Genomic DNA, 72,089 nt, shown 5'->3' on the forward strand with positions numbered 1-72,089 from the left:
TCCTCTACCTTGAAGTTCTCTGAAATGTATAGGCACTTGTTAAGATATTTATCCATAGTATTCTCTATATGATGTAATTCTTTGTTTTTACCAAAAATCATCCAAACAACACCCAAAATAATAAAAATGTCAAGAAACTTCCTGAAAAATGCATGTATTACACAAATGTATGGATTTAAAAAGTTAAAACACAGTTGCATGGCTCACTGTCATTCATGTAAGCAACAAAAAGTTATGCAGATGTTCAAAATATCTTTTGAACATTCTGCATAGAGCAATTTTAATCTCTCTGTTCCATGGGCTATAAATTATGGGATTTATGAACAGGGTCACCATGGAATAGAAGATGACCATGAGATGATTACTGAGAGATGCTTTATTTTCAACAGGGCTAAGGGCAGTAATCAACTCAGAAATTAAATACAAAATAGAATAGCCAACTGTAGGATACAGGTTGATAGGGCTTTGTTATGGGCTTCCACAGAATGCATCATAAACACCATTGAAAATATATCAAAATAGTACTTCAGCATGAAAGCAGAACATACTAATAGGATACAAGCACAAGAGCTCTGGCAATAAACTCAGGAAACTCAACATCTGAAAATGAGATCCTCAAAATTTAAGGTACATTACAGAAATATTGATGGATTACATCTGAAGATGAGATCCTCAAAATTTGAGGTACATCACAAAAGTATTAATGGATCACATTTGTGAAAGAAAGCCTGAACATGGGTGCCTATGTAGACAGTAAAATACAGCAACCCACTTGCCCATGAGCCAACAGTTGCCTGTGTGCACAGATATGGGGTGATGGTGAGCCCATAGTGCAGAGGGTAGCAAATGGAAACATAGTGATCATAGGACATATGAAGGAAAGCTCCATGGCCACAAGCAAGATAGACATGAAAATCTGAGTAGCACATGCTGGGAAAGAAGTCAGTCTACAGTTTGACAAAATATTCACAAAGATTTTGGGAACAGTAACTGCAATGCAACAAAGGTCTATGAGGAACAAATTGCCTAGAAAGAAGTACATTGGAGAGTGCAGATGAAGGTGAGTTACAATAACAGTAACAGAAGATTCCCAATCAGGCCTCTCAGATAAATCACTAAAGAAGAGGAGACTCTGCAGGATTTGGAGCTCTCGGGAGGTTGAGATATCCATGAGGTGAAATTCAATGAAGGTCAGTTTTCCATTTCTCCTAATATGTTGCCATTTCCCTGTAGTCAAAATATTAAAATGATAAGGATATATTAAATTCAGATGGAAATAGTCCACATTACTCACAAAGAAAATGCCAACACCATGGGTATCAATGAGCAATTTTAGCTTAGAGGAAATAGATTTAAGACAGTATGTGCAATCAATGAATTCAAAAATTTCCCCTTACACTTTCTTTCCTAACTCTGTTCTAATATGTTAGTTTCAACATTTATACATTCAGACAATGTAAATATATCAAATTATTTAAAATAAAATCAAGTCTCATAAATCTTTAATTTAATATTACTATTTATAGTATTTTAGTAAACTATCTTTTCAAACTCTGCCAGGAGACACCCAGTAATTATTTTCCCATTTTATGCATTAACAAATTTAACTCCAGATGCTCATAGTAAGAAAATCTCTGTATTAGCCCTTTTGTTTGAACACTGAACACCTACTCTCCTGTACCAGGTGACTAGGATGATGACTAATATTGCCCAAGTTTTCCCAGGGGAATAACAGTTGATTTTGATAACACAGTTAAGGAGTCACTCTGAAGTAAGTCTTAGAATGGTATTAATCCAAAGGACAACAGGTGGATTATGCCTCATCACTCTTTCTTTCACCTTTGAGCCTTTACATTCTTTGAGCCTGTCGACCTTTTCATCCTTTGAATCCTTTCTCTTACCTTTTGCAGCAATGTAAAAAAAAAAAAGTTCTTCCTGAGATTCTAATTGTTCCTTATTTTCTGTTTCAGAGTTTTCAAATTTCCTTGTTGTCTCCTAGTTTATCATCTTAACTGCACACAATGTCTAAAATTACATCCCACCTAATATTACTCTTCCTTAAAACATCTTTCAACAGGCATGAACTCCAATGTTTGATGAAACACTAATTTCCTCTCCAGATATACTGCCTACATGATCTTCTACATTTAGAGAAATTTTATTATTCAAAATAGCTATTAAAACCACAACTATTACTTTTGCTTGACTTGAAAGCATATCAATTCATAAGAAATCCTATTTCAGTCTTAATTATACTTTCAACTATAAAACTAATTATCTTGAGGATCTCATTTGAGAAATGCTTAATTTTATAATTTGGAATAACTAAATGGAGGCATAATAACTATAAAATGTTAGAAATGTAATTTTTAGTAATAATTATTTTTTACATACAATCCATTTGTAATTTCAAAGTAGCATACAATTTGACAATCACTTTATGTGAGTAATATTAATGGCATTGATTTACTCTTCATAAGAATTCATAGGGAGGAGGCAGGGCAAGATGGCATCTGAGTGAGTCCACTTCATAATCTCTCCTGCAAAGAAGTGGCTGAGTAGGGTTGGAGTCCTGCTGGACCAGGCTGTTTCAGATGCTTGCAGGGCAGGAGGTGTCTGGACATCAATTTAGTGGGACAGTGGCAGAGGAGATTCTTGCAAGAGGTAGAATTTTGGGTCTATTTCACAGAGGTTGGGGTTGTGGGTGGGACCTTTCCCACTGGGGATGGTGGCCCGGTGGCAGCAATTCCTGAAGGCTTTGCTATCCTGGGGAGTTCCCAAGCCCTGAGCAAGCTGTTTTGGGGGCTTGCAGGGCAGGAGGTGTCTGGAAGTCGATTTGGTGAGACAGTGATGGAGAAGATTCCTACGAGAGGTAGAATTTTGGGTTTCTGATATGGAGGTCAGAGGTTGGGGATGGAGCCCCTTCCCCTAGGGGCCTCAGTGATCCCTGGGACCTTTGTTGTGTGTGGTGTTCCCAAACCCTGAGCAGGCTGTTTCAGGGGCTTGCAGGGCAGGAAGTGTCTGGATGTTGATTTGGTGAGACAGTGACAGAAGAGATTCTTGCAAGAGATGGAACTTTTGTTTTCTGACATGAAGGTTAGAAGTTCTAGGCAGAACCCCTCCCCCTAGGGCTGGCAGTCCATCCTCGGCATTCCCTGAAATCCTTGTTGTGCAACGGTGCTCCCAAACCCTGAGCAGGCTATTTCAGGGGCTTGCAGGGGAGGAAGTGTCTGGATATCGATTTGGTGAGACAGTGACAGAAGAGATTCTTGTGAGAGGTGGAATTTTGGGTTTCTGACATGGAGGGCAGAGGTTGTGGGTGGGACCCCTCCCCTTAGGGCTGGTGCCCAGCTGCGGGGATCCTTGAAGGCTGTGTTGTCCTGCAGTGCTCCCAGGTCACCTGTTAACCAGATGCATGGTTCCCAGGTCAGTTTCCCCTAAACCCTGGTGGTTCATGCTCCAGAGACTCACACACCTTGAGTCTGTAATATCACAGATTACCCATCCCTGAATCCATTGTGCCCTGAGGTCCATCTGTGGTCCTTGATTACCCTAGCCCTCAGCATTTGTGTTTGTTTTTGTTTTTTGTTTTGTCTTGGTTGCTATTATTGCTTTGTCTCCTGGCCTTTTCTCCCATTTTATCCCCCAAGTTCCATTTTCATTTATTTAGTTTTTTCCTCCATTTCTTTTTCATGCTTGCTTCCCCCCCTTTTCTTTGCCCATGCCCTTTTCTCTTCTCTTTCTTTCTTTTCTCTCTTTATCTTCTTATTTTATTTTATTTTATTTATATACTAGGTGCTGCAGGGAGTGCTTCACACTTTCTGTGTTTCCTCATCCTCCATTTCCTCTTTTCTGTGTGTATTGATTTTGTCCACCTACACTATCCCCTTTCCCCAACATCTTTCTATCCTCCATCTGTATTGATTTTGTCCACCTACACTATCCCCTTTCCCCGACATCTTTCTATCCTCCATCATCTATTGTTTCTCTTACATTCCACCTCCCTTTCTTTGGCCCCCAAATTGTCTGACTTTTAATTTCTAATAACTTTGTTCTGTTTTCTGTCTTTTATCCACTTTTGATATTATTGTCTTTCTTTTCTCTTTCCCTCTCTCATGAAAACACTGGCTTTTTAATTCATACTATATTCCTCCCCATATTCAATTGACTGTCTCATTATAAGTACTCTACTTACTGCTATAACTCTAAACAAATTACATGAGTCTAATATCCATTCTCCCAGATCTCACATTGTTGCTCTGTTAACATATATTATCAATACTACTTTACACATTTGCTTTTCTTACTCATTTTGCTTTCCCTGATATTTTCCTTCAAAGTGAACTTAGCAAGCAACAAGAAAATAGAGTAAGAAGAACAAAGTGACAAAGAAGAGACATAACACTTATGCAAGAACAACAACTAATTAATCCCCAAGACTAGACAAAGAAGCTAAGGAACTGATAAAACCCATCAAGATAAAATGATGACCAGACAGCAACAAAAACTACAAACCAAACCAATAATCAGGAAAACATGGCTGAATACAATGAACAAATTAGAAACCAGGAAGGGGAGGAGAACACCAGACAAGTAATTAAAGATCTGAAAGCATATATTAGAGATCAACTTAATGAAGTAAAGGAAGAGATTAACAATATGAAGAAAACACTTGGAGAGGAAATTGCAGACATGTGGAAAAAGATAACAGATATGATGGTGATGAACACCACAGTTCAAGAAATAAAAAATATGCTCTCAGCAAATAGCAGCAGATTAGAAGAGGCAGAGGAGAGAATTGGTGATGTGGAAGACAGTACATCTGAAATCAAACAGATAGTAGAACTGATCAATAAAAAAATAGAAATAATCCAGCTAGGACTTAGGGACCTGAATGACAATGCAAAATGCACAGACATGTATTGTAAGGATCCCAGAAGGAGAAGAGAAGGGAAAGGGGACTAAAGGGGTGTTGCAGGAAATAATGGCTGAAAACTTCCCAAATCTACTGAGAGAGATGGATGTACATGTCCAGGGAGCACAATGCACCCCAAACAGCATAAATCCCAACAGGCCCACCCCAAGACATATACTTGTCAAATTATCCAATGCTCAAGACAAAGAGAAAATTCTAAAAGCAGCAAGAAAAAGGAAAACCTTCACATACAAGGGAAGATCCATAAGATTAAATGCTGATTTCCCACCTGAAACCATGGAGGCAAGAAGGCAGGGGTATGATACAGTCAAGGTACTAAAAGAAAAAAATTTCCAACCAAGAATATTCTACCCAGCTAAACTAGCATTCAATAATGATGGAGATGTGGGATCTAAACTCCCTCTTGACATAGATGTGGAGTGGACACAACCAAGCCAAGGTCCACAGGAGGGAGGAATACAGTGGTGATCAGAGTGGACTTGATGATGTTCTGTTCATGAACTGTTGTGGCTGGTGGTCAAGAAAATGTGGCATTGATGTGGAAAAGGTGGCCATGGTGGCTGCTGGGTGTGGGGAATGGGAGGAGGAGAAGAGATGTGGAGGCGTTCTTGGGACTTGGAGTAGTCCTGGGTGGTGCCCCAGGGATGATTGCCAGATGTTGTATGTCCTCCCATGGCCCACTGGATGGAAAGTGAGAAAGTGTGGGCTATGGTGTGGAACACGGGACATGGGGTGCAGCGATGCCAAGAGATGTACTCACCAGACGCAATGGATGTGACGTGATGATGGGGGAGAGTGTTACTGTGGGGTGAGAGGTGGGGTGGTGGTGGTGGGGGTGAATGGGGACCTCATATTTTTTTTAATTGTAATATCTTTTTTAAAAATGAATAAATTGAGTAGAATTTAGAAAGAAAAAAAAAGATGTGAATAACCCAGGTGTTCCTCAATCTATGAAATGATAAACTGTTGTGTATACACAATGGAACATTATGGAGTTGTAAGAAGAAAAGAAGCCATAAAGAATATGACAACATAGATGAACCTGGAGGATATTATGTTGAGTGAAGCAAGCCAGACACAAGAGGACAAATAAACTATGATTGTGATATCATGAAATAAATATATTTTGTAAACTAATGGCATTAATGATTGAAGTACACTTCACCAAAAAATAGCATAAGGGTAGAGAAATGAAAGCTCATGTTTAATCTGTGCAGAAGTCATGAAAAGCTATTTGGAAATCTTCAGAAATGAATAGAAATAGAGAAAACACATCATAGTGTATGTAAATAACACTGCTATTATATGCTTATGACAGTGAATGAAAGGGAGAGATTAAGAACATGTATACTGTAGAAGAAAAGCTAAAAATTGTATCATAGGGCTGTATAACATACTGAAACCTCAGGTAAAATATGAATACGGGCTTAATGCATGTAAGAGACTGTTATTTCTTAATATAAGTAAAAATAAACTTAGAGAAACAGAAACAGAATGACAGCTATGTATGTTATGTGAGTTAGAAAGTTTGAGAGGTGATTTTTTTTGTCTGATTTTTGTTTTTAAAAATTATTATTGGAGTAATGAAAATGTTATAATGATTGATTGAAGCGATGAATGTACACCTATGTGACTATACCAAATCCCATTGATTGTCCACTTTGGGGGGTGTAGCAGTTTGATATGGTTATGAATTTCAAAAATAAATATTGGATAATGTTTATTAAAAAAATGATGGAAAGTCCAAAATATTCACAGATAAACAGAAATTAAAAGAGTATGCCAACAAGAACCCTGCCCTTTAAGAAATACTAAAGGGAGTTCTGCAGGAAGAAAAAAAAAACAGGAAAGGCAGAGTTGGAGGAGAGTATAAGAGCAATAAAAAAGACAAAAAGTGAAGGAAAAAAACAAAATATAACAAACACAAGTCCAAACAAAATATGGCTAACATTAATAATTCCTTTAAAGTAATAACACTGAATGTCAATGGATTTAACTCACCTGTAAAAGATTCAGACTGGGAGATTGGATAAGGAAATATGACCCATCTATATGTTGTCTACAAGAAACACATCTTAGACCCAGGGATTCATGGAGGCTGAAAGTGAATGGCTCGAAAACAATCTTACAAGCAAACAATAACCAAAAAAAGGCAGGAGTAGCTATATTAATATCAGACAAAATAGACTTTAAATGCAAAACATTTGTGAAAGGAAAAGAAGGATATTACATATTAGTGAAAGGGATAATCTTTCAAGAAGAATGAACAATCATAAATGTTTATGCTCCTAACAAGGGCACTTCCAACTACATGAGGCAAACACTGGAAAAACTAAGTGGAAGAATTGATGTCTCTACAATTATAGTGGGAGACTTTAATACACCCTATCAACTTTGGACAGAATATCTCAAAAGAGAATCAATAAAGAAAAAAAAGTATATGAAGAGTATATTAGAGGAGCTAGATCTAATAGATATATACAGATCATTACACCCAAATGCAGCAGGATATACATGTTTCTCAAATGCACATGGATCATTCTACAAGATAGACCATATGCTAGGCAACAAAGAAAGACTCAATGAATTCAGAAAGATCAAAATCATACAAAATAATATCTCTGACCACAGTGGATTGAAGCTGGAAATCTGCAAGGGCCAGAGGCCCAGATTTCACATCATGACATGGAAATTAAACAGCACACTCTTAGAAAAACAGTGGGTCAAAGGGGAAATCTCAAAAAAATTAATAACTACCTTGAAACTAATGAAAATGATAACACAACATACCAAATCTTCTGGGATGCAGCAAAAGCAGTACTGGGGGGAAATTTATAGCCATAAGTTCATATATCAAAAAAGAAGAAAGAGCCAAAAATGAAGAACTAACTGCACATTTGTAGGAATTAGTAAAAAAAACAAGTAACCCCACAGGAAGAAGAAAGAAAGGAAGAACAAAGATAAGAGAACTAAATGAAATAGAAAATAAGAAAGCCCTTGAAAAGATAAACAAAACCAAAAACTGGTTCTTTGAGAAGAACAATAAAATTGACAAACCCTTAGCTAGACTAACAAAGAAAAAAAGAGAGAAGATGCAAATACACAAAATAAGAAATGAGAAAGGAGATATCACCACTGACCCCACAGAAATAAAGACTATCATAAGAGGATACTATGAAAAACTATATTCCAACAAAAATGACAATTCAGAGGAAATGGGCAAATTCCTTGAAACACATACTCAGCCTATATTGATGAAAGAAGAAATTGATGATCTCAACAAACCAATCAAAGGTAGAGATAAATAATCAGTCATTAAAAACCTCCCAGTTAAGTAGAGCCCAGGGCCAGATGGATTCACAGGTGAATTCTACAAAACATTCTGGAAAGAACTAACACCAATCCTGATGAAATTCTTCCAAAAAATCGAAACAGAAGGAACATGACCTAAAGCATTCTATGATGCCAACATTACCCTAGTACCAAAGCCAAACAAAGACACCACAAGAAAGGAAAATTACAGAACAATTTCTCTAATGAACCTAGATGCAAAAATCCTCAACAAAATACTTGCTAACTGTATTCAACAACACATTAAACAAATTATACACCATGACCAAGTGGGATTAATTCTGGCTATGCAAGGATGGTTCAACATAAGAAAATCAATCAATATAATACACCATATAAACAGATTAAAGAAAAAAATCACCTGAGTATATCTATAGATGTAGAAAAAGCATTTGACAAAATACGGCACCCTTTCTTGATAAAAACACTGCAAAAGATTGGAATACAAGGAAATTTTCTGAACATGATAAAGAATATAAATTAAAAACCCACATCCAACATCATTTACAATGGTGATATTCTAAAATCCTTCCCTTTAAGACCAGGAATAAGACAAGAATTCCCACTCTCACCTCTTCTATTTAACATTGTCTTAGAAGTACCTGCTTGAGCACTGAGGCAAGAACCAGATATAAAAGGCATTCAAATTGGAAAGGAAGAAGTCAAAATTTCATTATTTGTAGATGACATAATCATACATAGAAAACCCTGAGAGGTCTACAGCAAAGCTTCTAGAACTCATAAATGAGTTTAGTAAAGTTGCAGGTTATGAGATCAATGTGCAAAAATCAGTAGCATTTCTGTACACCAATAATGAGTAAGCTCATGGGAAATCAAGAAAGAAATACCTTTTACAATAGTAAATTAAAAAATCAAATACCTAGGAATAAATTTAACTAAAGATGTAAAAAACTTATACACAGAGAACTAAACAAGACTATTCGAGGAAATCAAAGAAGACCTAAATAAATGGAAGAATATTCCCTGTTCATGGATAGGAAGACTAAATATTATTAAGATGTCTATCCTACCAAAACGTGTTCTACACATTCAATGCAATCCCAATAAAAATCAACACAGCATTCTTTAAGGAACTAGAGAAACTAGGCATGAAATTTATTTGGAAAGGAAAGAGGCCCCAAATAGCCAAAGACATATTGAAAAAGGAAAACGAAATTGGAGGAATCACACTAACTGACTTCAAAATATATTACAAAGCTACAGTATTGAAAACAGTATGATATTGCCACAAGAAGAGACACACTGACCAAAGGAACCGAATTGAGAGTTCCAATATAGATCCTCATATATATAGTCATATAATATTTGACAAAGTCACCACACCCTCTCAACTGGGAGAGAATGGCCTATTCAACAAATGGTGCCTAGAGAACTGGATATCCATATGTAAAAGAATGAAAGAGGATTACCATCTCACACCTTATACAAAAATCAGCTCAAGATGGATTAAAATCTAAATATAAGAGCCAAGATCATAAAGACTTTGGAAAGCAGTGAGGGAAACATATACAAGACCTTGTAATAAGAAATGGCTTCATGAACTTCACACCAAAAGCATGAAGAGCAAAAGAACAAATGGATAAATGGAACTTCCTCAAAATTAAAGGCTTCTGCACCTCAAAGGAGTTTGTCAAGAAAGTGAAAAGAGAGCCTACAAAATGGGAGATAATATTTGGCAACCAATATCTGATAGGAGACTTCTAACCTGCATAAACAAAGATCTCCTACATCTCAAAAATAAAAAGACAAACAACCCATTTAAAAAATGGGAAAAAGATTTAGACAAACACTTCTCCAAAGAAGAAATACAAATGGCCAAAAAGCACATGAAAAAATGCTCAAAATTTCTAGCTATCAGGGAAAGGCAAATCAAAACTACAATGAGATACCATCTTACTCCCATAAGTTTGACAGCTATGAAAATAACAGAAGACTACAAATCCTGGAGTGGGTGTGGAGGAATGGGAATACTCATCCACTGCTGGTGGGAATGCAGAGATTCCAGCCATTCTGGAGGACAGTTTGGCAGTTTCTCAAAAAACTAGCCATAGATTTGCCATATGACCCAGCAATTCCACTGCTGGGTGTATACTCAGTAGAACTGAAAACAAGGACACAAACCAATATATATACACCAATGTTCATAGCAGCATTGTTCACTACTGCCAAAAGCTGGAATCAACCCAAATGCCCATCAACAGATGAATGGATAAATAAAATGTGGTATATACATACAATGGAATGCTACTCAGCTTTAAAATGAATACACTACAAACACACGTGATAACATGGATGAATATTGAGAACTTTATGTTGAGTGAAGCAACCCAGGCATTGAAGGACAAATACTACATGACCTCAATGATATGAAATAAGTAAATCAAACTGCCTCAGAGAGCTAGAGACTGGATGATAGGCTTACAGGAAATTAGGAGGGGGGTAGAGGAAGGAGGTAAGCTGACAACTACATGGGTGAAAACTATAAACTGGAGGTAAGTATTTGTACAAGGAAGGGATAAAATGGGGGCATAGGGTTATCTTTGGGTGGGGATTTGCGGGTTTGAAGGGGGCTAGGGATGGGAGGATGGGTAATATTGCCCAAGAAATTGGGGAGAGGGTGGGGCAAAATACGAACATAAAAGATTGTCAGGTATTTGGTTGAGATTATAATGCTGAGAAAACTTTTTCAAAAATATAATAAGGAAGGTTACCTTTTTAGGATGCTTAAAGGGGATAATCTGACACAAGAGAGGCTTCTAGGGAATATGTGAATGCTCATTTGGCCATAGTGGGTCATATCATTGGATAGAGACCCATATAATGGGAGTGAAGGTATACCCACATCCTGAGGAGGAGTGATGCCCTCAAATGGAAGGAATTGCATCTCTCAAGAGAAATGGTGGCTCCCAGTTCATTAGGGCAGTTGAGCATATCAAGCCCTAAATACTGTTGCAAGTATCTCTGAACACGGCCTTTCAAGCAATGAAGATTGACTGTCACTGTGGGCCCTAAGGGGCGGGGGAAAGAGATATTGAATAGATGTACCAGTGTAACTGTGTGCACAATAGAAGTGTTCCACAAGAGTACACAAGGATGGGTATAAGACATGTTAAATTACACCAAAAATATATAGGGGCTGATAGTCTAAAATGTAAATCATAATGTAAAACTTAAGATAACTAAAAATTTAGAAAATCGTATACTCTAAAATATAAACCACTATGTAAACACAAATGTTACCTTGTTTGAAAGCTATTGTCTCGATATCTGTACATCAGTTTCAGTAAATATAGTATGAGTATGTAAAAAGATTTTTGCTGTGGAAGGGAAAAGGTTTTATGTTGGATATGTGGGAGTACTGTATATTGTATATATGAATTACTGTGATCTAAAACTCTTGTGAAGATCAGCTTAATAATTAGAAAAAAGAAAAGAAAAAGATAGGATGTAGACACTGAGGAAAAGATGTAAGTAGTTGCCTTGTCAATTTGCATACAGGGCAACACTTATTGCACTGATGGAAGGCAAAACATCAAAACAAAGCTTTTGCATTTTTTAATTTTTTGATACCCCAATTCATTTTTACCTTAATTTTTCCAAATTAATATGTATTCTATATCTAACCTTTAAACTCATCACTATATTCCATTTTACTATTAATGGAACCTGGCAATATATTGGGCTTCACTTTTCAGGAAGTTTTGGATCACAGAGAGGTTCAACAGTGGCAGGGGAGGAATGCTGGTGTGGGATGTTATTGACAAGGGACACATGGTTGGCAGGGAGTTCTACAGGGCATATATCCAGGGTACATAAAAATGTTTGGATATTTTCATAGTGGTTACAATTAAAAACAACAACTGAGGGAGTGCTGAGTTCCTAGCCAGGGGAGCTCTATCACAGTCCCTAAAGGATCAGCAACAATTACCCAAGTGCAACGGCAAAGACCCGGAAAAGAAGTAAGGTCCAACAATGAGCCCTTGATACTAATGACTATTCTTGTGAGCCTGTGCACCTGAAATAAGAAAATGGCCTAGAGCTGCAGGGTGCCTAAGAGTTCCCTCCTAAGAGCCTCCATGTTGCTCAAATGTGACCAATCTCGAAGCTGAACTCAGCATGTAAATGTGTTGCCTTCCCCCCAGCATGGGACATGACTCCTGGGGATGAGTCTCCCTGGTGCTGAGGGATTACTACCAAGTACCAGCTGATGATGTAACTAGAAAATGACCTTGAATAAAAGGGTCAACTCGGACTGGCAGAATATCTCAATCTACATATAATACCAGGAGTTAAAAATGCGTTTTGACCTGAATCAAAGGGTGAAATGGAAAGGACAAATGAGTTTATATGGCTATGAGTCTCCAAAAAGAGCCAGGAGTTTATCAGAAGGGTTGCCCTTATGCACACCTGAACAGAGTCCCAGAGACAGATAAAGTAGATACAACCCTGGGTATTGGTTCTTCTGGGGGCTACAGAGACCCACAGGTTTTATGGTCATGGCAGATGGAGTTCAGTGCCATGTCGGTTGGCCCTACTTTGGAGTTTGTGTTTCTGTGTGATGGAGCTGGACTCAGATGTGTTCTTTGTTCACAAGTCTCTCCTGTTACTTTCACCCTAACTGTAGTTGGTGCTTGGGTTTAATATATACCCAGGGGACCTGAATCTCTGAACTGACCATGTGATAGACAGGTCCTGAGCCTACGCTCTGGTTTATTGGACTTACCCCACTCAGCTAACATGGAGCTGAAGGTCAACCACCACACCAGGGAGACAAGAGTGCTTACATCTGAAAGCAGGAGGATTGCATCCAGCATCCATCTAAGGCCCCTCTTGATATAGATGTGGAGTGGACACAACCATTCCAAGGTCCACAGGATGGAGGAATAGAGCTTGGATTAGAGTGGATTTACTGATAATCTGTTCATGAAATATTGTGATTAGTAATTGAAGAAAATGTGGAATTGGTGTGGAGAATGTGGCCATGGTGGCTGCTGGGGGTAGGGAATGGGAGGAAGAGATGAGATGTGGAGGTATTCAGGAATTGGAGTTGTCCTGGGTGATGCTGTAGGGACAGTTACCGGACATTGTATGTCCTCTCATGGCCCACTGGGTGGAACGTGGTAGAGTGTGTGCTATGATGTGGACCATTGACCATGAGGTGCAGTGGTGCTCTGAGATGTATTTACCAAATGCAATGAATGTCTCATGATGATGTAGGAGATTGTTGTTATGGGGTGAGTAGTGGGTTGAGGGGGGTGTGGAGTATATTGGAACCTCATATTTTTTAAATGTAATTTAAAAAAATAAAAACAATAAAATGGAAAAAAAGAATTTGTAGGATTTTTGCAAAATATTTATGTAAATCACCTTACTATAATAATCTTTTCCATTATGCATATTTCTCATATTCTCAGTTTTATGAGTGTTTTGGGCAGAAATTTTATTAAATGTCAAAAATATTCTCAGTAATTAATTTGATGCTATTTACATAAGGTATTGTTATTGGACATAACAAAAATTCCAGATGATATTTTAATTTAATTTATCAAACCATACCTGCATATTCATCCTTAGAAGTTCCTTTCCGGCCTTCTTTGTTTTCAGATTGCATCTTTCCACTCAATAGATTGTAAATTTGTTTTCTTCAGCCAAATTTAACATATATTTTCTACTTCAGAGTGCACATAGTGACAGCATTATGCATAAGATTGAGTTCATGATTTTTCCCTGTTCCTTAATACCTCAGGGATATGTAGAAAAAAATTTGACAATTTTTTAATGTGGAGAAAATGCTTGGGGTACTTATTCATCCTCAATTGTTAAATACATGAAATACAAGAGCATAATAAAAATCTTATTTCTTAATATCCTGAAAATAAGTTTAAAAATTGTCATAGTCAAACATCATTGTGTATCTCTATAAATCCATTCATATATGAAGGACTATTTTGCTTATGAAGATCATCTATATGAAATGCTATGGTAACTCATTTTTGGCTCTGAATTTGTTAGCTATCCTTTACAATCTAGTTCAAGTACTATTTGATTTATAGTTGTTTCATTAGTTTAATTTCTTGGTAATTTTGATCATTATATTTCAGTACTGGAATACAGCCTATGAATCATATACATATCATCAGATATCATTTGTAAAACTAAACAACAATGATAAAACCAGAATCAGAAATTTTCAGATTTCCTATGAATATCAATTTATAATATGAGTAAGAAATAATTATGGTAATGATCTTGAAACTTATGATAGCTATCTCAGTGCATTTTTATTAGCCATTTTTTAAAAAAACATAGGAATTAAAGCATAAAAGTATACCTGATAAATGAAACATTTTTATCTTCTGTAATATGAATATTTCTTTTGCACAGTTGTGGAAATTTACAAAATCTGTGATCTTGCTTCATTCTTCCCTTATTAAAATTCAACTAGTTATTTCTCCAAGAAATTTACATTTACGTAATCATAGAAATGATTCTGCTTCTGGATTCTTTGTAGACATGGTTATTATTTAGGATGAACACATATGGGTCATATCTCTCAGGAGCCCTAGAGATCTGGTTAATTCCCCCATCTAGAAGAGTCCATTTTCTTTCAACACATTATTGATAAGGAGTTTTTTGGTATACTCTTATGATTAGTTAAATTTGTAATAATGCTTATTAGCAATAAAATTATCAAAGTTTTTGGTTGTCAGACTTAACAAACAAGATGTGTTCCAAAATGTTTCATAGTCACTTGTAATTCAGTACATTTTTAATTTTATATCAGGTCATACATATAATTTGTTAATTTAACAATATATCTATAAAATCAAGCAGCCTAAATAAAATTATATTTTAAGGGTTTAGACAAAATATTGTTGTATGAAGCAAAGTCGTTTACTATTATCCATGTTTGTTTTGTAAGTTCACAACTTTTACTAACACATTGTTTATTTGTGTTCATGTATGCATGATAAACTTCAATAAAATTTAAAAACAATAAAACATACCAACAAGAAAAACAAATTTGGCCAGTAACTACTAACTTAAAAGAAAATTGGGATGCATTTTAGCGTGAACAACAAAAAAATCAAGTAAAAGAATTTGTGACATATATTAAAACTCTTTCTAAAAGTGCTTCCTTGCAATTGAAAGAGTGCAAGGAATATGGTCAATGAGAACAATGTTAGGAAAAACATTAGATCATGAGTTATTGCTCCCACAAGCAGATTATTGGAAAGTAGCCCATTTGTCATCCTTCTAAAAAATGTTTATTAATTGTGGCCAATCAGGAGAGTATCAGAACATGGGAAAGGCTAGAAACTCTAAGGAAAGACTTGAAAATGAAGGTTCAAAATTAAAAGTCTCCAAATACCCTTATAGGCTCTCAACACAGTTATGAAAGTTGGAAGATAGTGATAGTGTGTGGTGAGTAGAGATAAGAAGTCAAGTCTATGAAAAGAGAAGTCTTCTTGACTTAGTGTTGGGCATTTTGGTTTAACCAGAGCCAAGTAACCTCATAAAGCCTAAGAAAATACTTGCCAATTTTCATAATCACTCCATCTTCTTAGTCTTTATATTTGTATTTGGGGAAAAATAAGCAAATATATGAAGGACTGCTCAGCTTCTTAAAGGCAGAAACATTCCCTGATATGGCAAGGATATTCAGAGAGAAACAACATACACTGAAGAATTGGACCAGTTTGGCATCTGAAGGTGACTCTGAGGGAAATCATGGCCAGACAACTAAAAAAGCCATACTAACAGTTTCATGAAATTTAGCACTTGGATGAGGGTAATGGTAGGAAAAATACATGCAAAAATATATTATCCAAGATCCCTAGAAATATGGCAGAACATTATTTAATTTAATATAATTTACATAAATCATCAGTTCTCATGGTTTTTTTTTCAGAAACTCTTTGCACTCTAGAAATGATTGGAAATCCCAAATAACATATTTCTGTTGATAATATCTAGGGAAATTACCATATTAGAAATTAAAACATATATACTGTATTTAAATTAATAGAAATAAATCATTAAATTCTAATGTAATAATTTATTTCAAAATTGTTTTTTTCCAAAAGTAAAGTACATTTTGAGGAAAGAGAAAATATTTTTTTCCTTTTGAAATTCAATAATATATTTGTGGATTACTGAGAAATAGCTGAATTATTATATTTGATTCTTCTTTTTTTTTTCAATATATTAGTTAGGATGAAGAGTTTAAAGAAAAGATTGTACTATACAAATATATGGTTAGAAAAGGTAAAAAATATTTGTTTAGAGCTTTAAGATGATTTTTAATATTCTAAAATAATAAAAATATTCTAAACCAACAAGTGGCAATTTCTTAAAGAATAGTTCCAATTTGGAATATTTTATTTTATTAGATTTGTAAGATCAAATAGTGTTCATCTGGAAAATATTTGTTCACAAAATGATTACAATTCTAAAATAAAAAACTTTTTAAAATATCACCAATCATCTCAGACAGATCTTTAAGTCTTGGGAAGTTCTCAAGCTCATGTATAAGAGACAATTTTTCTAAAGTTCATTTTTCTCTTGAAACAAGTTTCACCATGATTTTAGTAGTTGATGTCATTATATTCTTGTTATTGTTAGAGCAGTTGGTTTACCAAAAAATTCAAGCAGAAAACAGAGAATTTCCCTATATTCCCCACTTGCTTTCATTATCCTTAACATTTTTTATTCCTCTATTTCCTTATTGATCATCCATCTAGATGGTCAATCCATTATTGAATGTAGTGTATTGAATTCTTCTATTAGTAGCATACAACTACCTATTTCTCCCTTTAATTTTGTCAATATTTGTTTCATATATTCTGTGGCTTTGCTATATATTAATATATAATTGTTTATTTATTTTTATTTTTTGTATTAGTCTTTAATTGAACATTTTATCATTATACAGTGCTTTCCTCTGTACAATGCAGCAGTTGTATTTTTAATTGTAACTGTCATGGTTTACAGAAAAGCCAGGCAGAAAGAAAAGAGTTCCCATACAAACCACCCCAACATGTATACTTTTCTCTATCATTAATGTTTTACATTAGTGTGGTAACTTGTTTCAATTGTCAAATCAATAGTATTATTACTATACAGTTAACTATAGTCCATATACATGTATACTAATCCTATTCCCTTCTGTCACCCTTCTTTTTGTTGTAATTGTTACATATTATATTTTCATATACTGTATACCCCAAACTACAGATTATCTTTAACTTTTATGGACTTGAATATTAGAAATTATAAAATGTGGAGCTACATACCAAAAACCCAATACATTATTGCTGGTTTTTATGATTACAAAAAAGTTACCATTACCAGAGATCTTAAATTTTTATGTAATTCTACCCACTGTTGAATGTCCTTTCATTTCTGTCTGAAGAACTTGCTTAACATTGCAGGGCAGCAGAAGAGGCAATGAATGCCCTCAGGATGTTTTTGTTTGTTTTAATTTGGGGATGCCATATTAATCTTCCCCTCACTTTTGAGTGTCTGTCAAACCGGATATAATATTATTGGAAGTTAATCGTGTTTTCTGTCAACACTTTAGGTATTTCATTTGTTTGTCTTTTTGCCATCTTGGTTTTTGTCTTCATGATTTCTGTTGAGAAATTCTTCCTTAATCTTAATGGGAGACTTCCTTGAACAAAACACATCACTTTATCACTTTATTCCTGCAGCTTTTGGAACTTGTTCTTTGTCCTTGTCCTTTGTGTGATTACAATGTAACTGGGCATGGTTTTCTATGATTTTATACTGTCTGGGGTTCTTCAGGTTCCTTGATTTTGGATATACATGTCTTTCATTACATTTGAGAAATGTTCTGCCATTTTATCTTTGAATATTCCTTCTGTCACTTTCCCTTTATTTTCTTTATGTGTCTCCCACAATGGAAGTAATGGTATTCTTGATCTTATACCATATGTCCATTCCATCAAGTGTAGAAGGGGCATTCAGTTTCCTATAAACAGGGAAATTCATAAGACTATTAGCATATGACACAGACAAAACACAAGCTTAGACAAAACAAAGAGGAATGCATGTTTTTGTCTAAGGCTGATCTTCTTTGTAGGAGGGCTTGACTTGATAATAGAATTATCAAGATAAAATACAAATATGTATAGTGTACAACAATATAACACAAGACAAAAATATGAAATGCTGTCCCATCCAAAGAAAAAGCATAAAACATCAGAAACAATTTAGAACTAAGACAAGACATTCCAAACAAAGATGAAAAATTGGTTTACAAAATGTTAAAAATTTGCAGAGAGAACTACAAGATATCAGGGAGCCATGAATTAATGTAAAGAAAATAAACCAGGGGGGGCAGGGCAAGATGGTGGCTGAGTGAGCTTACCTGATAATTTCTCCTGCAAAGAAATGGCTGGGCAGCGTTGGAGGTTCTTTGGGACCAGGCTGTTTTGGGATTTTTGCAGGGCAGGAGGTGTCTGGACATTGATTTGGTGGGAAGGTAACAGAGAAAATTCATCTATAAGATATAATTGAGACTCTATTACACAGAGGTGGGAGCTGCACGTGGGACACTCCCTCCTGGGGTGGGTGGAGCGGCAGCACCGGTGCTGTGGCAGTGATTTCTGGAGGCTCTGTGGTACTGGGGAATTCATAAGCCATAAGTGGGCTATTGGGGGCTTAACAGGACAGGAGGCCTTTGCAGACCGATTTGGGGAGACAAACGGGAGTTTTATTGTGAAGTGGGGAATTTTTTACTGTGGACACAAATAATAGTGCTTCCACCTAGAGCCCAGCCCCCCCAAGCCCGGCTGCCAATCTGCAGTGGACTTAAATTGCTAGCAATAAAGAAACATCACCAGGAGGCTGTTACAGGGTCTGGCAGGGTGGGAGACGTCTGGAAGCCGATTAGGGGAATATTTTGCGAAGCATGGGAATTTCAGTTTTGTACTCTGTTATCAGCGTTTCTGGCTGGAACCCCACCCCGGGGCTTGGCTACTGATCTGCGTCATTAAATTGGCTGCAGTGTAGAGGTGCCCCCAGGTGGTCATTCCAGGGGCTTACAGGGTGGGAGGTGTCCTGAAGCCGAATTGGGGATACACCACAGAATAGACCCCATGAGTGAGTGAATTGAGGGGTTCAGAAACATAAGATAGAGTTTGGGATGTGACCTCACCCATAGGGCTGGCACCCAGCTGCGGGGATCCCTGAAGGCTGTGTTGCACTGCGGTGCTCCCTGTTAACTGGATTCGTGGTTCCCAGGTCTGTGTCCCCTAAACCTGGTGGCCCACACCCCAGAGACTCACACCTCTTGAGTCTGCAATAACACAGACATCCCATCCCTGAATCCACCATGCCCTGAGGGCCATCTGAGGTCCTTGATTGTCCTAGGCCTTGGTGTTGGTTTGTTTTTTTCCTTTTTCTCTTTTTTCTTTTTTTTCTTTATTGTCGTGGTTGCTAATATTGCATTATCCCCTAATCTTTTCTCCCACCATATCCCCCAAGGTCCTTTTTCATTTATTTAGGTTTTTTTTTCTTTCTTCTTTCTTTTTCTTGCTTGTTTCCCTCCCTTTTCTTTGCCCACCCCCTTTTTTTCTTTTCTCTCTTTTTATTATTTTATTTTATCTTATTTATACAATAGGTGATGCAGGGCACACCGCACATTTGCTGGGATTCCTCATCCTCCATTTTCTCTTTTCTGTGTGAGTTGATTTTGGCCACCTACACTATCCCCTTTCCCCCACATCTTGCTATCCTTCATCATCTACTGCCTCTCCTAGATTCCACCTCCCTTTCTTTGGTCCCCAAATTGTCTAACTTTTAATTTCTAATACCTTTGTTTTGTTTTCTGTCTTTTATCCACTCTTGATAAAATTGTCTTTCTTTTCTCTTTCCCTTTCTCATGACACTGGTTTTTTAATTCATACTATATTCCTCCCCATATTCAGTTGACTATCTCATTATAGGTACTCTACTTACTGATATAACACTACACAACTTATATGAATCTAATATCCATTTTCCCAGATCTCATATTGTTGCTCTGTTAACATTTATTACCAATACTACTTCACACATTTTCCTTTCTTACACAATTGCCTTTCCCTGGACCTAATATTTTCCTTCAAAGTGAACTCAGCCAGCAACAAGAAATTAGAATAAGAAGAACAAAGTGACAAAGAGAAGATATAACACTTACACAACAACAACAGCTAATTACTAGACAAAGAAGCTAAGGAACTGATTAAACCTGTCAAGATAAAATGATGACCAGACAGCAACAAAAAACTACAAACCAAACCAAAAATCAGGAAAACATGGCCAAATCCAATGAACAAATTGAAAACCAGGAAGGTGAGCAGAACATCGGACAAGTAATTAAAGCACTCAAAACATATATTAGAGACCAACTTAATGAAGTAAAGGAAAAGTTTAACAATATGAAGAAAACACTTAGAGAGGAAATTGCAGACATACACAAAAAGATAACAGATATGATGGGAATGAACACCACAGTTCAAGAAATCAAAAATACACTCACAGCAAATAGCAGCAGATTAGAAGGGGCAGAGGAGAGAATTAGTGATGTGGAAGACAGTACATCAGAAATCAAACAGATAGCAGAACTGATCGATAAAAAGATAGAAAAAATCCAGCTGGGACTTAGAGACTCAAATGACAATGTAAAACACACAAACATATGTATTATAGGCATCCCAGAAGGAGAAGAGAAGGGAAAGGGGACTGAAGGGGTGTTGCAGGAAATAATGGCTGAAAACTTCCCAAATCTACTGAGAGAGATGGGTGTACATATCCAGGAAGCACAACACACCCCAAACATCATAAACCCCAACAGGCCCACCCCAAGACATATACTTATCAAATTATCCAATGCTCAAGACAAAGGGAAAATTCTAAAAGCAGCAAGAGAAAAGAAAACCATCACATACAAGGGAGGGTCCATAAGATAGTGCTGATTTCTCATCTGAAACCATGGAGGCAAGAAGGCAGTGGTATGATATAGTCAAGGTACTAAAAGAAAAAAATTTCCAACCAAGAATACTCTACCCAGCTAAACTAGCATTCAAAAATGATAGAGAGTTCAAAATATTCACAGATAAACAGAAATTGAAAGAGTATGCCAACAAGAAACCTCCCCTCTAAGAAATACTAAAGGGAGTTCTGCAGGAAGAAAGGAAAAAACAGGAGAGGCAGAGTTGGTGGAGAGTGTAAGAGCAACAAAAAAGACAAAAAGAGAAGGGAAAAAATAAACAAAATATGACAAACACAAGTCCAATCAAAATATGGATAACATAAATAATTCCTTGAAAGTAATAACACTGAATGTCAATGGATTAAACTCACCTATCAAAAGATTCAGACTGGGATATTGGATAAGGAATTATGACCCATCTATATGCTGTCTACAAGAAACACATCTTAGACCCAGGGATTCATGGAGGCTGAAAGTGAATGGATGGAAAACAATCTTACAAGCAAACAATAACCAAAAAAAAAGGCAGGAGTAGCTATATTAATATCAGACAAAATGGACTTTAAATGCAAAACAATTGTGAGAGACAAAGAAGGATACTACATATTAGTGAAAGGGACAATCTCTCAAGAAGAATGAATAATCATAAATATGCTCCTAACAAGGGCACCTCCAAATACATGAGGCAAATACTAGAAAAACTAAGTGAAAGAATAGATGCCTCTACAATTATAGTGATAGATTTTAATACACCACTATCAACTTTGGACAGAACATCTCAAAAGATAATCACTAAAGAAACAAAAATAAATCAATGACTACCTTGAAACAAATGATAATGAGAATACAACACACCAAAATTTATGGGATACTACTGAGAGGGAAATTTGTAGCCATAAATTCATATATTAAAAAAGAAGAAAGAGCAAAAATTGAAGAGCTAACTGCACATTTGAAGGAATTAGAAAAACAACAACAAAGTAATCCAACAGGAAAAAGAAGGAAGGATATAACAAAGATAAGAGCAGAACTAAATGAAATAGAAAATAAGAAAGCACTTGAAAAGATACACAAGACCAAGAGTTGGTTTTTTGAGATCAACAAAATTGACAAACCTTTAGTGATACTAACAAAGAAAAAAAGAGAGAAGATGCAAATACACAAAATAAGAAATGAGAAAGGCAATATCACCACTGACCCCACAGAAATAAAGACTATCATAAGAGGATACTTTGAAAAACTAGATTCCAACAAAAATGACAATTTAGAGGAAATGGACAAATTCCTAGAAACACATAAGCAGCCCATATTGACAAAAGAAGAAATTGATGATCTTAACAAACCAAACACAAGCAGAGAGATAGAATCAGATATTAAAAATCTCCCAACTAAGAAGGGCCCAGGGACAGACAGCTTCACAGGTGAATTTTACAAAACATTCCGGAAAGAACTAACACCAATCCTGCTGAAACTATTCCAAAAAATCGAAACAGAAAGAACATTGCCGAACTCCTTCTATGATGCCAACATTACCCTAGTACCAAAGCCAAACAAAGACACCACAAGAAAGGAAAATTACAGACCAATTTCTCTAATGAACCTAGACGCAAAAATACTTAACAAAATACTTGCTAATCATATTCAACAACACATTAAATGAATTATACACCATGACCAAGTGGGATTCATCCCAGGTATGCAAGGATGGTTAAACATAAGAAAATCAATCAACGTAATATACCATATAAACAGATTGAAGGAAAAAAATCACATGATTATATCTATAGATGCAGAAAAAGCATTTGACAAAACACAGCACCCTTTCTTGATAAAAACACTCCAAAAGATTGGAATACAAGGAAATTTTTTGAACATGATAAAGAGTATATACGAAAAACCTAAAGCCAACATTGTTTACAATGGAGAAATCCTAGAATCCTTCCCTCTAAACTCAGGAACAAGATAAGGATGCCCATTGTCTCCACTCCTATTTAACATTGTCTTAGAAGTACTTGCTCGAGCACTGAGGCAAGAACCAGATATAAAAGGCATTCAAATTGGAAAGGAAGAAGTCAAAATTTCATTATTTGCAGATGACATGATCCTATATATAGAAAACCCTGAGAGATCTACAACAAAGCTTCTAGAACTCATAAATGAGTTAAGTAAAGTCGCAGGTTATAAGATCAATGTGCAAAAATCAGTAGCATTTCTGTACACCAATAATGAGCAAGATCAGGAGGAAATCAAGAAACAAATACCATTCACAATAGTAAATTAAAAAAATCAAATATTTAGGAAGAAATTTAACTAAAGAGGTAAAAAACTTATACACGAAGAACTATACAAGACTGTTCAAGGAAATCAAAGAAGACCTAAATAAATGGAAGAATATTCCTTGTTCATGGATAGGAAGACTGAATATTATCAAGATGTCTATCCTACCAAAACTGATCTACACATTCAATGCAACCGCAATAAAAATCAACACAGCCTTCTTTAAGGAAATAGAAAAACTAACTATGAAATTTATTTGGAAAGGAAAGAGACCCCGAATAGCCAAAGACATACTGAAAAAGAAAAACGAAATTGGAGGAATCACACTACCTGACTTCAAAACATACTACAAAGCTATGGTGGTGAAAACAGCATGGTATTGGCATAAGGAGAGACACACAGACCAATGGAATCGAATTGAAAGCTCTGATATAGAACCTCACATATACAGCCACATAATATTCGATAAAGCCACCAAACCCTCTCAACTGGGAGAGAGTGGCCTATTCAACAAATGGTGCCTGGAGAACTGGATAGCCATATGTAGAAGAATGAAAGAGGATTATCATCTCACACCTTATACAAAGATCAACTCAAGATGGATCAAAAACCTAAATATAAGAGCCAAGACCATAAAAACCTTAGAAAGCAGTGTAGGGAAACATCTACAGGACCTAGTAATAGGAAATGGATTCATGAATATCACACCTAAAGCATGAGCAGCAAAAGAACTAATAGATAAATGGGACTTCCTCAAAATTAAAGCCTTCTGCACCTCAAAGGAGTTTGTAAAGAAAGTAAAAAGGGAGCCCACACAGTGGGAGAAAATATTTGGCAACCATATATCTGATAAGAAACTTATAACTTGCATATATAAAGAACTCCTATATCTTGAAAATAAAAAGATAAACAACCCATTAAAAAATGGGAAAAAGATTTAAACAGACACTTCTCCAAAGAAGAAATACAAATGGCTAAAAAACACATGAAAAAATGCTCCAAATCTCTAGCTATAAGGGAAATGCAAATCAAAACTACAATGAGATACCATCTTACACCCATAAGATTGGCAGCTATGAAAAAAAACAGAAGAATACAAGTGCTGGAGAGGATGTGAAGAAAGGGGAACACTCATCCACTACTGGTGGGAATGCAGAAGGATCCAACCATTCTGGAGGACAGTATGGCGGTTTCTCAAAAAACTAGCCATAGATTTGCCATATGACCCAGCAATACCACTGCTGGGTATATACCCAGCAGAACTGAAAACAAGGACGCAAACCGATATATGTACACCAATGTTCATAGCAGTATTGTTCACTATTGCCAAAAGTTGGAATCAACCCACATGCCCATCAACAGATGAGTGGATCAATAAAATGTGGTATATACACACAATGGAATACTAGTCAGCTGTAAGAACAAATACACTACAAACACACGTGATAACATGGATGAATCTTGAGAACCTTATGTTGAGTGAAGCAACCCAGGCATTGATGGACAAATACTACATGACCTCAATGATATGAAATAAGCAAGCTGCCTCAGAGAGCAAGAGACTGAATGATAGGCTTACAGGAAATCGGGGGGTGGAGGAAGGATGTGAGCCGATGTCTGCAGGGGTGGAATTTATGATGAGGTGGTGGTAAGTATGAACACAAAGAAGAGATAAAATGGGGGCAAGGGGTTGCCTTTGGGAGGGGCTTTGCGGGTTTGAGGGTGGCTGGGGAGGGGCGGATGGGTAATATTGCCCAAAAGTGGGGGGAGGGAGGGGTAGCAAATGTACATAGGAGAGTGTCAGGTGTTGGTGGAGAGTAAAATGCCCAGAAAATCATATCAAAATATAATTAAGAGGGCTACCTGTTTAGAATGCTCGAAGGGGATGGTCCGATGCGGGACGGGCTCCTGAGGAATGTCTGAATGCTCATTTTGCCAGAGTGGGTGGCACCATTGGGTAGAGACCCAAGTAGTGAGAGTGGGGGTGGACCCACATCCTGGGGAGGACTAATGCCATCAAATAGAGGGAACTGTATCTCTTGAGAGAAAGGGTGGCTCCCAGGGCATTGGGGCAGTTGAGCAAGTTAGGCCCTGAACACTATTCCAACTATCTCTAGACGTGGCTCCTCGGGAAACAGTGGCTGGCTGTCACTGTGGGCACCAAGGTGGATGGGAAAATGGATGTTAAATGTGTGGAACCAAGGTAAATGGGGGGTAAGAGAGGAGTTTCACGAGAGTACACAAGGATGGATATAAAACATGTAATATTACACCATAACATATAGGAGATGACAGACTGATAATGTAAACCATAAAGTAAAACATAGGATAACTAAAAAAGTAGAAAACTGTGTATCCTAAAGTAAGCACCACAATGTAAGCACAGATGTCACCTTGTTTGAAAGCTATTGTCTCAGACTCTGTACATCACTTTAAGTAAATATGATGTGAATAGGGTGTAAGAGTATCGCTGTGGAAGGGAAAAGGTTTTGTGGTGGATGTGTAGGAGTGCTGTATATTATATATATGAATTGCTGTGGTCTATGGCTCTTGTTAAGAGAAGTTCAATAATTAGGGGAAAAAGAAAAAAAAAGAAAAAGAAAAAGATAGAATGTAGATTTTTTCTAAGTCAACACGTATTCTATATCTAACCTTTAAACCCATCGCTATATGCCATTTTGCTAGTAAGGGATCCTGACATTATAATGGGCTTTAATTTTCAGGAAGTTCTGGATCACAGAGTGGTTCAACAATGGCAATGGAGGAATACGGTATAGGATACTATTGACAGGTGATATATGGCTGACAGGGAGTTATACAGGGCATATGTCCAGGGTCCATGGTAATGTTTGAATATACTCATAGTGCCAACAATTAAAAACTACAGCTGGGGGGATACTGGGTTCCTGGCCGGTGGTGCTCTGTCGTGGTCCCTAGGGGAGCAGCGACAGTCTCCCAAGTGCAGTGGCAAGGACCGGGAAGGAAAGAGGGTCCAACAGTGAGCCCCTGATGCTAATGACTATGCTTGTGAGCTGATATGCCTGAAATAAAAACAAGGCCTAGAGCAGCATTGTGCCTGGGAGTTTCCTCCTGACAGCCTTCATGTTGCTCAAATGTGGCCAGTCTCGAAGCCAAACTCAGCATGTAAATGCAATGCCTTCCCCCCAGCGTGGGACATGACACCGGGGATGAGCCTCCCTGGCACCGAGGGATCACTATCAACTACCAACTGATGATGCAACTGGAGAATGACCTTGAATGGAAGATTCAATGTGGATCAGCAGAATATCCCTGTCTACATAAAATAACATGACTTTAAAATGCTGTTTGACCTAATCTAAGGGGGAAATGGAAAGGAGAAATGAGTTTATATGGCTACGAGTCTCTAAAAAAGAGTCTGGAGGCTGTCAGAAGGATTGCCCTTATGCACAACTGAGCAGAGTCTAAGAGACAGATAAAGTAGATACAACCCCCAGATATTGGTTCCTCTGAGGGCTAAAGAGGCCCATGGGTGCTATGGTCATGGCAGATGGGATTAATTGCCATGTCAGATGGCCCTTCTTTGGAGCTGGTGTTTATGCGTGATGAATCTGGACTCAGATGGGATCTCTCTTCTTAAGACTTTATTGCTACTGTGCTGGAATTGTAGTTGGTGTCAGGGCTTAAGATATATTTAGGGGATCTGAATCTCTGGACTGACAATGTGATAGCCAGGCCCTGAGCCTCAACAGACTCCAGCACCTACAATCTGATTTATTGGACTCACCTCACTCAGCTAAGATGGAGCTGAAGAAGGACAACCACCACACCACGGAGCCTAGAGTGCCTACAACTGAAAGCGAGAGGATTGCATCCAGTATCCATGAGGAATCTGAGCCTCCTCTTGACATAGAGGTGCAATGGACACAACCAATCCAATGTCCACAGAGAAAAGGTGGCATTGGAGTGGGAAAAGTGGACATGGTGGCTAATGGGTATGGGGAATGGCAGGAAGAGATGATATGTGGAGGTGTCTTAGGGACTTGGAGCTGCCCTGGATGGTGCTTCAGGGGCAATCACTGGACATTATAAATCCTCACAGTGCCCACTGGATGGAATGGGGGAGAGTATGGGCCATGATGTGGACCATTGACCATGAGGGGCAGAGGTGCCCAGAGACGTACTTACCAAATGCAATGGATGTGTCATGATAATGGGAATGAGTGTTGCTGTGGGGGGGGGGGGGGGAGTGGTGGGGTGGGCGTGGTGGGGTTGAAGGGGTCCTCATATATTTTTTTGTAATGTAATATTTTTACAAAATCAATTTTAAAAATTAAAAAAAAAAACTTTCAACAGTATATTAGAGGAGCTGGGCCTAATAGACATATACAGATCATTACACCCAAATACAGCAGGATATACATTTTTCTCAAGGGCACATGGATCATTCTCCAAGATAAACCATATGCTGGGCCACAAAGAAAGGCTCAATGAATTCAGAAAGTTTGAGATCATGCAAAATAATATCTCTGACCACAGTGGATTGAAGCTGGAAATCTGCAAGGGCCAGAGGCCCAGGCTTCACACCAAGATATGGATATTAAACAACACACTCTTAGAAAAACAGTGGGTCAAAGAGGAAATTGCAAAAGAAATTAATACCTATCTTGAAACTAATGATAATGCAACATACCAAAGCTTATGGGATGCAACAAAAGCAGTACTGAGAGGGAAATTTATAGTCATAAATTCATACATCAAAAAAGAAGAAAGAGCAAAAATTGAAGAAATAACTGCACATTTGGAGGAATTAGTAAAAAAACAACAAAGTAACTCCACGGGAAGAAGAAAGAAAGAACAAAGATAAGAGCAGAACTAAATGAAATAGAAAATGAGAAAGCACTTGAAAAGATAAACAAGACCAAGAGCTGGTTCTTTGAGAAGATCAATAAAATTGACAAACCCTTAGCTAGACTAACAAAGAAAAAAAGAGAGAAGGCGCAAATACACAAAATAAGAAATGAGAAAGGAGATATCACCACTGACCCCACAGAAATAAAGACTATTATAAGAGGATACTTTTAAAATCTATATTCCAACAAAGATGAAAATTCAGAAAAAAATGCACACATTTCTAGAAACACATACGAAGCCTCTATTGACAAAAGAAGAAATTGATGATCTCAACAAACCAATCACAAGTAAAGAGATAGAATCTGTCATTAAACACCTCCCAAGTAAGAAGAGATCCAGGCCAGATGGCTTCACAGGTGAATTCTACAAAACATTCCAGAAAAAACTAATGCCAATCTTGCTGATACTCTTCCAAAAAACTGAAACAGAAGGAACATTGCCTAACTCATTCTATGATGCCAACATTACCTTAGTACCAAAGTCAAACAAAAACACCACAAGAAAGGAAAATTACAGACCAATTTCTCTAATGAACCTAGATGCAAAAATCCTCAACAAAATACTTCCTAACTGTATTCAACAACACGTTAAATGAATTATAAACCATGACCAAGTGGGATTCATTCTGGGTATGCAAGCATGGTTCAACATAAGAAAATCAATCAATGTAATACACCATATAAACAGATTGAAGTGAAAAAATCACGATTTTATTTATACATGAAGAAAAATCATTTGACAAAATACAGCACCCTTTCTTGATAGAAACACTGCAAAAGATTGGAATACAAGGAAATTTTTTGAACATGATAAAGAGTATATATGAAAAACCCACAGCCAACATCATTTACAATGGTGATATCTTAAAATCTTTCCCTCTAAGATCAGGAACAAGACAAGGATGCCCACTCTCTCCCCATCTATTTAACATTGTCTTAGAAGTACTTGCTCGAGCACTGAGACAAGAACCAGATATAAAAGGCATTCAAATTGGAAAGGAAGAAGTCAACATTTCATTATTTGCTGATGACATGATCCTATACATAGAAAATCCTAAGAGTCTACAACAAAACTTCTAGAACTCATAAATAAGTTTAGTAAAGTCACAGTTTATAAGATCAATGTGCAAAAATCAGAAGCATTTCTGTACACCAATAATGCGCAAGCTCAGGAGGAAATCAAGAAATGAATACCATTGACAATAGTAAATAAAAAATCAAATACTTAGGAATAAATTTAACTAAAGATGTAAAGCTAAAGATGTAAAAAAAAAAAACTTATACACAGAGAACTACACAACACTGTTCAAGGAAATCAAAGAAGACCTAAATAAATGGAAGAATATTCCCTGTTCATGGATAGGAAGATTAAATATTATTAAGATGTCTATCCTTCCAAAACTGATCTACACATTCAATGCAATCCCAATAGAAATCAACACAGCATTCTTTAAGGAACTAGAAAAACTAGCTATGAAATTTATTTGGAAAGGAAAGAGGCCCCAAATAGCCAGAGACATATTGAAAAAGAAAAAGGAAATTGGAGGAATCATACTACCTGACTTCAAAACATACTACAAAGCTACAGTAGTGAAAACAGCATGGTATTGGCACAAGGAGAGACACACTGACTAGTGGAACCAAATTGAGAGTTCTGATATAGATCCTCATATATAGTGTCATATAATACTTGATAGCCACCAAACCCTCTCAACTGGGAGAGAATGGCCTTTGCAACAGATGGTGCCTGGAGAACTGGATATCCATATGTAAAAGAATGAAAGAGGATTAACAACTCACACCTTATACAAAAATCAACTCAAGATGGATAAAAGACCTAAAGATAAGAGACAAGACCATAAAGACTTTGAAAAGCAGTGTAGGGAAGCAACTACAGGACCTTGTAATAGGAAATGGCTTCATGAACTTCACACCAAAAGCACAAGTAACAAAAGAACAAATAGATAAGTGGGACTCTCTCAAAATTAAAGCCTTTTGCACCTCAAGGAGTTTATCAAGAAAGTGAAAAGAGAGCCTACACAATGGGAGAAAATATTTGGCAACCATATATCTGATAGGAGACTTATAACCTGCATATACAAAGAACTCCTATATCTCAAAAATAAAAGGGCAAACAACCCATTTAGATAATGGGGAAAAGATTTAAACAGACACTTCTCCAAAGAAGAAATACGAATGGCTAAAAATCTCATGAAAAAAATGCTCCAAATCTCTAGTTATTAGGGGAATGCAAATCAAAACTACAGTGAGATACCATCCTACTCCCATAAAATTGGCAGATATGAAAAAAACAGGAGACTACATGTGCTGGAGAGGATGTGGAGGAATGGGAACACTCATCCACTGCTGCTGGGAATGCAAAAGGATCCAGCCATTCTGGAGGACAGTTTGGTGGTTTCTCAAAAAACTAGCTATAGATTTGCCGCATGACCTAGCAAATCCACTGCTGGGTATATACCCAGTAGAACTGAAAACAAGGATACAAACCAATATATACTCACCAATGTTATATAACAGCATTGTTCACTATTGCCAAAAGTTGGAATCAACCCAAATGCCCATCAGCAGATAAATGGATAAATAAAATGTGGTATACACATAAAATGGACTACTACTCAGCTTTAAGAATGAATACACTACAAACACATGTGATAACATGGATGAATCTTGAGAACCTTATGTTGAGTGAAGGATGTAAGCTGACACCTACATGGGTGAAATCTATGATAAGCTGGAGGTAAGTATTTGTACAAGGAAGGGATAAAATGGGGGCATAGGGTTACCTTTGGGTGTGGCTTTGTGGGCTAGAGAGGGGCTAGGGATGGGAGGATGGATAATATTGCCCAAGAAATTCTGGGGAGGGTAGGGCAACATACAAACATAGGAGATTGTCAGGTATTTGGTTGAGAGTATAACGCTGAGAAAACTTTTTCAAAAATATAATAAGGAAGGTTACCTGTTTAAGACACTTAAAGGGGATAATCTGATGCAGGACAGGCTTCTTGGGAATGCTCATTTTGCCATAGTGGGTTATAACATTGGACAGAGACCCATATAATGAGAGTGAAGGTAAACCCACATCCTGGGGAGGACTGATGTTCTCAAATAGAGGGGATTGTATCTCTCAAGAGAATTGGTGGCTCTCAGTGCATTAGGGAAGTTGAGCATGTCAACCCCTCAACACTGTTGCAAGTATCTCTGAAAATGGCCCCTCAAGCAATGAAGATTGACGGTCACTGTGGGCCCTGAGGGGAGAGGGAAAGAGGTATTGAATAGATGGAATCAATGTAACTGTGTGGGCAATAGAAGTGTTCCACAGGATTATGCAAGGATGGATATAAGACATATTAAATTACACCAAAAATGTATAGGGGTTGATAGGCTAAAATGTAAATCATAATGTAAAACATAAGATAACTAAAAATTTAGAAAATTGTATCATCTAAAATATAAACCACAATGTAAACCCAAATATTACCTTGTTTGAAAGCTATTATCTCAATATCTCTACATCAGTTTCAATAAGTATAGTATGAACATGTAAAAAGATTATTGCTGTGGAAGGGAAAAGGGTCTTATGTTGGATATGTGGGAGGACTGTATATTGTATATATGAATTACTGTGATCTAAAACTTCTGTGAAGATTAGCTTAATAATTAGGGGAAAAATAGAAAAAGATAGGATGTAGACACTGAGGAATAGAGAAGTAGTTGTCTTGCCAATTTGCATACAGGGGAACACGTTGCAGTGATGGAAGGCAAAACATCAAAAACAAGTTTTTGCATTTTTAAATTTTTTGATACCCCAATTTATTTTTACCTTAATTTTTCTAAATTAATATGTATTCTATATCTAACCTTTAAACTCATCACTATATTCCATTTTACTATTAGTGGAACCTGGCAATATATTGGGCTTCATTTTTGAAGAAGTTTTGGATCACAGAGAGGTTCAACAATGGCAGGGGAGGAATACAGGTGTGGGATATTATTGGCCTGGAACACATGGTTTGGCAGGGAGTTTTCCAGGGCATATATCCAGGGTACAAAAAATATTTGGATATTTTCATAGTGGATACAATTAAAAACAACAACTGAGGGAGTGCTGAGTTCCTAGCAGGGGAGCTCTATCACAGTCCCTAAAGGAACAGCAACAATCCCCCAAATGCAATGGCAAAGACCAAAAAGAATGAAGGTCCAACTATGAGCCACTGATACTAATGACTATGCTTGTGAGCCTGTGCATCTGAAATAAGAATAAGGCCTAGAGCAGCAAGGTGCCTAAGAGTTCCCTCCTGAGAGCCTCCATGTTGCTCAAATGTGGCCTGTCTCGAAGTCAAACTCAGCATGTAAATGTGTTGCCTTCCCCCCAGCATGGGACATGACTCACAGTGATGAGCCTCCCTGGTGCCAAGGCATTATTACCAAGTACCAGTTGATGATGTAACTAGAAAATTACCTTGAATAAAAGGGTCGACTCGGACTAGCAGAATATCTCAGTCTACATATACCAGGAATTAAAAATGCTTTTTGACCTGAATCAAAGGGGGAAATGGAAAGGACAAATGAGTTTATATGGCTATGAGACTCCAAAAAGAGCTGGGAGGTTATTAGAGGAGGTGCCCTTATGCTCACCTGAGCAGAGTCCCAGAGACAGATAAAGTAAATACAACCCCAGGTACTGATTTTTCTGAGGGCTGTATAGACCCACAGGTTCTATGATCATGGCAAATGGAATTCAGTGCCATGTCAGTTGGTCCTACTTTGGAGTTTGCGTTTCAGTGTGATGGAGCTGGACTCAGATGTGATCTTTGTCCACAAGCCTCTCCTGTTACTTTTACCAGAACTGTAGTTGGTGCTGGGGTTTAATGTATACCCAGGGGATCTGAATCTCTGGACTGACCATGTGATAGACAGGCCCTGGGCCTCAACAGACTTGCAACTCTTACACTCTGGTTTATTGGACTTAACCCACTCAGCTGACATGGAGGTGAAGAAGGTCAACCACCACACCATGGATCCAAGGGTGCCTACAACTGAAAGCAGGAGAATTGCATCCAGCATCCATGTGGAATCTAAGTCCCCTCTTGATATAGATGTGGGGTGGACATGGCCATTCTAGGGTCCACAGAATGGAGGAATAGAGAATGGATTAGAATGGACTTACAGATATTCTATTCATGAACTATTGTGATTAGTAATAGAAGAAAATGAGGCATTGGCGTGGAGAAAGTGGCCATGGTGGCTGCTGGGGGTAGGGAGTGGGAGGAAGAGATGTGATGTGGGGCATTTTTGGGACTTGGAGTTGTCCTGGGTGGTGCTGCTGGGACAGTTACCGGACATTGTATGTCCTCCCATGACCCACTGGGTGGACTGTGGGAGAGTGTGGGCTAAGGTGTAGACCATTGATCATGAGGTGCAGTGGTGCTCAGAGAGGTATTCCCCAAATGCAATGAATGTCGCATGATGATGCAGGAGGTTGTTGTTATGGGTGGAGGAGTGGGTTGAGGGAGTGGGGGGTATATGGGGACCTCATATTTTTTTAATGTAACATTAAAAAAAATAAAGAGAAAAATTCATTCATTCATTCATTCATTCATTCATTTTTTAAAAAGAGCTGGCCTGCACCTACAGGACAGTGAGGATGTGGTTCTGGTGTTAACATTCATGCTTGCCTGGCAGGAACTAGGCCACCCAGCAGTTCCTGGAAGTGAGCCTGGGGCGGAGGGACATGATGCAGACAGCAGTGTTATCAGCTCATCTGGGTGGTCCACGATAGCCTCTCTGAGGTGGTTTCCCCTGCATTGATTCCTGAAAGTTAGATGGGGCCACCACACCAGAAGCAGGAATGGGTCGAGCCTGTGCAGTTCAGGGCATGTGGGGATGTTCTATGAATGGTCCTGAAGTCTCCAGGCAGGCAAGGACCTGGTGAGCTACAATCTCAGAGGCCTGGACATCACTCACTCAGCAGGGTTCTTACAGCCATAAGGCCTCCAGTCCAGTGAGACCAGAACTTTTCTAGTGTGGAAAACACTGAACAATTCTCAGTGTCTCCAGAATAAATAACGGCATTTTCACCAAAACAGTTCCAAGAACACTGGTTCAGTGAGGGCTTATGATGATAAAAGCCAGCATGGGTCATGGGAAGCCTCACTATGGTGGCCAGTGGATTTAAGTAAATGGTGGGCAGCATGCCTGGACAAAGGCAGTGCATCCTTTCTTATCTGGAAATTCCAGTACGTGGGAGCAGGTCATTCCAGGGTGAGTCATTAGTGCATTGTGCCACAGAAGGGGTCTCTCTTCTTGCACAGCCCAGAGTGCAGAACCTGATGCCAGCCTTGCTGGGGAGATGAAGTTCCTTCACAGCACATGTGGGCCAAGCCTCCATGGGCTGTACTTCTCCTCTCCCAGGCCATGTGGTTAGAGGTCCATCCTTTGCCTTCTCCTTGCCTTGTGTTCCCCACCTGCAGGATGAGACTCAGAGCTGTGCTCAATTAATGGGAGAGTTGAGAAGGTCCAAGGAGTGTGGTCCTCTCCTGGGGTGATGTGAGTGTGCCCCATGGCTCCATGTGGTGATCTAGCTCCCAGAGGGCTACTACTGCCAGTGGATGGCAGGGATAACTTATACCTGGGCCATTTTCCCTCTTTACCATTGGCTACTCAGGGGCTTTGTAGGCAGCTGAAGTAGGATTCACCCCAGAGCCCCAGCCTCTAGGGCTAAGACCCAGGCATGGTTCCTTCCTGGAGGACAGGAGCATGGGTTCCAGTTCTCATGCACTCCAGGGGGATGAAGGTGGTCAGAGCTCAGAATGCTGTCCTTAGCAGGGCTGCCAGGTGACAGCCAGGAGCTGGTGCAACTCTGGAATAACATCCACAATGACCTGGACAGGAAAAGACTGGGCATGGCCACGCTGACTTCCATGGGGAGGTTCTGCTGCAGAAATTATTTACCTGGGCATGGGACTTTTTACCCCACAGGGCTTCCCAATGGTCCAGGGGCTGGAATCACTGAAGTGGGACAGGAAACCTGATATGGTGGGAAGAAGAAACAGAACATATCCACAAGTACCCCCTTAGCAGTGTTTCCCCAACACCTACCATGTGCCTTGCACAGAAATATTTGTCACCTGCGCTATCATTTGAGATCTGGTTGTAAATGCAGAGGCCACAGAGCAGGGTGGCTGGGGGCTGAGGAGCATTGGTTAGGGATGGTGTCACCTTGAGCTGGTATGATAGTGGGTGCTGCCAGGACAATACCAGCATACAGGAGGGGCTAGGCATCCTGGAGGGTAGTCAGCAACTGTCCAGGTAGTGTCTATGTGTGGGGTGGGGGTGGAGGTGTTTAGAACCCTTAAAAAGTGTAAAAGCTTCTTTGTTCATGGGCTACAGGAAAACAGAATGTGGGCCAGGTTTGGCATGCAGGACTGATTTGTCCTTCTGTCCTGGAGAAACGCCAGGAGGTTCCTGATGTGGTGCACCTTGTCAAGCTCTCCACCACCCCAGGCACTGGGAGAGACATTTTGAGAGAGAGGAATGGAGTTCCATTTGGGTGTGTGATGTGTGAATTGCAGTGTAGACCTCTGTGTGGTTGTTCAATAGGCACTTGGATACCAAGGCTCCAGCAGACAGCTATTGTACACCACTTTTTTCTTATGGAAATCTCCAGTATACATAGACATCAAGAGAATTGAAATAGGAACCATTATCTTGCTTCAATGACTGTCAGCCAGCTAGTAGCAGGTGTTGTATGGACTTGTGATGAAGAAGAGAGGACTGAAGGCTGAGACCCTGCTTCTCTGAACTTCAGGGTCTCATCTCTGAATTTTCCAGACACAGCATAAAGAAGTGTCAGCAGAGGGAGCCAAGAGGACATGTTGGGTGTGATAAGAGGCACATCAGAAGGGCATGGTGTTCTGGAAGCCAAGCAGATGAGGTCTGTCCAGGAGGGGTGTCAGATGGAAGTGTTCGGTGAGCCAGGCCATGATGCTGTGGCATGACAGGCAGGTTACAGTGTGCCATGGAAGTGGGCACAAAGTCAGCAACAGGAGCTTAGGTCATTCTGAGAGGTGCAGCAGGAGTGGGGAGCAGCATCATGGGTCTGTTGGCAGGCTGGGAGAGAACAGAGAGTCTGATGTGAAAGATGGAAGATCTACAGACACCACAGCTAAGAGAGTGACTCAGAGAAGAAATACTGATGATGCTAAAAGAGGGTGGATGTTTGGGGAGTCATGGGCAAGGCAGGGGCAGCTTTGGGAACTACCCAGGGTCTGGTGGACCAGCACCTCTGCCTGTGCACCTCTGAGACTATGGGAGGCAGCTGATCACATCTTCTCCACAGACTGAGGACAGGAAGGTAGGGGGATAAGGACGAGCAGACTTGGGAGTCCTTGTCCTCATAACCTTCCTGCTCACTGTCCTTGTCCAGGCACCTACAGCCCTCTTCCCTCTGCCCAGAGGGTCTAAATGACTGGAACTTCCCCAGAGAGGTTCACCATAAACTGCAGGATTTCATCTTGGGTGTGAGCACCAATGCAAATAAGGCCCAAAGGGTGAGAGTGGAGGTTGGGGCTTCCTTCAGGGTGTGCCCTCCTTGGACTCCTCCTCCCCCAGGATTTCTCCACAAGCTGCTCCCCCTGGAATGCTCCCCACCCAGACTGCTCCCCAGGATGCTCCCCAAAGATGCTCCTCCTCTAAAGTACGTCTCCATTAAGCTGGCCCTCCCTGGGGATATTCATATGGACAGTCTGAACCCCAGGAATTTTCTACAAGCTCTGGGATGCTACCCTTAGTATACTACCCACAGGCTGTTCTCCCCAGGGGTCTTCCCTATAGGGGCTGTCCTATGTCCCCTGAGAGTTCCCCATCTACTGTGATCTGGTGGTACCAGGACAGGAGTGTGTTGTCTGATGAGCATCCCTGCCCCAAATGGAGAGTCTGCACACTCAAAGCCTTTGTTTTACAACATGGAGCCAAAACATTACCAGCCAGTTGGCTTCAACCTGTGCACCTTAAGCATCTCCTATGTGCAGGCCCTGAGCCCTTACCATGCATGGGGAAGGAGACCAAGCAAGGGATCACCAGGGAGAAAAGCCTGTGGGGAGGTGCAAGTCCAGAAGAAAGGGGTTTGACCCATCAGGGGCCACCATACATGGGGAGAGAGCTGGAAGGACAGGCAACCCTCACTGGAGGAGGTGGAGGAAGTCCCATTCCATCCTGGGTATTCTCTGAGCTCTAGTCCTTTCACCAAAGAGAGAAAAGTCACCAGGAAAGGTGCAGAGGCCTTGGGGGCTTGGCCACACCTGAAAGATACGTAGATGGAGGTGTACCCAAGTGAGGAGAGTTTGTGCCATCCACACGGGATTTGCTTTGCCAAACCCATGACACTGGGACTTTTCAAATGGCCTCTGGGCATCATTTTGGTGGTGGCACCTGGGCACCTGGGGCTGTTCCCATGGACTCCTCAAATCTGTAAGCTCCACATGGCAGGGCCTGTGTCTCTCACTTTGTCCAGAAGGATGCTTGCTAGCAAAACTGCAAATGTGTGGGTAGGAGGCCCTCCAGCTCCCCAGTGTGTTGCCACAGCTGCTCTTGGAGGGATGAGGGTAGACTCAGGCACTGGTCCTGCGCATCTTGTCCTGGGCCTGAGCAGCTGGCATTGGAGACAAGCCTGACGGTTGAGCAGGTCTGCACCCAGTTTGCCAACTACCAGCAGCACTGAACCTCCCTCCTCCTGAGTCTGGAAAAAGTCCTGGCATGGGAGGCTCCTTCGGGAGCTTTTCCTCAGTTGGAATTGAAAGCTCTACTTCCCCAAAACAGGGGAGGAAGAGGTGGTTGGGCACCGATTTCAGCTGTGATGAGAAAATTCAGGGGGCTACAGTATGATCCTGAGAACAGCTAAGGTTTGAGCCTGTCCAGATCAGAAAGAGGCTGGAGGCCACCATCTTAACTTCGCACCTGGCATGCAGGGAGGCAGGATGGACTGAAAATCCCAGTGCTGGTGGGTCTGGCTTCTTCCCATCCAGACCATATTGCAGGTCTAGACTAGGCCCCAGTGCCACCTCCAGAAGGGAGGAAGCTGCGGGGACCTGCGCCAGCCTCTCTGGGAAATTGCCAGCCAAGCCATGCAGGCCAATGATCATCTTACTCTGGCAGCACAAGCCACCCCAGGAGCTGCTCTGTGACAGGAATTGAAAGCTCCATTTCCCGGAAACAGGGGAAGGGGAGATGGTTGGCTGCCAATTTCAGCTACTGATTGGGAGACTCGGCTGGCTAAGAGATAACCTCGTGAACAGCTACGGTGAGAAACAGCCCAAGTTAGAAAGAGGTCAGTAGCCACCATTCTGACTCCATCCCCAGGCTGAGGGGAATCCAGGCTGACAGTTTCTTTAATGCAGATCAGCCTGCAGCTGGCCTAGGCTTCAGCCCTACCTCTGGCAGGGAGGAGGCTGCTGAGCCCTGTACCAGCCTATACAGGTAACTGCAGGGAAATTTGGCTGGCATAGACTGAAAATCAGAAGTCAACCAGGGCAACTGCAGTCATCTTAGGACCCACACTGCATAGATTGCTGCCCACATGTGCAGTTCCATCCCTGCCCTAGGTAGGGGAGAAAGGGATGTGAAGCTTCATCAGTCTCCCTGGGCAACTACAGTCTAGGTCTGCACATGGATTATTTCACACAGCTGTGACTCTGTTCTTACCCCTGGCAAAGAAGAAAGTTGGAAGAAGCTTCATTGGTCCCTGGTGCAATGAGGGCTGCTTGAGCCCCCACAGCTTACAGCACCAACTATATGCTTGGCACCTTCTGCACAACCAGCAAGGGAGAAATAATAGGAAGCCCTAAAATAAAGAGAAAAACTGCACCCAGAATAAATACTCTAGGAAGCCAGACACCAAAAAAAATTACAATCCACACCAAGAAACAGGAAGCTATGGCCCAGTTAAAGGGAAAAGATAAACCTCCAGATGTCATAAAGGAGTTGAGACAACTAATTATAGACGTTTAAACAAATCTCCTTAATAAATTCAATGAGATGGGTAAAGAGATTAAGGATATTAAGAAGACATTGGGTGAGCACAAAGAATTTGAAAGCATACATAGAAAAATAGCAGATCTTATGACAATGAAAGGTGAAATCAATGAAATGAAAAAAAATTGGAATCATATAATAGCAGATTTGAAAAGGCAGAAGAAAGGATTGGTGGGCTTGAAAAATGGCCTCTGAAAATGAACATACAAAAGAACAGATGAAGAAAAGAATGGAAAAAATTGAACAAAGTTTCAGGAAACTAAATGACAGCAAAACATATGCAAACATATGTGTCATGGGTGTCCCAGAAGGAAAAGAGAAGGGAAAGGGGGCAGAAGAAATATTTAAAGAAATACTGGCAGAAAATTTCCCAACCCTATTGATGGACGTAGATATCCCTGTCCAAGAAGCACAATATTCTCCCATCCAAAAAAAATCCAAATATACCAACTCCAAGACACATACTCATCAGAATGTCAAAGGCCAAAGACAAAGAGAGAATTCTGAGAGCAGTAAGAGAAAAGCAATGCATAACATATAAGGGATATCTAATAAGAGTAAGTGCTGATTTCTCACCAGAAACCATGTAGGCAAGAAGATAGTGGTCTGATATGCTGAAGATATTACAAGAGAAAAACTTCCAGCCAAGAATCTTATATCCAGCAAGTCTGCCTTTCAAAAATGAGGTCAAAATTAGAATATTCACAGATAAACAGAAACTGAGAGAATTTCTAAGCAAGAGACCAGATTTTCAGGAAATACTAAAGGGTGTGCTAGAGCCTGAAAAGAAATGACAGGAGAGTGGGCCTTGGAAGAGAGCCTAGAAATGAAGATTACATCAATAAAAGTAACTAAAAGTGTCAAAAGAGTGGTGAAAATAAAATGTGACAGATAAAACTCAAATAGTCAGAAATAAACTTAACCAATGATGTAAAGCACTTATGTTCAGAAAACTTCAGCTCAATGTGAAACAAATCAAAAAAGCCCTAAATAATTGGAAGAACATTCCATGCTCATGGATTGGAAGACTAAATATCATTAAGATGTCAATTCTACTCAAATTGGTATACAGATTTAATGCAATACCAATAAAAATTACACCAGTATTAAAGAAAAAATTGAAAACACGGTCATTAAATTTATTTGGAAGGGTAAAGAGTCCTGAATAGCCAGAAACATCATAAAAAGGAAAAGTGAGTCTTCATCTCCAGACTTTAAGTCATAATACCTATGTATAGTGGTAAAAACAACATGGTAATGGCCTAAGGACAGACACAATAGACCAATGGAACCAAATTTATAATTCAGAAACAGACCCTCACAGGTATGGTCAAGTGATTTTTGACTAGCCTGTCAAACACACACAGCTCGGGCAGAATAGTCCATTCAACAAATGGTGTTGAAAGCATTGGACATCCATAGCTGAAAGACGAAAGAGGACCCCTAACTCACACCTTATCAAAAAACTAACTCAAAATGGATAAAAGAAAGGACCATAAAACTAGAAGAAAACTAGAAGAACCATAAAACTTGAAGAAAATATCTTCAAAACCTGGTAGTAGGTGGTAGATTCTTAAAGGAGAGAGAAGTGGACTACCGATGTTTAATGTATGTAGAAGTTTTAATTAACTTTACTTTAAAATTGTGGAAATGTAAAGAGTGGATGGTAACACACAGTGAGTATCAGCTAGTTTATAAATGGTGATGTGACTGAAAATGGTAGTCTAGGTATGTAAATGTCAACTGATGGAATGCTTGAGAATAATCCAGGAACTGGATAGCACAGTCAACCAAGAGGGGGGTGAGAATTGTGGTTGATGGTACAGATGCAAGTGTGTCCTTTGTTGGCTAGAACAAATGTATATCACTACTGCAGGGTGTTGGGAATGTGGAGAAGGATGGGGAAAAAACAGCTGGAGTGACTTATAGACTGTGGTTAGTAGTAATAACATAATCTTGCATCTATGCAAAAGATGTACTGCATTGATACTGAAGCAGTATGGAAAATGTGAGCCAAATGTACACTATGGTCATGGTAACAATCAGATGATATTATTTTATCTGTAGCAAATGACACACCACATTGTGTTGTGTTGATGGAGGGGTAATGTTTGGGAATTCTGCACATGTGCATGATCGTTTTATAAATTTACGATTTCTGTCATAAAAAATATTTTAAAAATAATAATAGGGTGGGTTGGGGGAAAAACACACCAAATGTAAGATAAGAACTATGATTAGTAGTAAGATTTTGACAGTGTTCTTTCATAGTTCGTAACAAATGTCTCATGACAATGCAAGGTGTTGGTGGAGGGTTGATGTATGGGACCACTGTATGATGCTATGCATGTTTGCTTTGTAGGTTCACAACTTTTACTATACACTTAATTGTTTATGTATATTCATATATAAATGATATAAAGATAATAATAATTGGATTGGTTAGGGGAAAAATATTTTGTAGTAATATTTTGACAATGCTCTTTAATCATTAGTTTAAAAGGTTTTAAAACAATGCAAGTTATTTGTGGTAGGATGAGATGTTATATATGTTTGTTTGATGTTATATATGTTTGTTTTGTAGGTTCACAGCTATTATACATTTATTGTTTATGAATGTTTATGTACGAGTGATATATTTCAATACATTTTTTAAAAAAATAGCTCCAAAAGATAGGAATAGAAAGCTTTCTCAACATGGGAAAGTTCCTACATGAGAAACTCAGAGCTAGTATTGTACTGAACATGAAATACTGAAGCCTTTCCCACTGAGACCAGGAGCAAGACAAAGATGTCCCCTGTCACCATTTTTTTTAAAAGTCCTGGCAGGACTGTTAGGCAGCCTCCAAGCTCATGTCCAGTTTGGGGACAGGCCTATGCTATCTGGAGAGTGGTCTCCTTATGATTTGGGGGTAAACAGCTGACTTCCAGCCAGCTTCATATTCACCCTGTTTCCTGGTTAGGCAGGGACATTGCACCATTTGCAGGTTCAGGGGTTTTCTTGGTGGCCACAGTTTACCATCAGGTGTTCTAGGGTCACTATGTTATTAGGGAGTAAAAACGATGCAGCTGAGGCTGGTGACAGATTGTGCTGAGGCACCTGTGTGGCTGATATTGGCCAGGTGGTGCTGTGGCACCCACTCTGTGTTTAGAGATCAATATACTGCCAGGGTCAAGAGTTGGATGAGAGATAGGGCTGTGGTGAGGCCAGAAGAAGAGAGCCGTTGAACACAGTGTCATGGTTTGGGGGTGTCCACGATTCCATAATTCTGGTTTGTTGGTTAAGACTGAAGCCAGACTGAACAATAAATGGTAGTGGATTGAAGCAGTGGCAGTGTCCTCTTCTAACCAGTAGATGCTCTTACCTGCTCAGAAGAACTAAATATACCAAGGGAAGGAAGCAAGGAATTAGAGCTCCTAGCTTACCCACCTTCAGACTCTCCATGGTCTGTGGAGGCCACCCAAGGACTGTGGGAACCAATAGCCCTGATCCCAGAATCAGCAAATTTTCTCAACCTCTCAAAGCCAATGGCTTCCAGGTACTGTCATTCTATGGCCAGCAGAACCACCTCAACTGTTCAGTCCTGCTCTGCAGGGAAGGCAGGATTAGCAGGGCTTGGCAGGTCTTGGAGGCTGAAAACAGAGACAGTTGTACCCCAGGGTGAAGGGTCACAGGTGGAGACAGCTTCCTTCTGACAACAGGATGGCAGATGTAGAAAGATGTATAATGTGCAGCTGTCACTGTCATATATTTCTAATATTTTGTGTTTTCAAATGTCATTGAGTTAGTTTAAACAACCTCTTCTAAGTTCTTCCTCTGTACCAGGTGCTGTGCCCAAGTACTGCCCCTCCTCCCTCTGCTCCTCCTTTGATGAATTTAAAGCTGCTGGAACTAGAACAAGTGTGCTGGTGACCCATGCAGTGGGCTGGGGCAAGGCTGGAACCCAAGCCAGGACCAAGGCCTATCCTGGCCTGCCCATGACTCTTGTGTGTCTGTTCCTCCTTTTCTTTAAATGTTTTGACATCAGTATCACTCATGGCTTCCCAACTGGTTCACTTGCAGAATCAGGTCCACCACACTCTGTGACCTTGAGGAGATTCACCTGATCTCTCCGTGCCTCTGTTTACCCACCTGTGCAATGGGTCTAGTGATAAGATTGCAAGGTGGAGTTGCTGCCATGATTATGTAGGGTTAACCAAAGTTTAAGAGCCCAGTCTGGGATACAGTGAACATTCAATGAGTATTAATTATGTAAATTAATAATTACTTACTATCTGGTTTTCCTTTAATGTACCATTGTTTGTTGCACCCACTTTGAGGGTGTTGCTAATCCTCAGTTTTCAGTCCTGTACCAGTGCTCCACTTGCAGCCATTGTAAACACTGCTAATGTTCCAGGTTTCCAGCAACCATATCAATTGTCCCTGAGGTCAACCCCTCAGACCCAGCCTCTAGTCCTCTCATCTCACATGCTGCAGGAGGTCAGGGAGCACAGTGTGACTCCTGATGTGTGTGACCCAGAGCCTGAGCCCAGATGGGAACCCAGATTCCCTAACATGGCAGAAGTGGCCCAGGTGCCAGCCTGTGGGAGCCTCTGCCCACTGAGGGGTGGTGTTTGCTTGTCCCTCAAGTCTCTGCAGTGCACCAAGTTATCTGTGGAAGGTTTGGGCCTCCACACTGACTCCCCCACCTGCCTGGGCCTGGCCTCTGGCCTCTGCCCTCTGATTGATGACAGCAACGTAGCAGATCCTACGCTGGCCACCTCAGGATCATGACTGATGCCCATCACACTGGCATTCCCTATGGAAGTTTACCTCCAGCATAAGTAGCTGGTCCACAGTCAGGAGCTGGACTTCATGATATTGCAATTGGATGCTATATGCCTTGCTGCCATGGATTTTCCCAGCTTCACAGGTGAGTCTGCTCTAGGGAGGATGATTACTTCAGCACCAGGTGCAATGATCCCCTCACCTCTTGTTTCAGGATGCAGAAGGGTAGAAGGATAAGGATGTTCACTTTCATCCAGTGTTGTCTGATTAGACCCAGAACTTGTGTCACTGGAACACATGCTCTTCCCAAAGTCCTTTCTGATTAACTTTAATTTATTTTGCACAATGAAATGTGCACATGGCTAAAGAGGAAGACATTGCAGAAGGAATTAAAATGACAGGAAAGAGTTGCTGCCCCTCTACTCTCAACTCCAGTGTCCCCTGGCAGAGAAGAATGAACTTCTTAGAATCCCCAGCTCTCCTCCACCCTCCTCTCATGATAGAAGTATAATTATTGGAGTTTCTTTCCTAGTTATCATTGTAGCCCTGAATACCATAAAATACAGCAGAATCTTGTGACTTTCCATATAAATTCCCTATTTTTCTAAAGTTTATGTATGTATTTTTTTCTCTTCAATCTTTTTTCCTGGAATTCCTTATTGCCTTTCTTTTCTCTTGCATTAGCTACTTTTATCACAACCTTAATTTCTTCTAGTATTTTGAGCTTTCCATTTAAAGCCTCCCTGCTGGGCACATCCTACTTCCTGTTTCTATCTGGAGTGAGGTCTCGCTGGGCCTGGGGTGGAGCCTCCTGACTGAGAGTTCTTAATCTGCTTGTCTGGGTTTGATCCACTGCTTCCTGGATAGTATCTTCTTCTCTGTCAGTATTCCCTTGTATTCTTAGAGACTGTCTTCTGTGAACTTTGTAAGATAAGTTGTCTGGGAGATAAAGTCCATCCTCACAATTGATTGACAATTTTGCAGGACAGAATTTAGAGTTGAAAATACTGTTTCCTCAGCTACTTGACAGTATTGTAATAGTGTTATTTTGCCTTCATTGTCTCTACTGATGAGTCAGATATTTTTCTGATGCTTATTCCCTTGCAGATAATCTGTTATTTTTTTTTCAGAGAGTTTTAGGTCATGAGTTCTTAACCAGGGATCCATGAACTTGAAATGAAATTCAAAAAAGCATTAATCTTGTGGGAACTTGTTGGTGTAGGTGTGATATATTTATTAAATATTACACAATATAGTGTGGATTTAGTAGGGTTCTGTGGTTCTCACCTTACTGGCAAAGCGGCCTGTGGAACAAAAACAGTTAAGAACCTTTGTTTTAGGTTCTTTTTATTTTCAGTCTTGGTGATCTCACATTTTGCAATAATGGTCTTTCGTGTGAGTCTTTTTAATTCATCTTGCTGTTGAGACTTTCAGTTTAAAAAAGGTCTCCTTTAAGCTCTGGACATTTCTTGTAATATTTCTTTGATAAATTTCTTTGATAGTTTCCTTCTTCTTTGGTCTCTGTCTACTCTTTAGAGCCCTAGTATTATGTGCATGGTGAAATTCCTTGACTACTCTACTGAATACCTTACGTTTTAAAATATTTCTTCTCATTTAAAAATTTTCTGTATATTTTTCTTCTTTTTCATTGGTTTTTTGCACTGTTCTTTATCTCTGTCATTCAACAATTCCATTGAATTATTCATTTGACAGTTTTTGAGTTTCCTTATAATGAAAAAACATAGAAGAATGCATTATATGTTCTTCCTCCAAGAAAAAGAGAACACAACCATGAGCCCAGAACAGACAGGAGTGTAGGTCAGGTGTGATGTGACCAGCAAGTGTGAGATGTCCATAGTTCTACAGACTTAGTAAGCACATGGGCCAATTAGTGTCTGAGGTAGAGATTGGTAGCAGGACAGGGGATGAGGTGGGGCAAGACCAGCATAATTGCCTGTGATTGTTTAGAGTCATGTAACCCAGAAAATCATGTTCTTAAACTTAATCTAAAATGTGGGCCTACTGATAAGCTTACATCAGTTAATGTGTGGCCCAGCTCAATCAGGATGGGTCTTAATCCTTTTACTGAGGATCTTATAGGGAAGTCACAGAGAAAATGAAAGACGGAAGGAGCAGCTAAAGGTGAAAGTCAGCAGAAGCTGGAATAAAAAGGAGAAGCCGGCAGAGGCTGCCATGTGCTTTGCAATGTGACAGAAAAGCTAAGGTCCCAGAATCCCAGCTGCCAAATACAGAATCCCTCAATTTTTGGGAGAAAGTCTCATACTGATGACACCTTGATTTTGGAATTCTTGAAAAAACAAGAGTAAATAAATTCCTATTGTTCAAGTAAACCCATTGCTCTGGCAGTCAGGAAACAATCATTGGCCAAGTGTCCTTATGTATCCCATTGCTTGGGCAGTCAGCAGGAACCCCAGGGCAGAGAATTCTACAAAACTGGCAAGAATAACATTGGAAGAATAAGAAAGCTAGGGTATTACCAGTGAAATCCTTCCTCACATTTGCTGGTCCCTGCTATGAGGACCAGCTCCCCTCATTACCACCTGAAGTCCACCGTGACCATCTCCATTCACAGACAGAGGCACCCAGTCAGCCTCAATGATAAACGTGGACAGGCAAATGTGAATCTACAATGGCCAAAGAAAGGCTATAGTCAAAAGATCAATGGGAAAAGATTGGAAATCACTTCCAGAAGAGCAGGGACTCAGGTCCCTCCTCTTTCTGGCCTTGCATTATTTGCAGTACACTGCAGGCCCAGAATCTGCTCTCAATATGACCTCTTTAGACAAGGAAGAATAGTTTTTAAATCCTAATTGGTATTCTCAGAGAAATATAAGATATGGTATCCATAAGAAGGTACTGTGCTAGTTTCCTGGCTACTAAAACAAATATACTACAGGAGGTGGATTTCACTACAGGAATTAACTGACTCATGGTTTCAGAGGTTAGAAGACTCTCTTCCTACTGGAATCAGTATCTCCTGGCAGCCCAGCAAACTTTGGAGTTCCTTGGCTTTTCTGTAACTGGATGTGCCCATGGCAGTGTCTTCCCCTTTCCCTTCTGGGTTCCATTAACCTCCAGCTTCTGGCTACTCCCCATAGCTTATCTGTCTCCACTTTCCATTGTTCATAAGGACTTCAGCCATATTGGATCAAGGCCCACCCTCATTCCATTTGGGCACACCTTAACATAAATTTTTAAGGGTTCTACTTCCAAATGGTTTCACACACACAGGACCTGGGGTTGGGATCTGAGCATGCCTTTGTGGAGAACATGATTCAATCCCTGAAGGCAACATTGTGTATTAGAAGGAAAATTCAGATATCACAAAAGAGCTTTTGGAATATAATGCAACACTATTGAAATAAATAATTCAATGGAATTGTTGAATGACAGTTTAAGAAAAATGCAAAAAAAAAAACAGTGAAAAAAATGAAAAATGCATGCTTAAAATTTAAATGAAAACGACATACAAGAAAAAATGTAAGCTTTTCAGGAGAATAGTCAAGGAGTTCCAACATGCAAATACTACTTGAGTTCTAAAGAAAGGACAGAGAACACAGAGGAAGGAATCTATCAAAGAAATTTATCAAAGAACTAGAACAAGGAATGTCAAGATCTTAAAGGAGACCTTCTTTAAACTGAAAGTCTCAAAAGCAAGATGAATTAAAAAGACCCACACTGAGGACCATTATTTCAATATGTCGGATCACCAAGACTAAAAGTAAAAAGAATCTAAAAGCTCTCTGAAAGAAAACAGGCTATTTGTGAGGAAATAAATACCAGAAAAATATCTGACTCATTAGCAGCAACACTGGATGATAATAGTATTACAATACCTTCAAATGGCTGAGAGAACAGCATTTTCAACTCTGAATTTTATTCCTGCCAAAATGTTAATTGTGGGGAGAGATAAGAACTCAGAACTTTATGTCCCAGGCATAGTTCACTGCATAGTTCACTGAAGATGTTCTTAACAAGACAAGGGAATCTTGAGAGAGAAGATACAAACTAGTAAGCAGTGGAGCAAACATAGACAAGGAGGTTAGGATCTTTCAGTAATGGGGATCCACCCCATGCCTAGGGAAGCTTCACTCTATATGGAAACAACAAGAAGGATGGTATCCAGCAGGGCGGTCTTCAGATGGAAAGTTGAAAGTGTGGGAAGAAATGAAGGATGTGACAAAAGTAGATAATGTAAGAAAAAAGAAAGACAATTAAAATTCCAGGAATATAAGGTTGAAGAGAAAAAAATAAATATATGCATAAAACCTTAGATTAATAGGGGATTTAGGTGGGAAGCCAGAAGATTCTGCTGTATTTTAAGGTATTCAGTCCCACAATAATAACTAACAAAGAAACTACAGTAATTATATTTCTACCTTGGGAAGAGGGTAGAGGAGAGCTAGGGAGTGTAAGAGCTCACTTTTCTCTGTCCAACAGGTGGTCACAGATATGGCCAGGTTTCACTGGAGGGGGGAGCAGAGGGGCAGAAGTGGTTTCATTTTAACTCCTTCTATACTGCCTTACTCTTTAGCCATATGCATATTTTATTGTGCAAAATAAAATATAAGTAATCAGAAATAACTGTGGGAAGAATCTCTATTCCAGGAGCACAGGTTCTGGGTCTAACTGGATAACAATGCTTGAAAGTAAACATTCTGTCCCTGTCACCCTTTTGTGCCCTCAAAAAAGAGGTGAGGGAGTCATGGTTTCTGTTGCAGAAGTGGTTCTATCTAGAGCAGACCCACCTGTAGGGCAGTGAGAGACACAGTTTCAGTGCCATCTGGACAGGCATCATGAAACCCAGCTCCTGACTCTGGACCAGCTGCCGAATCTGAAGATAAACTTCCATGGATACTCCAATGTGAGGGGAATCAGCCATGATTGTGAGGTGGCCACTGTTTGGTCTGCCCAGTCACTGCTGGCAGTCAGAGGGCAAAGGCCAGGCCCTGAGCAGATGGAAGTCAGGAGACAACTTGGGGGCCCAAACCCTCCACCAACACCTCAGTGCCCTAGAGAGACCTGAGGGTCAAGCAAACACCACCCCTTGGAAGGCAGTCACTCCTGCAGGCTGGCATCTGGGAAGAGACTCCAGCCATGTTTGGGAATGTGGATTCCCATCTGGGCTCAGCCCTGCCTTGCTGTGGATCCCACACATCAGGAGTCACACTGTGCTCCCCTGTCCTCCTGCAGCATGTGAGATGAGAGGACTAGAGGTTGGGTCTGAGGGGCTGGCCTAAGGAATGCTTAATTAATATGGTTGCTGGAAAACAAACTCATTAACAGTTATTATTTCAATGGCTGCAAATGGAGCACTTGTATAAGACTGAAAACTGAAAAGGATTAGAAAGAGCCTAAAAGTAAGGTAAAGAAAGAATGGTGGTACATTAAAGAAAGGCAAGGCAGCAGGTATTAATAGTAATTTATGAATTAATATTCATCATACATTCAGTGTCTGTCAGACGAGCTCTTAGCCTTTGATTTACCCCAGATAATCCCTGCAGCCACTCAACATGGCAGGTCTTATCATTAGACCCATTTGACAGGTGGGAAAACAGAGGCACAGAGAAGTTAGGTGAACCTGCTCAAAGCCACACAGCATGGTGGGCCTGGGGCTTGAAGTAAAACAGCTGAAAAGCCCTGAGAGATTCAGATGTTATAACATTTAGAGGAAAAGAACAAACAGACACACAAGAGTCACGGGCATGCCACAGTGGGCCTTGGCCTTGGCTTGGGTTCCAGCCCTACCCTGGTCCACCCTACCAACACTCTTGTTCTAGTTCCAGCAGCTTTAAATGCATCAAAGAAGGATCAGAGGGGGCAGGGTCAATGCTTGGAAACAGCACCTGGGGCAGAGGAGGAACTTAGAGGAGGTGGTTTTAACTAACTCAGTGACATTTGAAAACACAAAATACTAGAAATATGTGAGTGATGACTGCACACTATACGTTTAAGTCTGCCGTCCAGTTGTCAGAAGGAAGCTGCCCTCCCCTTCCCGTGGTCATAGGGGCTCCTTCCATCCCAGGGTACACATATCTCTACTCGCAGCCTCCAAGAACCACCCTCTCTCAGCCCTGCTCTCTTGCCCTCAGAGCAGACCAGGGGCTCAATAGGTGAGTGTCCCAATGACCATGGAGACAAAAGTAACTGAGAGCCAGCAGCTTTGAGAGGGTCTCATCTTCAGCAAATTTTGGGGCCAGAAATAGCAGTTCCCACAGTCTTTGGATGGCCTCTGGGGACCATGGAGTATCATTTTCCTGACTTCCTGCTGAAAGCATGGCATAGTCCAAGGGAGGGGAGGCTAAGAGCTTTAATGACTTTCTTCATTCCCTCAGCATAGTTCAGTCTTCTGAGCACTGTTTGGAAGAGGGCATTGCCATTGCTTCAATCCACTGTCCTTTTTTGCCCAGTCTGTCTCCAGTCTTAACCAACAAACCAGAATTATGAATCCTGGGCAACTCCAAATCATGACACTGGAATCAATGGCTTCCTCACTTTGGCCATGCCACAGTTCTATGTCCCACCCAACTCTTGGGTGTGGCTGTATAGTAACCTCTAAACTGGAGTTTGTATTCCTGAGTGTGATGGAGCTAGACTCAAATGTGACCTTCCTACCCATGCTTCTTATCACTTTTACTGAACCTGTGGTTGGTGCTGGGGTTGATTCATGCTCAGGAAACTTGAACCTCTGGATTGTCCATGTGCTACCTGGGCCCTGAACCTCAGCAGAGTCGCAACTCCTACTTTCTAGTTTGTTGGATTTACCCAGGTCAACTAACAGGGAGGTGAGGATGGTCAACCAAGACACCAGGGAACTGAGAGGCTTCAATTGCAAGCAGGAGACTCTCAACTATCAGCTATGTGGGATCTAAGCCCCCTCTCAATTTAGAGGTGGAGTGGGCATTGTCATCCCACGGCCTCAGGATGGAGGAATAAAATATGGATTTGATTATACTTACTGGTATTCTACTATAGAATTATTGTGACTCCAGCACTGGATGTAACTGTATCATTGATGTGTAGACAGTGGCCACAGGAGATGCTGAAGGCAGGGAGAGGGAAGAAGAGGTGTGATATGGGGGTATTTTTGGGCCTTCAGTTGTCCTGAATGATATTGCAAAGATAGATGCAGGACATTATATATCTTGCCATAATCCACTGAATGAACTGGGAGAACTACAATGTAAACTGTAATCCATGCTGTGTAGCAGTCCTCCAAAATGTATTCATCAAATGCAATGAAAGTGCCACACTGATGATAGAGGTTGTTGATGATTGAGGAAAGGGTGTGGGAGTGGGGTATATGGGAACTTCTTATATTTTTTAATGTAACATTTTATGTGTTGTATGTATCTTTAAAAAAGATTAAAGATGAAAAATATAAATGTCATGCAATTTTTAAATTTTGTGATGTTTGTGACATTTGTCACCTTTTATAATTTACGTTTTTGTGATTATTTTCCTTTTCTAAGTGTATATTGATTTTTATACATAATTGAGCATTCATTATTTTGTAGTTTTCCTTTAAATGGTTATGACGGTTAGGCTATTGTGTCAACTTGGCCAGGTAACTGTGCCCAGTTATTTGGTCAAGGAGGACTGGGCTAACTGTAATACAAGGGCATTTATGGACTTTAGTCACCATTGACTTTACTGCAATGGTAAATCATAGATAGCTGATTACAATTACATCAATTAGGGAGATTGCCATCAGCAGTGAGTGATGTTTAACCTATCAGTTGAATGCCTTAAAAGGGGAATGATTCCAGCATTGAGTGAGAATTTCACAATGCATCTGTGGACAACCAACATCTCCCCGAACTTGTCAATAACCTTCATTGGACTTTCATTGGAATCCCTGGTTGTAGCCTGCCTGTGGAACCTGGACTTGCACATCCCCACAGTCACATGAGAGACTCATAAAAATCACATAATATTGACATATCTCTTGTTGATTCTGTTTCCCTAGAGAACCTTCACTAATACAATGGTCCTTATAAGATAAAAAGTAATGAAACCTATGAAAGAAAACAAAACAAATGCCTGTCTAATACCTCATATGCTAATGCCTACTGATCAACCCCATGGAGTTCTACACTGCATTTCACACTTCACATAGCCAAGTGGATCTCTGTTCATCCCTCTCAAAATTTCCCCCAGTGCCCAGGGTCATGGACAGCTTGTTGAAGACACCATACAGAAGCCTCCTGCCATTCCTCCAGGAAAGGATAGCAAACCAGTCCTGCAATGGCAAACCTGGCTCACAACCTGTTTTCCTGTGGCCCAAGACCAGAGGATAGCTTTTACATTTTTAAGGTTTTAAATCATACACACATATAGACACTATGTGGCCCCACTGTCTACCTGCTACCTGGACAGTTGCTGATGCTCTTCCAGGATGCCATGCACCTGCCACACCATTGCCTTGACCTAGAAGTACCTGCCACCATTCCACCCAAAGGAAAACACCATTCCTCACCAATGCTCCTCAGCCCCCAACCACCCAGCTTTGTGCATTTCAGCCAGACCTCAACAAACAGAGCAGGAGACAAGTGTTGCTCAGTGAGGTCACACAGTGGGTGCTAGAGAAATGCTGGCTAAGGGTTCTCTTGTGGATATGTTCTATTTCTGCTATATTGGGTTCTCAGTCCCTGGGCCATGAGGGAGCCCTGTGTGGTAAGTACAAACTGCTACCTGGAGCTTACTCTTCAGACGGACCCTGTGGGGTAAGAACAAACCCACACCCAGAACATACCTCTTCCTGCAACAGAGCTTCTGCACAGCCTTCATCATGGCCAAACCCAGCCTATTCCTGCCCAGCTCATAGTGTATGTCTTTCCAGAGCTTCCCCAATTTCTGGCTACCTCTTGGTAGAGACCAGCAACCCTACTAAAGAGAGCATCCTGAGCACTGGCTGCCTTTGTTCTCTTGGAGTATGTGAGAACTGGAACCTATGCTCCAGACCTCCAGGAAGGAACCATGCCCAGGTCAGGGTCTGGGGCTTTGGGGCAAATCCTACTTCTACTGTCTACAAAAGCCCCAAAATGGTCAAGTGGTCAAGGCAAAAAACAGCCAGGGCACCATCCCTGTCACCCACTAGCAGTGTGGGCCTGTGGGAACCAGGTTTCCACATGCGGACACAGGAAATGCTCATGTCACCCCTAAGAGGGCCACATTTCTTGGACCTCCTCAATTCTTTCATGAGTTGAGCACAGCTGCTTGTGTGACCATGAAGTAAGAAGGCTAAGGATTGGCCTCTGACCATATGCCCAGAGGTCAGTGTTCTAGGCATTGTTGTGCTGAATTTGCCAGAATTTCTTCTAAAGACAGAATTGTTCTGTGTTCTCTCCAGGACATTAGATAAACCCTGGTCTCACTTGGTGGGGGTAATCTTGACTTTGGGAAACCCTCCTGTGTGTGATGCCTGGGCCTCTGGGATTGTAGCTCACCATGTTCCTACCTGCATGGAGACTTCAGGGACCCTTCACAGAACATTTCCCCTTCCCTTACTGAGATGCCCAGGCTGGAATCATTCTTGCTTTTGGGGTGGTGGCTTCAACACAAAGGGCACTTCCTCAGAGAGGCTTCCCCAGACCAACTGACTGAGATGATGACGCTGCCCTCTGTCCTTCTGCCCCAGGCCCACCTCCAGAAGCTAACAGGCAGCTAGAGCTACTCCTGTTGGGTCAGCACATGTGCATATACCAGAACCACATCCTCACTCTCCTACAGGGCAGTGGAGCCAGCTCTCCAGCAGCACTTCCACCATGGTCTCCACCTGAGTGAAGTCATCCTGCAGGTCCCTGCACAGCTTTCTCACAAGGGCCACCTGCACTTCAATTGGTGTATGTGGGTAAGTTACCTGTGATGTTAAATAATTAGCCCATGTTAACTCTGAGGCCAAAAAGTTCTGTTCAGGTTAGTGAACTATTGAATGGAATTATGTCTTAGTTGTAAGTTTTTGAGGAATTATGTTGGGAAACTCCCCAAAATAATGTACTCTTTGTTTCCTTATAGAATGCATATCCTCCTGTGTCATTGTTTTCTATTTTACCCAGGATACAGTAGATAAGTTAAAGAAGAGGATGTAGTTGTAGAATGAATGTTTAACATGTCCAATAAGGGCATATGAGGAGATATGCGAGAAGCAGAGATAAGCTTTCTCAACAAGATATTTGACTTCTCCTATAGGTTCTGATGATTCTACCCAGTTTTGTGTTTGTAGGTTTTTAGTACCAAGTTGTGGCCCAGAGATCCTGGATAGGATGCAGTTACTCAAATTAACAGGAAACCCTCAGTAAGAGGGTGTGATCATCACAAGCCTCAAAAGCATTTCAGGGGATAAGGGGAATGCCTTAAGGAGAATGGAGGTGGCTTGTGGAGTTGTGGGACAAATCTAACAGTTTGTTTGCTTTGTTAAGGAGGCAATTTCCTGGACCACCAGTCTTAGGGGGTGGTGAGGGAAAGTTGAGGTGGGGGAGGTAAGAAGGATGAGAGGAATTAATGTGCACAACATGTTATAATTCTAGCCAGTGAGTGAAGCCATGAAAAAAGATTAGAAAGGTGCCCCCAAAGTATTTATCCTACAGAAAGAAGAGGGATCTTCCTCAGGAGTCAGCAGGGTCAGAGAAAAGGTGGAAGATTAGGGAAAAGAAGACCTGGGGATCCTGTGTACGTTCAGGGGAAGATGTGTGTGTGTGTGTAGGTGTGTTCATAGACCGGAGGTTTCTGTGCTTGAAGTATGTGATTCTTCTTTTTGAATTTGAGTCAGCTGGAGGTGAAGGGTGTCAGAAGTTTGGACTGGAACTGGGGTTGGGATAAGCCAAGACGTGTGTAGTGCTGGCAGCAGCACTGGCGCCTGAGGTTTTCTTCAGCCTGAAGGAGTGTATCCACTGTGCTAGTCCCCAAAGTTTAGCTGCTATTGAGTGGTAAGGAGGTCTTGATATGGTCCCATCCAGCATGGGGCTAGGGTTCCTTTTGTTGATGAAGGGACCTTAGGGAAGACCCGTTCACTTGGCTCTAAGGGGTCTGGATTTGGTGATTCTGCAGTTGATTTAGAAGGACTTTGCTTATTCATACAGCAGTTGCCTTGTTAGAGGGAGGGTTGGGAGATAGTCTCAGTGGGGGGGCTGCAGGTTTGGTAAGTTACTAAGTAAGAAAGGCCTGCCATACATGAGCTCAAAGGGGCTGAGGTTAGTGGGTGCCTATGGGGAGGCTTGGATTCTAATGAATGCTTGGGGAGAAGGGATACCCAATCCATTCATAGTTCTAGTGACAGTTTGGTAAGATATTTCTTTAAGATAGAATTGGCTTTTACTACTTTACCTCGGGATTGGTGGCAGTATCAGATGTGAAGTTGCCACTGAATTTTTAATGATTTGCCTAGTCCTTGCAAGACTTGTGTTGTCAAAGTAGGGCCATTGTCTGATTTTAGGGAAGTGGGGACTCCAAAGTGGGGTATGATAGACTTTAGTATGGTGTGGGTTACTTTGGAAGTTCTTTTCTGAGGAGGAGGGGAAATATGCAACCTATCCAGAGAAGGTATTCACCAATGTTAGAAGGTATTTATGTTTTTCCACTGGGGGCATATGGGTGAAGTCAGTCTTGTCCAGGAGTTTATCCTCTAGTTTGGTGAGTTGGAAATGAGGGTGAGGGTTTGATTGTGACTTTGGGGAAGTTCTGTGCACAAATAGTGCATGGCTGAGTGATGTGCTGCAATATGGAGGCTAGGTGGGAAAATGTGATTAAAGAGGACAGAAACTTGAGCAAGGGTTTAAAACCTAAATGTAAGGCATTATGAAAATTAGTGGGAATCTGTTCTGTTTGGACTGAGGGGAGGATTAATTGGCCTGCAGTTGTAAGCCATTTTCCTTACTTGACGGCTCCTTTCTGAGTTACAGCTTGGATTTATTCTAGTGTATACTGGGGGCTAGTAAGAGGGATAGCTAAAAGTTAGTTTTCTGGGATTAGTAATGTGGCAGTGCTTTTTGCTTGCTAGTCTACTTTTCAATTTCCTAGTGAAATGTCAGAGGAGGTTCCCTGGTGCTCTCAGCAATGTATGACTGCTAGTAGGGAGGTGTGGTGTGCTGTATGTAAAAGCTTGGAAATTGAATCAGCATTGGTAATGGAGGAGCCATTTGTTGTGAGGAAGCCCCTTTCTACCAAGATTTTTGCATGTGAGTGTAGGATGGGATAAACATAGCAGGAGTCCCTATAGATATTTATTTGCTTGTGTTGTGCTAAGGTTAGGGCCCTTATAAGTGCAATATACTCAGCTCACTGGTGGGAGAAGATTTGACTCTATAACCTGGCAGGGGAGACTACTGCATATCCTGCCTTCCTCTTTCTATTGGTGATAAAGGGACTGCCATCAATAAACCATGTGTCTTCGGGGTCAGGTAGGGGTGTTTCAGAGATTTGGGGGTAAGGGGAAAGAAGATCTGAGAGAATTTTGGAGCATGAGTGTGAGTTGTTTGGGGTTTGGGGGAGAGGCAGGAGAGTGGTGGGACTGAGCATGCCATGGCACACAATGGTTACGTGTGAAAATTGTAGTAAGGTAAAGGAAATGTCCAGCAAATATCCCTGTAATACAAACCAGGATAACTCCAAGTCCTGAAAATGCCCCCACATCATATCTCTTCTTCCCTCTCCCTATCCTCAGCAGGTACCATGGCCACTTTCTCCACATCAATGCTACTTTTTCTTCCATTACTAATCACAATAGTTCCATAGTAGAATATCAGTAAGTCCACTCTAATCCATACTCTATTCCTCCATCCTGTGGACACTGGGATGGTTATGTCCACTCCATCTCTCTACTGAGAGAGGGCTTAGATTCCACATGGATAATGGGTGCAGTTCTCCTGCTTGCAGTTGTAGGCACTCTTGGGTCACTGGTGTGGTGGTGGACCTTCTTCACCTCCCTTTTAGCTGGCCAGAATAAGTCCAATAAAACAGAGGGTAGGAGGTACATGTCTTTTGAGGCTCAGGGCCTGGCTATTACATGGGCAGTCCAGAGATTCAGGTCCCCTGAGTGTACACCAACCCCAGCACCAACCATAGGTCTAGTAAAAGTAATAGGAGAGGCTGGTGTAGAAAGATCTGAGTCCAACTCCATCATACTCAGGACCACAAACTCCAAAGTAGGGCCAACTGACATGACACTGAACTCCAGAGCCATCTGCCATGACCATAGAACCTGTGGGTCTCTGTAGCCCTCAGAAGAACCAATACCTGGACTTGTATCTACTTTGGCTGTCTCTGGCATCCTGCTTATTGTCTGATATTAGTATAGCTACTCCTATATCCAGGACATTATATATCCTGACATAATCCACTGAATGGACTAGGGTAGAAAGTAAACTACAATGTAAACTATAATCCATGTGGTGCAGCAGTTCTCCAAAATTTATTCATCAAATGTAATGAATATGCCAAACTGATGAAAGAGGTTGTTGATGAGGGAGGAGTGGGTTGAGTGGGGTGTATGGGAACCTCATATTTTTTAATGTAATATTTTATGTGATCTATGTACCTTAAAAAAGACAATAAATTGAATCTCTGGACTGGCCTTGTGCCAGCTGGGCCCTGAGCCTCAGAAGAGCTGCAACACCTACTTTCCAGTTTGCTAGACTTACCCAGATCAGCTAACAGGAAGGTGAAGATAGTCAGCCACCACACCAGGGAATCGAGAGTGCCTACAACTGCAAACAGGAGAATCATATCTATCAACCATGTTGGATCTAAGTCCCCTCTCAGTTTAGAGGTGGAGTGCTCATCACCATCCCAGGGTCCACAGGATGGAGTAATAAAATATGGATTACAGTGGGCTTACTGGTATTCTACTATAGAAATACTGTGACTAGCAATGGAATAAATTGTAGCATTGATGTGAAGATAGTGGTCATGGTAATTGCTAATGGCAGGGAAAGGGAAGAAGAAATGTGATGTGGGGGCATTTTGGGGACTTGGAGTTGTCCTAAATGATATTGCAGGGACACATGCTGGGCATTGCATATCCTGCCATATCCCACTGCATATATTGGCTGAGAGTGTAAACTACAATGTAAACTATAGTCCATATCATGCAGCAGTCCTCCAAAATGTATACACCAAATGCAATGAATGTGCAACAATGATGAAAGAGGTTGTTGTTGTGGGAGGAGTGGGGTGAGGTGAGGTGTGGGGTATATGGGAACCTCTTATATTTTTTAATGTAACATTTTTTGTGATCTATCTATCTTTAAGAAAAGGCAATTAAATAATTTTTTAAAAATGAGTTCCCTATATATTCACTCCCCACACTTCCCACTCCTTCCACAACAGGACTTCTTTCATTAGTGTGGTACATTCACTGCACTTGACGAAAACATTTTGGAGCACTGTTACACAGCATGGATTATAGTTTACATATCCATTCCATTCAGTGGGATATGGCAGGATATATAATGTCCTACATCTGTTCCTGCAATATCACTCAGGACAATGACAAGTTCCAAAAATGTCCCCATATCAAAACCTCATTTTCCCTCTCCCTGCCTTCAGCATCTCCCATTGCCACAGTCAACACAGCAATGATACAATTTCTTCCATTGCTATATCACAATAATTCTATAGTAGATTACCATTAAGTCCACTCTAATCCATATTTTCTTCCTCCATTCTGAGGACCCTGGAATGATGATTCCCACTCCACCTCTAAATTGAGAGGGGGCTTAGATTCCACATGGCTAATGGATGGGATTCTCCTGCTTACAGTTGTAGACTCTCTCGGCTCCTTGCTGTGGTGATTGACCATCCTTACCTCATTGTTAGCTGACCTGGGTAAATCTAATGAACTGGAGAGAAAGAGCTGCGATTCCACTGAGGCTCAGCTGGCACATGGAAAGTCTTGAGACTCAAGTCTGCTGGGCATACACCAACCCCAGGGCCAACCACAGCTTCAGCAAAACTTACAGAAGAGACATGCATAGAGAGGTCACATCTGAGTCCTACTCCATCACACTCAGAAGCACAAATTCCGAAGTAGGGCACTGAACTCCAATCCCATCTGGCATGACCATAGTACCTGGGTGTCTCTGTAGTCCTCAGGAATACCACTACTTGGGGTTGCATCTACTTTGTCTGTCTCTGAGATTTTGCTGAGATGTGCCTCAGCTTGACACCTTTGATGACTTCTCAATTCATTTTGAAGTCTCTTAACCATATAAACTCATTTGTCTTTACCATTTCCCCCTTTATTCAAGGTATTTTTCTATTTACATCTCCAGTTGGTACTTGGTAGTAATCCTTTGACACCAGGGAGTTTTATCTCTGGGAGTCATGTCCCATGCTGAGGGAAAGATAATGCATTTATATGCTGAGTTTGGCTTTCAGAGTGGACACATTTGAGCAACATGGGTGCCCTCAGGAGGTAACTCTTAGGCACCCTACAGCTCTAGGTTAAGTTGAATTTTCAGGCACACAGTCTCATGAGCATAGTCATCAGGGACCCCTCATTGGACCATCTTTCTTCACGAGTTTTTGCTCTTGCACTTGGGGAATTGTTGTTCTTCCATTGGGTAATGTGACAGTGCTCCCCAAGGTGGGAGCTCAGCACTCCCTCAGTTGTGTGAAACTTCCCAATATGTCAATACCCAAGGAACATCCAAACATATCAGTATACCCTATATGCATGTTCTGGCAAACTCCTTCCCATCCATGCATGCCCCATCAGTGACACCCCACATCAATGCTCCTTTGCTGCCATAGTTGAACCCCTCTGTGATCCAAAACTTCTTCTAAAATGAAGTCTAATATATTGTCAAATTCAAGTAATAGAAAATAAAATAGTAATGATAGGTTTAAAGATTAGAAATAAAATAAAATAATAATTTAGAAAAACTAAAATAAAAAATAAATTCAGGGTATTAAAAAAAGTTAAGGGACCTTGATTGAATTGCTTTAGGACCTTTGGACTACATCAGTGAGTCATGATCCATAATTGCCATCTTGTTGGGGTCTTATATAAACTGACAGTTGAAAGAGAAACACTCAGAAAAATGTGGCCACCATTTCACCCTGCCATGTGAGAGAAAGGACTACAGAATTGCCTACAGGTACAGAAAGACAGAGAAGCCCTGATAGGCTGAGAGAGACTTCAGAGGTTGGAATCATTGGAGAAGTTGAAAAATGAGTCACACAATAGGCTAGGCCCATGGATCAGCTCAAAGCTAAAAAACAAGGTGAGCTTGGAGTAGAAGGTAGAGACTGGCAGACCTACCATTTTGCCTTGCTACATGGCATGACTCCAGGAACTCCATTGATTCAGACATTTTCAGTTATTGGACTGTAAGCTTTTACCCTAATAAATCCCTGTTATCAAATCCAACCTATTTCTGGTATTTTTGTATTGGCACCTTTGGCAAATTAAAACACCAGGCAATTCTACTTCTATGTATATTCACAAAGGAATTGAGGGACTCAACACATATTTGGACACTGATATTAATTGTACCATGATTTACAATTGCTAAAATGTGGAAGTAACCCATGTGTCCATCAACTAATGAAAGGATAAATAAAATGTAGTATAAGCAAACCATGGAACACTATTTAGCAAGAAAAAAATGTATGGAATTCTGCTACATGTGACAATATGGATGAATCTTAAAGACATTATGTTGAGTTATATAAGCTGGACTCAAAAGGACAAATATCATATGAGCTCACTCATATGAAATAATTGAATAAACAAATTCATAGAGTCAGAAACTGGAGTATATCTTAGCAGGGGCTGTTGGGGGTAGGGAATAGGGAGTGAAAGTTTAATTGGTATAGAATTTCTGTAGCAGGGGATGGAAAAGTTTTGTTAATGGAGAATAGTGATAGTAGCTAACATCATGAATGTAACTAACACCACTGTATTATGTATTTGAAAGTAGTTAAAGGGGAAAATCAGAGATTGAATTTTTCAATGAAATAAAAGATTATAAAACATAGAACTTTATAGCACAGTGAACTATAATGTAAGCCATGGATTATAGTTAATAACAATTATAAAAATAAATTTCCATCAATTATAAAATATGTACCACAACAATGCAAAGTTGTAGTAATGGGAGGGAAATATGGGAGCTCTGTATTTATTCTCTATATGGTTTTTTGTAAAAAAATCATATATGACATCTCTAATAAAATATTTGAAAATATAGAATGAGATAGGACATATGTCAGTAGGACACCATCAGCCATGTGGAATCTAAGCCCCCACTCAATATAGGGGTGGAATGGGTATAACCATCCCAGGGTCCACAGGATGGAGGAATAGAGTATGGATTAGAGTGGACTTACTGATATTCTACTATGGAACTACTGTGATTAGTAATGGAAGAAATTGTAGCATTGGTGTGGAGAAAGTGGGCAAGGCAGTTGCTGAGGGTAGAGAGAAGGAAGAAGAGGTATGATGTGGGGCAGTTTCAGGATTTGGAGTTGTCCTGAGTGGTACTGCAGGGACAGTTGCTGGACATTGCATGTTCTGCCATGGCCCACTGGGTGGACTGGGGGAAAGTGTAAACTATAATGTAAACCATTATCCATGTGGTGCTCCAGAGCTCCAAAATGTATTCACCAAATGCAATGAGTGTCCCATGATGATGAAAGAGGTTGTTGGTATGGGAGGAGTGGGGTGAGGGATGTGGGGTGTATTTTTTTAATGTAACATTTTAAAAAATAAAGAAAAAATTAAAAAAAAAACAAAACTGGGTGGCATTTGGACAAGTTTGTAGGAACAGAAAACTCCCTGACAGCAAGAGATCTTCCAGAATCATTGGTAGGTATGTGTCCATCACCCAGAAGGGTTGCAGGCCAAGAGAAATCCCAGGTGAGAGTATAAATGAAGAGCAGTCTACATGTCTAGGTGAGGTCATTCAGTATCATGGTGGGAAGCCTCAGGGTCAGAGAGCTCCAAGGCAGCAGCCATTTGTGGTCTTTTATAGCTACAAGGTTTGTCTTATCTATGGTTAACGGATGTTGGGTGTAGTTCTGCAAAGTAGGCAGACTTTAACTGGCCTATATTTAAACAATTGAATATTTAAATTTTGATTTGATGTACTAATGTTCTTTTCCCTTTGTGAAAATGTAAACAAGTCAGGAGCCACAGAGACCAACTATGGCCCTTTTATATAATTATCCCTCTCCAGGATGCATGTTGTGTTTTTATCCATGTAGCATGTTCTTTCATAATTCCTGAGTTTGGAACCATTGATAAAGCACCCTAATGACCCAGAATCCAGTATACAAACTAGGATTTCAAATCGTGTCCCCAGACAGTTTGCCCATTTAATGGGGAAAATGTCAGCAGAATAGTTCAGAAAATTTTGATTTGATCAATCTGTATAATAGAATGACATTATATCCCCCCCTTGGTGCATATCCCTGGCTATCTGTAACACTTGAATGTTACCTACTCACATGAAGAGTAAGCAGAGGGAAACGGACTTTGGCCCAGTGGTTAGGGCGTCCATCTACCACATGGGAGGTCCGCGGTTCAAGCCCCGGGCCTCCTTGACCCATGTGGAGCTGGCCCATGCGCAGTACTGATGCACGCAAGGAGTGCCATGCCACGCCACACAGAGGTGTCCCCCGCGTAGGGGAGCCCCACGCGCAAGGAGTGCACCTGTAAGGAGAGCCGCCCAGCGCGAAGGAGGGAGCAGCCTGCCCAGGAATGGCGCCGCCCACACTTCCCGTGCCGCTGAAGACAACAGAAGCGGACAAAGAAACAAGACGCAGCAAAAAAACACAGAAAATAGACAACTGGGGGAGCGGAGGGGAATTAAAGAAATAAAAATAAATCTTTAAAAAAAAAAAAAAAGAGTAAGCAGAGGCCTCCTTCAGAGTCCAATAAGTAATCTAGATCTATGTGGTCATCTAATACCATGGCTCATGAAGAACAATGGGATTCAGTCAAGAGAGTCAGTCACTAGACCATTTTTAAAATTTATGTGCATAGTTCTTTGTATAAGGCTACCTGTTTTAATTTTCAATTCTATGTGATATTTGCACATATACTATTCCTACTCCCCCATCAGTGATTCCAGGATGACTAGTAAGAGTGGTTCTATTAGGACAAGTCATTTGTGACATTGGAGAGCTCTAGTATGATGTGTTGGGGGAAAGGTACTGTATCTGAGTAAATATCTATTGCAATTTTGAACAAATAAGACTATAGAAAACATTGCCCAAGGTGGGACCAGGTGAAGACTGTGATAGGGAAAGCCATTCACTACATGCCCTACATGTCCTCATTTCACTCCTTGACTTTGTCTCTGGGCATCCCCTCCATGGCCCACCCCTCATTGGCCCTGCATTTTTGGCCTCTTCTATATCCCCCCTTCACCACATTTTGGTTCCCCACATTTCCAACTCTATGCTGAATGCTGCACTGTTCCCTTCTCTGCAGCCATGTTCTTTTCCTCCAGGGACTGCCATTCACATAGCCAGTTTGGCCCAGTCCCTCTGCCCTTGCCCATCTCTTCCCACCTACCAAACCTGTCCCCTCTCAAACATACCATATGCACACACACACACATATATATACACATACATATGTATTATAGTATATAGCATGGAAATAGTTCTTCCTTATATTTTCTTAGGTTTGTAAGGCTTTAGAGATAATTTCAGGTAGGTAAATGTACATCTGTCTCATTATTACATTTTCCAATTTTTTAAATTACCACATAATATTCCATATAATGTATGACTGTCATTTCTAAATTTTCCTAGTTGATTGGCATGTAAACAATATCTTCTATTTTGGTAATTCAAGCCTTTTAGCCTTGAATAACTTTACATGCTTCCTTGTACATATGCACTTATTTTCATCAGGCAAGATGCATAAATACATCAAAAAATTGTTGGTTCTAATAATGCAATTTTCCATTCGATGATACAGTCATCAAATATTCATTTTTGATGCATAATGATTGCTTTGAAAAATGTCTTTACAAGTTTCCATCTAACATAACATGAGTGCCCTGGGACACTGGTAGTCTGCAAGGACTCTAAAGTTTATTGATGATTTTCTAATTGTTTCTCTGACATTGGTTAAGACTTGGCCTTAGACACAAATGTTCTCTTAGCTAAATGATCACTCCTTTCTCAGCCTGACAAAATATCCTTTTCTCAGGAGGTGACAGCTGGTAAGATAAGGAAAAAGGTAAGCAAAGAAAAAAACACCATCTCAATCAACACACAAGACATAGGCTCCTCTTTCTCTAGCCTTCTTTCTCTGTGATCAACTAGAGAAAGGAATTCAGGTCTCCTCCACTTAAGCCTTGTCTTCTCATATGTATCGTCCTCTTGCTTATCTATTAGCTTGCAAGAATGTTGCAAAAAGTCTGAAGGAAACCCTGCTCAAATCTTTGTCCTTCTGAAGACCCACCAGTGCCACATGACATGATATAAATCCTTCAGGTTGTCATTTTCATGTACCCTACCTCTTGCCCACTCCATTGGGGCAAACTTGCCCCAATCTGAACATCTCCACACTCTTTCCAATGGAACTTACACTCACTGCCACCATGAAACTCATACTTAGGTTTCTGCTGCCTAGAATCTCCCACCTGCTTCCTTACCATCTGCCAACTTTCATAACCATTTTTAGACATACCTCCAAAACCAGATAGTTATTTGAAAGTAGCATTATTTTTCTATACTTCTATATAAAGGAAGCCATTGTGCTGGGTCAGGAAATGGGCCTTTCAAATGTTATTTGGAAATATACACATAAGGAAGATCATGTGACCACTAATGTCAGGGAGGTCAGATGATTAGACTCAGCTCCTGGCCAAGTTATGGATACTGAAGTGCACATTTGCTTTGTGTGATGGTTATACTCATGTGTCAAATGGGCCTGGTAATCATGTTTGTTAGTTTAGTCAAGCAATCAATAGCTTAAATGTTACTGTGTGGATATTTTTTTCATTTAAATTAGTAATTAGTTGATTTCATTTATTGCTGATTCCATCTACAATCAACTAAGGAGATTTCCTTGAACAAAAAGATGTTTCATACAATCAGATGAAGGCATTACATGGAGAAGTGATGAATTCAGCAGCCAGTAGAGGGAAAAGACACCACTATTTCAGCCATCCTATTCCTCCACAGGAATTTATCTTGGCCTTCATTGGAGTTCCTATTTTGCAGGCTTCCCTGTGGAACTTCAACTTATGCAACCTCACAATTGCATGAGACAATCTAATAAAATTTCATAACTTTTACAGATATCTCCTGTCAGAACTTTTTCCTTAGAGAACACTGACTAATACACTCTGGAAAAGGAGGCTTGTGTGTTTGCTTCAGTAAACCAGGACAGGCTCACTAGCCCTTCTCACTTCTCCTGCATGCAATAAACTGCCACCCTGCATGATTTCTTCCTTGAAGGACCTTGCATGAACAGGTAACTCATTTAAATCAACACAGTATAAGAAAGAACCAAAAATCTTCTCCCTGTCTGATGTAGAAACAGGATTTAATATAATATTCAAGAATAAGATTTGCTATTTATAAAGAATAAATATTACTCCTACACAATAGGTAATTTCTTATTTTTTCATACAAAAATCCAGTAATCCTCTTAGCCCTCAAATATACTTTCCCACAAACCTTATCCCAGGTGGTACCATAAATGCCAGGAAGCAATGATATGTGGTTCCTGTTGGGCTTTGATTGACTCAGTGGTACAAAGCTATGTATTTTTATTTAATTTGTGAAAGTGGGGGAATTGGTTTATTTTCTTTTCTTTTTTTATTAAATATCTTTTTTTTTAAGGTACAAAGATAACAAAAAAATGTGAGATTCCCACATACCCCACACCCCATATACCCACTCCTCCCACATCAACAACCTCTTTCATCATTGTGGCACATTCATTGTATTTGGTGAATACATTTTGGAGCACTGCTGTACCACAATGGATTATAGTTTTCATTGTAGTTTACACTCTCCCTCAGTCCACTCAGTGGTTTATGGCAGGATATATATTGTCCAGCATCTGTCCCTGCAATATCATTTAGGACAACTCCAAGTCCCAAAAATTCCCCCCACATACACACATCTCATCTCTTCTTCCCTCTCCCTGCCCTCTCCAACTACTATGGGCACTTTATTCACATAAATGCTACAGTTTCTTCCACTACTAGTCACAATAGCTCTATCGTAGAATACCAGTAAGTTCACTCTAATCCATATTTTATTCCATCATCCTGTGATCCTTGGGTTGGTGGTGTCCACTCCATCTCTATACTAAGAGGGGGCTTAGATCCCACATGGATTATGGATACAATTTTCCTGCTTGGAGTTGTAGGCCCTCTTGGTTCCCAGGTGTGGTGGTTGACTATCTTCACATCCCTGTTAGCCAAGATGTGCAAGTCCAACAAACCAGAGAGTAGAAGCTACTACTCTGCTGCAACTCAGGGCCAATTTGGCACATAGCCAGTCCAGAGATTGAAGTCTCCTGGGTATACACCAACCTCAGCACCAAACACATGTTCAGTAAATGTGACAGAAGAAGCATGTGTAGAAAGTTCACATGTGAGTCCAACTCCCTCACACTCAGGAACACAAATTCCAAAGGAGGGCCCACTGGCAAGGCACTGAACTCCAGAGCTAACTGCTGTGATTGTAGAACCTGTGTGTCTCCATAGCCCTCAGGAGCACCAGTACCTGGGCTTGTATCTACTTTGGTTATCTCTGGGGTCTTGCTGAAGTGTGCATAAGCACGATCCCTCTGATGACCGTCTGACACTTTTTGATGACTCCTAGCCATATATACTCAATTGTCTTTACCATTTCTTTACCATTTTTATTCAAGGTCTTTTTCTAGTTGAATCACCAGATTGCTAGTAATCACTCAGCAACAGGAAGGCTCATCCCAGGGAGTCATGGCCCAAGGTCGGGGGAAGGTAATGCGTTTACATTGTGAGTTTGGCTTACAGAGTGGCCACATATGAGCAACTTGGAGGCTCTCAGGAGGTAACTCTTAGGCACCCTGCAGCTCTATGCCTAGGTCAAATTTCAGGCACACAGGCTCAAAAGCATAGTCATCAGTATCAAGGGCCCATCACTGGACTATCCTTCTTCACTGCTTTGGGGAATTGTTGCTGTTCCATTGGGGAATGTGTCAGGGTTCCCCTGGCTAGGAACTCAGCACTTTTTCAGTTGTTTGTTGTAACTGTAACTACTATGAAAATACCCAAAATGTATCTGAACATTTTTATGTGCCCTATATATGAGCTCTGGAAAACTCCCTCCCAACCATATGTCTCCCATTAATAACACACCACACCAGCATTCTTCCCCTGCCATAGGTGAAACCCCCTTAGGTCCAAAACTTCTTCAAAAATGAAGTCTAAAATATTGCCAAATTAAATTAATAGAAAAATGAAATAATAGTAGTAGGTTTAAAGATTAGAAATAGAATACATACTAATTTAGAAAAAGCTAAAATAAAGTAAAAATAAATTGGAGTATTAAAAAGGAAAAATATCATAAAACTTTGTTTTTGACATTTTACCTTTCCTCACTGTAATAGGTGTTGCCCTGTACAGACAATGACAAGGCAGTTTCTTTCTTTTCTTCCTCCATGTCTACATCCTTTCCTTTTTTTCCTAATTTTTAATTTTTTCTTCAAAAAAGTTTCAGATCACGGTAAAGTCACATATATCCAACCTCAAACCTCTTCAAATATACATGCTGAGCATGTATATTTTTATTTTTTGGATTGTACTGTTTATCACCATCATATCTGTTATCTTTTAATGTACATTTCCAATTTCTTAAAAGTCAGAAACATTGGGGGCTAAACAAAGAGAGGTCACATGTAAGAAAAACAATAGATGATAGAGCATAGAAAGATGTAAAGTAAAGGGTATAGCACTGGTAGCCAAAATCAGTACACAGAGAAAGGAGAAAATTGAGGATGAGGAAGCACAGCAAATAAGAAAAACTGCCTAACCATATATCTGATAAGAGACTTATAACTTGCATATATAAAGAACTCATATATCTTGAAAACAAAAAGATAAACAACCCATTTAAAAAATGGGAAAAAGATTTAAACAGACACTTCTCCAAAGAAGAAATACAAATGGCTAAAAAGCACATGAAAAAATGCTCCAAATCTCTAGCTATCAGGGAAATGCAAATCAAAACTACAATGAGATACCATCTTACTCCCATAAGATTGGCAGCCATGAAAAAAACAGTAGAATACAAATGCTGGAGAGGATGTGAAGAAAGGGGAACACTCATCCATTGCTGGTGGGAATGCAGAAGGATCCAACCATTCTGGAGGACAGTTTGGCGGTTTCTCAAAAAATTATCCATAGATTTGCCATATGACCCAGCAATACCACTGCTGGGTATATACCCATCAGATCTGAAAACAAGGACACAAACCGATATATGTACACCAATGTTCATAGCAGCATTGTTCACTATCGCCAAAAGTTGGAATCAATCCAAATGTCCATCAACAGATGAGTGGATCAATAAAATGTGGTATATACACACAGTGGAATACTACTCAGCTGTAAGAACCAATACACTACAATCGCACGTGATAACATGGATGAACCTTGAGAATCTTATGTTGAGTGAAGCAACCCAGGTATTGAAGGACAAATACTATATGACCTCAATGATATGAAATAAGTTAACTGCCTCAGAGAGCTAGAGTCTGGAAAAGTGGTTTACAGGAAATCGGGGGGTGGAGGAAGGATGTGAGTTAATGTCTGCAGGGGTGGAATCTGTGATGAGCTGGCGGTAAGTATGAGCACAAAGAAGGGACAAAATGGGGGCAAGGGGTTACCTTCGGGTGGGGTTTTCTGGGTTTGAGGGGGGCTGGGGATGGGAAGAGGGGTAATATTGTCCAAGAAATAGGTGGGAGGGAGGGGCAACATACGAACATGGGAGAGTGTCAGAAGTTCGTTGAGAACTAAATGTTGAGTAAAACGTATCAAAGTATAAGTAGGAGGGTTACCTGGTTAGGACGCTCAGGGGGTATGGTCTGATGCGGGATGGACTCCGGAGGGAATAGCTGAAGGCTCATTTTGCCAAGGTGGGTTCTACCATAGGGTGGGGTGGACCCATATCCTGGGGAAGACTAATGCCGTCGAATAGAGACAACTGTATCTCTCGTGAGAAAGGACGGCTCCCAGGGCATTAGATTGGCAGGCGTTGTGGGCCCTAAGGGGAGGGGAAAATGGATGTGGAATGGATGGAACAAGGTAAATAAGGGAGCAAAAGAGGAGTTATGTGAGAGTACACGAGGATGAATATAAAACAGCTAATATTACACCAAAAACATATAGGGGACGACAGACTAATAATGAAAACCATAAGACAAAACATAGGATAACTAAAAAATTTAGAAAACTGTACAACCAAAAGTATGGACCACATAGTAAGCACAAATGTCACCTTGTTTGAAAACTATAGTTTCGGAATCTGTACATCAGTTTCAGGAAATATGATATGAATAAGTTAAAAGATTATTGCTGTGGAAGGGAAAAGGTTTTATGGTGGATCTGGGGAAATACTGTATATTGTATATATGAATTTCGGTGATCTAAGACTCTTCTGAAGCTGACATTATGTTGGGATTCACTTTACGGGAAGTTTTGGATCACAGAGTGGTTCAACAATGGCAGCGGAGGAATACTGATATGGGATGTTATTGACAGAATATATATATGGTTGACAGGGAGTTATACAGGGCATATGCCCAGGGTATATGGTAATGTCTATATATACTCATAGTGGAAACAATTAAAAACAACAGTTGGGGGGGTACTGGGCTCCTGACCAGGGGGTCACTGTTGTGGGCCCTGGGAGAGCAGCGGCAATCCTCCAGGTGCAACGGCAAGAACCAGGAAGGAAGGAGGGCCCAACAGTGGGCTCTTGATACTAATGGCTACACTTTTGAGCCTATACACCTGCAATAAGAACAAGGCCTAGAGTAGCATTGTGCCTGGGGGTTTCCTCCTGACAGCCTTCATGTTACTCAAATGTGGCCACTCTCACAGCCAAACTCAGAGTGTAGATGTGATGCATTCCCCCCAGCGTGGGACACGACACCTGGGGATGAGCCTCCCTGGCACCGAGGGATCACTACCACATACCAACTGAAGAAGCAACTAGAAAATGACCTTGAATTAAAGATTCAATGCGGAACAGCAGAATATACCTGTCTACATATAATAACATGACTTCGGGAAGCGGTTTGACCTAATGTAAGGGGGAAATGGAAAGGAGAAATGAGATTATAAGGCTGTGAGTCTCTAAAAAAGAGTCTGGAGGTTGTCAGAAGGAATACCCCTATGTACAACTGAACAGAGTCTAAGAGACAGATAAGGTAGATACAACCCCAGGTATTGGTTCTTTTTAGGGATAAAGAGACCCACGGGTTCTATGGTCATGGCAGAAGGGGTTCACTGCCATGACAGATGGCCCTTCTTTGGAGCTGGTGTTTCTGCGTGATGGAATTGGACTCAGAGGGGATCTCTTTTCACAAGACTTGCATGCTACTTTATTGGAATTGTAGTTGGTGCTGGGTTTAAGATATATGTAGGGGATTTGAATCTCTGGACTGATAATATGACACCCAGGCCCAGAGCATCAACAGACTTCAGCTCCTACACTTTGATTTATTGGACTTACTCCACTCAGCTAACATGGAGTTGAAGAAGGTCAACCACCACAACATGGAGCCTAGAGTGTCTACAACTGGAAGCGGGAAGAGTGCATCCAGTACCCATGTGCAATCTAAGCCCTCACTTGACATAGGTGTGCAATGGACACAACCAATCCAATGTCCACAGAGAAAATGTGGAATGGGTGTGGGAACGGTAGCCATGGTGGCTGCTGGGTGTGGGGAACAGGAGGAAGAGATGAGATGTGGAGGCGTTTTCAGGATGTGGAGTTGTCCTGGATAGTGCTTCACAGACAATTACGGGACATTGTAGATCCCCCCAGGGCCCACTGAATGGAACGTGAGAGAGTCTGGGCTATGATGTGGACCATTGACTATGGGGTGCAGTGATGCTCAGAGATGAACTTACCAGGTGCAATGGATGTGTCATGATGATGGGAGAGAGTGTTGCTGTGGGGGGAGTGGGGGGTGGGGGCGGTGGGGTTGAATGGGACCTCATATTTTTTTTAATGTAAGTTTAAAAAAAAATAATAAATAAATAATTTTAAAAAAAAGAAAAGAAAAGAAAAACTGCCTATAGCACCCAAAAGAAAAAAAGGAAAAAGAAGGGGAAAATATGCAAGCAAGAAAAATAAAGGACTGTGAGGGAGATAAGGAGGAAGGAAAAACAAGAAAACAAACCAATAAAAAAGATCAGACAAGGCCTCAAGCAAGGAATCGTCTTTGCATTTGAATAAACTGCTTAGGAGTCTGACCTTCCCTCTTTCCCCTTCCTCACTTCCCTCTCTCCCAGGGCATCAGGAAGGCTGTGTGAGAGATCCCCTCTGAGATTCAAATGGGACCCTGGTGACTCAACTCACCATAGAAAGTGAGTCTTAATTTCTTGAGAGAGAACCCACACCTTGCCAGGAACCTTAAATGTGCTATTGGAAGCCTACAAAGCACATCCTTCTGTCCCTCTCCCTTAGGTATACTACAAGGGGCTACTTAATTTTCTGACTCCACCTTTTCCTTGACCAAGTTTCCCCATCCCAGAGTGGTTAGGTAAACCAGACTCTCTCAGCAGATTCCCCTCTCCTCTC

This window comes from Dasypus novemcinctus, chromosome 14 (genome assembly GCF_030445035.2).
Source record: "Dasypus novemcinctus isolate mDasNov1 chromosome 14, mDasNov1.1.hap2, whole genome shotgun sequence".
NCBI classification, from domain to species: Eukaryota; Metazoa; Chordata; class Mammalia; order Cingulata; family Dasypodidae; genus Dasypus; species Dasypus novemcinctus.